The sequence below is a fragment of the Pinus tabuliformis genome, chromosome 3_2, assembly GCF_031772625.1.
Source record: "Pinus tabuliformis cultivar Carrire ecotype Pingquan chromosome 3_2, CPIR1, whole genome shotgun sequence".
NCBI lineage: Eukaryota > Viridiplantae > Streptophyta > Pinopsida > Pinales > Pinaceae > Pinus > Pinus tabuliformis.
The window spans coordinates 903268156-903340244 of record NC_142302.1 but is presented as its reverse complement, the minus strand read 5'-3'; the positions used below and the strand labels follow the sequence as shown (position 1 = coordinate 903340244).

The 72089-nt window shown below is 37.6% G+C and overlaps 6 pseudogenes; all 6 read right to left on the bottom strand.

Moving 5' to 3' along the window:
- Positions 1-34253: 34253 nt before the first annotated feature.
- Positions 34254-34983, bottom strand: LOC149183550 (F-box/kelch-repeat protein At1g67480 pseudogene; annotated as a pseudogene).
- Positions 34984-40334: 5351 nt separating this feature from the next.
- Positions 40335-41064, bottom strand: LOC149183549 (F-box/kelch-repeat protein At1g67480 pseudogene; annotated as a pseudogene).
- Positions 41065-45204: 4140 nt separating this feature from the next.
- Positions 45205-45480, bottom strand: LOC149183548 (pre-mRNA splicing factor SR-like 1 pseudogene; annotated as a pseudogene).
- Positions 45481-46415: 935 nt separating this feature from the next.
- LOC149183547 (F-box/kelch-repeat protein At1g67480 pseudogene) lies at positions 46416-47145 on the bottom strand (annotated as a pseudogene).
- Positions 47146-51284: 4139 nt separating this feature from the next.
- LOC149183546 (pre-mRNA splicing factor SR-like 1 pseudogene) lies at positions 51285-51560 on the bottom strand (annotated as a pseudogene).
- A 935-nt stretch (positions 51561-52495) lies between these two features.
- LOC149183545 (F-box/kelch-repeat protein At1g67480 pseudogene) lies at positions 52496-53225 on the bottom strand (annotated as a pseudogene).
- Positions 53226-72089: the final 18864 nt, after the last annotated feature.

The following is a 72089-nucleotide window of genomic DNA, read 5'->3' as shown; positions in this document are numbered from 1 at the left end:
CGAAGAGTGTTTATTGACTTGATTTGGAATGTTAATGATGTGTTAAGCCATATTTTTTATTGATGGGATGGCCCCCTCAACTCGACGCAAATTTGAGATACATTTCAATAGGTGCTATGTCTTTGTAACCGAGGCATTAATCCATGATAGTCAACATTAGTGCAGGGAAACGTTAACACTTTGTGAAGGTTGGAAAGAAGGAAAGATCATCATTATGTATAGATATCAATATATCATGGCCGAAGCTCGGAATGTTGTGGGCTACACAGGTGAAGCATGTATATTCCCTCTAGAAGTTTCTTGGAAGAATGAGGTAAGAATCCTCCCACTAGTCATGCCTTCAAAGTTGAACCTACTTTTATTCCAAGTTTTTTTTCCTTTCTTGTCCTTGTTTCATTATTTTTGTTTGATTTATTAGTCATTAATTAAATCCACTTTTAGTTTCTTTCTTTTCCAATTAAATATTTTTGGAATCCATTACGTAGTCTCTAAGGCTTTCACCTTTTACTTAACTTCTGGCGGTCACTACTTCTCAGTTTCCTTTTTAGACTTGCATCCATTTTGTTTGGTTGGATATCCCTACCTCGAGGCTTTAAAATTCGAACCTATTTACTAATCTCATTGTGTGAATTCATCTTGTTTCTTTTGGTCCTTCATGGGTTATCTACAGTTTACGTTGGTCCTCTCCACTGCTAGCAATTTTGATATGCTCCATCTCTATGTACATAACCTTTCTATGAGTGCTCTCCAGACTAATTGGGGGGCATTGAGTTTGGTCATTATCTAGTCCTTGGCTCTTTTAGGTTGTGTCATTGGATTCTCTTGTAACTCCTTAACTCTTGTTGCACTCCCAAACCCTCCTTCTTCACCTCCATCCTATTTCTAACAATCAAGGGACTTCCCCTTCTCAACTGTCTTTGAATTTAAGTGGTTTCTTATGTTTAGACTCTTGCCTAAAAATAGAGGAGCCATGAGTAAGAGAGATTGTTGTGATGGGTAAAGACCATCCTACTCTAGGGCACAGTCTTTGGTTGAATGTTCTACAAGGGTATACTTTAAAAACACTCCTCCCTCTATCCAACAAGAAATATAAAATGTTGAGAGAGGCCCATATAGAGAGTTAATTTCGAATGTGGAGGTCTTGGAACAAGTAGGAAACTAGGTACTTGATACAAGTACTACTAGAACCAAAAATACCATATATAAACTAGTAGTTAAAGACAATCATGAGGAGAGTTAGAGTTGAGTGCTCAGAGGAGCAACGAAAACTTCTTATTTTCCTAGGCGAGACTCAATTGAAAGTGAGAAAGCTAGACACCAAGGTGGCGTAAATGGCTTAGGTTTTGGAAAACTTGGAATTTATTAATTCAGAGGAAGACATCATGCCACGTGTTACGATATAGGTGGATACCTCTGAATAATTAGGCATGCTCTCAAATTCGGTTGCAAATTTTTCTTAAATTTGGATCTATCAGTTGGTTCTAGTAGGTTTTATACTCAGTACCTTTTCATATTTTATTTCAATTATAGATTATTTCATTGGGCTAAGACAATTATCTTATGTGACTAGTTTGGTTTCACAAGTGGTATACCAATGCACACAAGAGGTACATTTTATGTAATATTTCTTTTGATTTGATCTAATAAGGTATATTTGCCTTGCTTATACGGGGGGAACAAGAAGATGTAGAGATATTGAATGTAACTCAAAAATTTCAAGCCAACATGGAGAACCAGAAAGAAGCTTTCGGTGATCATGCATTCATTCAATAATAGTGTTTAGTGTTTTTCAAATTCTACTTGGGAGATTTTTACAAATTTTAGAGTAGTAGGAGCTATAGAAAATCCTCTAGAAAGAACTGTTTTGTATTTATAATTAGTTGGAAATTTCCAAGAAGTCTTTTTAGACAATTATCATTATGCCGCTCGGTGTGTCTATTTTGGAATGGAGCCTCTAGAATTTTAATTTAATCAATAATTATTAGGTGGATGATAGGAATTTAACTTCTACAAAATATTCTAAAATATTCTTAGTAGTTGGCACATGTCAATGGTTGAGATTTATCTCAAAAGTAGTTATGCTCTTTTTACCGTTTTAATTAAATTGATTAATTAAAAAAATGGCTTATAAATATGTGTCATATGAACATGGTTATAGCCCTAAGGGTTAGCTCAATTGGTCGAGTTCCTATGGTTAAAGTGCTTCGCTATTGAGAGGTCATGTGGTCAATTTTCCTCGACACTCTTGAGGTTAGGTTACATTAATGGGCCGACAGAAATTGATCCCTTCAAGTGGATCTTCCTAGAACAATGTTTCCATGGACGTAGAAATCACCGATCTACGGAGTTCGTGAACCACATCCAAAAAATATATAAACATGGTTATGTTTTTTTTTAGCCTGTGGTATTGCTAAGTCATGGTATTGTAACAAAGCTTATTTACTGATTAAGAATTTTGATGGTAAAGTGGCTTTGAATATCATGGTTAAGAAGCTTGTTACATGTTTTCTAAATGAATATATGTTTGATACATATATTAATTCTTTTTATAATTAATAATAATAATAATTAAAGTTATAATTTAGTTCATTTTTATGATAATTTTTAATCTTGACAATGTGAAATGTATTATAAGGTAAGCATTTTGACACCTATGGACATTTACCAAATATTTTAATTTCATATGGCTACACTATTATATTTTCATACGTAGTCACAACGTCTATTTGGTACAATACATAACCCTTCCTATAATAAAAAGCAAATAATAATGATAATAATTGATTTAATCATGTATTTAAAAAGAATCTTAATTTTTTAATTTAGACCTTAAATTATATTTAATATTTATAAATTATTAATAATTAGAACATTTTTATTGTTTATTTTTTACAAGTGCGGGCTAATTAATAGACAAAATGGTTTTTTTGTCTAGAATTTGGCAATACATTTTTTAGAAAGACTATGATTTCTTGTGGTTTAAAATGTACTTTTGAATACATGAATGGATTCAGCACCCTAAAATACCCTTGAGACACTCAAACTTTGCAGTTTAAACAACTTAAACTCATGATTCTTAAAAATACCTACTAGATTTTGGGCAAAATTGACTAGACTTGTGATTCTCAAAATCTCTTCCATATTTTGGGAAAATTTGACAAGAAAAAGTGTCTAGAAAAGGTCATTTCATCAATTATTTAGTTTATGTTTTTTAAGCATTCACCTTTTTAATCAATGTTTTTATGATTATGATATTTATTTCACTAGTTTGAATATTAATATATTATTTTTTATATGATTAGGTGTTTCTACTTCGAATAGGTCTTTCAAAAGTTTAATTTAATTATCGATAATTCTTAGGTGTATGGTAGGGATTTAACCTTCACAAAATATTCCAGAATATTCTTAATATATTCATAAATCAAAACTTGAGATTTATCTTCAAAGTAGTTTTGTCCTTTTTCCCCTTTTAATTAAATTGATTAATTAAAAAATACTATATCATATGAATAAGTGTCATATGAAATGAGTTATAGTTTTTTATGCATGTGGTATTGATAACCCATGGTATTGTAACAAGTCTATTTACATATTAAGAACCTTCATGGTAAAGTGGGGGAAAATCTCTAGGGTTATGAATCTTGTTACATGCTTTTTTAAATGTATATATGTTGAACTTACATATTAATTCTTATATATATATATATATAAACAGAATGAGAATTTTTTATTTATATGCAAGCTTTCACTTGGATCACAGCAAATACATAGCCATATCTTCAAAAAAAATATTGAGCCCTCTTATCTAACAAAATTACAATTTTTTCCAAAGTGACTCCAAACTGGACAGCAAAAACAGGGTTTTGTATGTATATACCTTACAAAATTGAGCCACCCAAAAATGAAATTTACATGTCATACTATAACTTATTGATAATGCAATCCTTCATAATTGGGCAGTGTCAATCCATTTAGTTCTAAGGAATAGAAGAGGGCGTGATTCAACCTTTGTTTGTTAAATCTCCACACTGCAATTCCAAATCTTATGTTATTTTTTAAGGATCTCTTGATCCCTGATTTTTGTCTCCTGGAGTAGGAGAACTAATTTTTGTCTCCATTTATTTTCTAACCCTAATCCCCTGCAATTCCAATAGAGAACCTTCATTAATTATTTCTTGTATGAGTTTCCCCTTGCTAAGGGGTGGAGTTTCCTCCTTTTCTAGTATTTCTATATTTGTTGAGTTTTGGATCTAGAATTGACTAAGTTACCATTTCCTTATATTTTTCCATTTTATCCAATATCACCTCTCTGCTAGCCTTTTGACATGCCTTTTGTTGGAGCCTCTCTAGTTCTTTTTCCTTTGCAACCTCTGGTTTCTCATCTATTGAACTCAAAAAAGACAACCATATCTTGGTGTTTTTAGGAGAGAGGAATTTTTCCTTCTCTGTAGTAAACTCCATGATTTTTTGTGCTGGCGTTGAATCTTCTACTAATGGCGGCATATTTTCATCATTTATTTTTGGATCTGGATCTGAAATTGATTTTTGGTCTCTCTCTCTCTCTCTCTCTCTTGGGAGGAGGGGTTATTTTGTGGAATTTCCCCTTTCTTCATTCACCATTTTTAATGCCTCATAGTTGTTACTATTTTCTTTATTCCCCTTACCAATTCCTTCTCTACTTCTAGGATTCGTTTTTTGAGGAAGGTTGGTCATTTCCCTTTATTTTCAATCTAATTTGGTTGCCTTGGCTGATTATTTTGTTGTTTTATTGTGCCTCTTCTCCTTTTTTATTGTTGCCATTGTTATCCTTCCTCCATTGTTTTTGTTGCTCCTCCTATTTATTTTTGTAGCTTGTTGCAAAGTGGACATATTCATGGCATACTTTGCATTTGAATGAAAGTTGACCATAGCCTACCTCTTGGAATATTGATGTTTATGGTTGTGGAGAGTCCCTTATCCATATCCACTTCCATGTAGATCCTGGTGCAGAAGAAAATCCCCACTTGTGGCTCGACATAATCGATATACTTGCCAATGGAATTTCCAATACTTCTAAAAGTGGTATCATTCCAATAATGCAATGGAAAAAAAGGAGAGTTTCACCCATACTGGGACTGTAAATGGAACATCACTTTCTGGGTTAAAATTTAGACTCAACCAATCCAAATAACCCTTGAGAGCCCATGAAATAAGACCCACTTCTAAAGACCAGGTCTTGATATTTGTATAAAACTTACCATGAGAGAATTAAAAATATTTACAGAGAGAAAATTAACCAGCACAATGCACAATATTTACCCTAGGAACACTCCAACTCCAGAGAAAACCCCACCTAACAAAACTCCAATAAACCTTGGTAAAAACCCTAGCCAAGTCCTCCAAGTGAGCCTTCACCACTCACCTCCCTAATTTGCATTACAATTAAGTCTCCCCTACCTTTTAAAGACTCCATCACATGAATTCCACAAGAAAACTTCCACAGGCGACCAAAAAACCATGGGCCTAAAACCACTACTATGACTTGATCAAATTTGACTCTTTCCCCAAGTCAAGTTTACCTGACATTTCCCCGTTAAACCTTGACTGTTTCCTTGACTAAATATAGCCAAACCTATCAATTGAGTCAACCCCACTCACTCTAGCCCTTGCCCCCCTCAAATTTTATACTCAGGGTATTTGTTACCCCAGAATTCCCCCTATCACCTAGTTCTAAAACCAGAAGTTACTGACAATTTCCTAGGGGTACGCATGCCTACTAGGTCTTATTGTAGTATGCCCATTTACATGCAATAATTGACTCCATTATTAATTTTTTTAAATTATTATTTTTCATTGTTGATATCTAGCTTATATTCTCTCACCCAATGCTCTCATCTCTCCTGGACCTACTAGTCTGTCATTCTATCCTAATGATAATAAAATATTTTCTCACCGTAACATTATTCTCCATATTCAATGTAGTTTCCTTTTCTCGGTCCTCATCCCAAAATGTTGGGATCCCATCAATAAACATTGACTTGACATGGGTTATAATTTCTTCGTTAAGCTCATGTGATGGCTCTACAAATGCCACTTTTGAAATTATAAATTAAAAATCCCTTTCCTGCAAAAGGTCAAAGAGACAAAACCATTGACCAAGAGTTTCCAATTATTTTCCACCCACAACCTCACAAAACACAAGTAGGGCCAGTTGCAGAGCTCAAGTTCTTCACTAAGGCACAAATTCCTCCACATTTTGGATTTCCTCCAATTTCTTAATGAAACAAGGCTTTTTCTTTTGAAACATTGGCCCATTCGCAAACAACGAGTTAAAAGCATCTATATTGGGAGCAAGTGAAGGGGGAAGTCTTGCAAACCCCCGCCCTGAATTGGTCATCGAACCACTAAACACTGCTGCATAAAAAACCCTCAAAGTTGTAGATAAAAGTCTTCCTTTTCTGTAATTACTTTCAATATTGATTCTTTTATAATTATTAGTAATAATTTGATCGATGTCAATATTGGAGAGGGTTTTCATTGCAGAAATCGAACTAGAATATGTCACCATCAACAAGCCTCTTGCTTGATTCGCGGGTTATTTCTACCCGCGCTACCACCATCTAGATGCAATTCGTAGCTGAGGCTTTAGAATATTATGCATATGGAATTTCTATGGATCGGCATGAGATCACAAAGTTATGGCAGTTGGACGTAAACAAAAACACCTTGCTTATAAATATGATCCACATATCCATAGATTATTGTAGATAAATTGCCACTATAAATAAAATGTTTTTTAATTATATTATTTGATAAATTGAATGATGATGTTACAATTGATGGATCCCAGCTTAAATATTTCCTTGGTGCCTTTACCTAAAGGTCATGATCTTTTGATCGTGCCTCTTCTTCCTAAATTAACCTAATTAATAGATAACAATTTAATTATTTGATTTGTATATATAACAGTGCCTTCCCCTCAAGAAATGCTTTGTCCTCAAAGCATAGGAAACAAGGGGTGTTGTTGATGAAAATATTTTTGTTTCCCAAGAAGCATTTGTTGGAAATACTAAGAGGGGGTTGAATCATTATTTCCTATACTTTTCACAATTGGTTAGTTACCATCAATTATTCAGAGCATAAAACATGAAACATCATCGCATCAATAAACAGGTTACAGAAATTTCGTCTCAACCAAGTGTTTTGTTATGTATGATATACATACAAATTTACCAGATGAATTTGGAATGAAGTACAAGAGTCCCTAGGGGTTTTACTAGCAAGGCTGGAAGGAAGAAAATGCTCCTTGAATGGGTTTGGGCTCTCATACCAGGGACAGTTTCCCAACTACATTCATGATGCAGCCTATTTTGTTGCACTTCACTGCCATTGCTTTTCATTGCTACTACCACTACCACAATTGTCTCCACTGTTGTCCACAACTACTACCACTACCACAATTGTTGCCACTGCTTCCACTGTTGTTTCCCTACCACCATTAATGCCTCTGTATATTGCTCCATTCATTGTAGTCACAATTCAAACTGCTACCACACACATTGTCACAACTGCCATACATATAGTCACAATTGTCTTACTATCACTATCAAAGTCACTACCACATCCATGTCACTATCACACATTGTTGTCATATGGTCAATCATCATGTTGTATTGTTCAGGCATCATTGTCAAAGAGATACACCATCACTGTCAAGGAGATACAAAGGTTATTGCCAAGTTCACTATATATAACTTGCATCAAGGTCACTTCAGGTCATTGTCAAATGGATCAACATAATCACTATCATATCATGCACCATAGTTATATTACAAGATTACAGCCATAAAAATATAAAAAGGTTATTGTTTTTTATCATTATCTCACTATCACTGACTCACTGTCAACTAGGTCCCTGCTATTATCTAGGTCACTATTGTCATCAAGGTCATTGTTGTGCATTGAGGTTACTGTCATGAAATAAGTTCACTGTCACTGTCAAGTATATCATATCTTTGTTATACACATGTCCCTATTATAAGGTTTGTACATCATATAAATATCACACATTAAGAACATTGCCATATAAAACACAGCATATCTAAGAGCACATCACTTTGTTTTCTTCAATACAAGCATAATACACAGTCATTAGCTTATATGTTGCCAAAGAGACTTCAAAAATCTGCACCTCAAAATTTCAGAGCTCTACACAAATAGATTTTTGTTTGATAATTACAATAGGTGGTGAGATTAAGTTTCATTTTATACTAGTAAAAGAGGCCTTTTGAAGAGAAAGTCGACTTCCAATTATGGGAGGGAATTTTTTTTTTTTTCAAATTAATTTGGAGGGAAAATCAAAATTTTAAAGGTGGTCAAAAACCCTAGCCAACATAGGGTTGAATTTGCAATCCCTTTTAATAAATATTAGTCCCTTTTAATTCGAAATAAAATTCCCTCATAAGAATTAATTTGATTTTTAATGAGAAGACCTCATAAAGTGCCACATAATCTACATTTGGGGTTTTTACCCACAGATTGGGTGAGTAGCTTTGATCAAGCATGTCTCTTAAACTGTGAGGCCCCATGAAACACTCCACCTATCAACATAATCGTCATAACAAGGAGAATCCAATGGTGAGGGTCTCCAATGAAAACTTATTGACCTGCTACTTCAAAAACTCCAATAAATGTGGGATGTGCTCGTTGTCCATGGTATCCAAACCCTAGAGCTATGGTTTTATCACTACATCATCTCATCCATACATGTCAACATCCCAAGAACATCAATGATGACATCTTGCACCTGCTATGACATCCTGCACCTGATTTGACATTCTGCACTCACTTTGAAATCGACAACAACATACTCAACAACATCTTCTTTCAGTATGATCTTCCACTTGATGAGATATTCTTTAATTACTCGAGAATGTAATCATTTTTCTCTTATGGCAATTATAGTTTCTGGTTCTACTACAACTTCCCCTACATTATTCAGTGTAGGAAGTGTTGTTTGCGGTGTTTGATGTTTTCCCATCATCTTTTTTAAACATGAAACATGGAAAACATTATGGATGTGGCTTGTTTCCAGTAATTTCAAACCATAAGCTACTTGATTTTCTTGATGATTTGATATGGTCCATAGAACTTAGGAGCTAGCTTGTTTTTTTCCTTCTTGTTTTAATGATAGTTGTTTGTAAGGTTGGAGTTTGACATATACCCAATCTCCTTTGCTAAAAACATGTAAACTATCAAACAGGAACTATTCCAAGTACTCGTTTTTTTGAGGTAGCAAAAAATGATCTAATTTTGAAAAGTGTTGATTTAGAATACACCTTCTTTTGGAGCATATTTCTGACACTTTAAATTTCTTATGTATCAAGTGTGGATAATTATTTTAAATGTTGGTGATTTTCATGTGGATTTTGAAAAGCATCAACATTTTTTTTAAGGCATATTTTTGACACTTTAAATTTTCTTATATCCTAAGTATGCACAAATTTATTTTTAAATGTTGATTATTTAACCATTTTTCAAGTTGTCTTATTCCTCTTCTTGTTTTTCGTCCTAAGATGTTTGTTTTTTAAGGGTTTTCCAAACATGTGTTTTTTGTTTTTCTTTGCAATGTTTTTTAATAATGAAATTTTTTTATTTTTTTGCAAAATTTAAAAAAAATAATAACATTAATATTTTGAGGTTAGGATTTTTTATATATTTATATATCGTTAATTAATACTTCAATACACATAAAATAATTGTCACTAAAAATAATAATTTTAAACACTAGACAAAAAATATACATTTTGCATATAGATATAATTAAAAAAAATGTGTATTTCAGGACTTTTTCACTAAAAATGACATGTTAAATAATAAAAAAAACTATAAAAAAATGAATAAAAGAATTAGAAAAATAGCAAATTTTATGAATTTTATATCAAAAAATGATGAAATTTGAAGTTTTTTTTTTTTTCAAAAAAAATGATTCAGATAAAATTATATATATATATATATATATATATAACACACAATTTAAAAAATAATATTAAGAAAAAAAACAAAACAAAACAAAATTCTTAAACACAAACAATTAAAAACACAAAAAAAAAACCAAAAAATACAATTAAATTTAAAAAACAAAAAAAACACATTGAAAAATTAAAAACATAAAAAATAATAAAAATATTTTAAAAAAACATTAAAACTTTTTTGTTTTAAATAATAATAAAAAACTCGATGGGGGTTCATGCCCAAGAGGACAGTTATATAGGCGATCACTCCCGCGTTGATACATGACTCGAAGCTTAATGCAAGGTGGTGGGAGGGCAGGTTAGCCCCCCCCCCATTAATTATGCAAGTGTGTGACAGTCGAGCCCCTTTAGGATGGTGGGGGTACAGTGAGATGGGTATAAGGCATTGGGAAGAAGCCAAGCCAAAACATTTGGAGGTGAAGTTGTTGTGGAAAACAAGCTTTGTGGCTCCTTTTGTATTCCAGTGGGGATCTCAAAAGAAACTTGGTGCGTGTCGGCTATGGCGTAGACAGTAATCCGGGAGACTCTAACAGTCTGGGTGAACCTGGACTCCAAGGTGGCGGGGTCCTTTTGGTAAGTTTTCTCATCTTAGCTTTTTTTTTCATGGTGCATTGAGCCGTTTGGATTTTCTATATATTGGTCTTTAAACAAGGCTGGGGTGGTGTGGGTGTCAAACCAGTTTTATCAAGATCAAGGGTTGCTCTAGTGGACTGTGCATGGGGTTCTTTGGGGATATTACCAGTTTTTAGGCTCAATATTCGAATTTGCATATTGGGTTTTGGCTTATTCGATGTTCCGGAGAATTGTCTATCCTTTGCTTAAATTTTTAGTTTGGAAGGTTACTGTGTTAGTGTTTGGGGTGTCTAATGAAATCTGGCATGCTAAGTAGCTCTTCCTCATGATCGCGATAAAGAAACAGCACCCCCAAGTTTGTCAATGCTCTAAGATGGCTTGGGATCTCTAACAGTGGAGGAAATATTGTTTGTGGTGGAAGTTGGGTGTCTGGTGCACGGATGCACAATGGCCTGATAGGAATTGGTGGAGTGAAGTCTGGTTAGGGGGGATAAATTGTGAATTTGAAAGCGAGTGGCGGTTCGAGAAAGGAAATCTCCTTATTACTCCTCTTGGTGTGGTTACAAGTCATCTGGTTGAAGCGTCGGTGCACTCTCGTGGAGGTTCAACGTGGTTTTGAGGCAGCTAAATTTTAATTGTTAGTATTTGTGTTTGTTGGTTCTCTGGTGGTGTTGGTGAAGCGGGAGCAAAGATGAAGCCAGCTCTGAGGTCCTCGCATCAGGACAAAGCCTCCCCTGCTCTGCCTAGCTGTGAGGGAAATGTTCGATGTGGGGGCATGAAGGTTGGTCGTGGTTGTGGAGGAGGTAGACATTCCCGTGGGGATCATGGTTGTGGCAGTGGAACAACCCATCGTAGCATCAGGGGTGGTAGCAAGAGCCCTGCTGGGTGTGGGCGTGGGCGTGGGGATCATCCTCGTCGTGTAGCCTCTTCCAAGATATCATTGCATTATGTTCAGGCAATGTTGGAAGCTCAGGATAGGACTCGTCAGAGAGAACATGAGGTTGTGATGGCAACACTCCAACAGTTGCAATACTTCAGATGCCACCTTCGTGAGTGTGTGGTTGTGGCATGGCATGGACAAAATTTGTTGTCGGAAAAAATGGACAAGTTGGAAGCATGGCTGACTTATCTAGAGCAAAATGTAAATTGCTCTATCGCCCTCCTCCCCCCCCCCCCCAAGGACATGGCCTGACAATTCGACGTCCATCACTTCCGATGACTAGCCATGGTGACTGAGGTGTTATGTATTTTGTAAGTTTTTTAGTGTCTTTGGCCTTCTCGGATATGGGCAATAGCCCTTAGTTTATTTTGGATGTTTTGTAATGATCAGTTATTGATGGTCAACAAACTCGGTCGAGGTGAGACCACTAGTTTTTTAGTGTTGTATGTAAAACCTTTTGGCAATTAATAGAAAGTTTGATTCACAAAAAAAAAACATTAAAAAAAATAAATTGAAAAGAAAACATTAAAAAAAAAAATCAATCAATAAAAAAATTGAAATTAAAACAAAAAACATACATTTAAAAAAAAAACATTAAAATTAAAATAAAATAATAAAAAACAAATTAAATATAAGATGGGCTCTGGAGTGAAACTGGGCGTTGGTTTATTCCCAAGATTCCTTAGGATGAAAGAATATGCCTCCTTTGTGATACTAAGAGAGTCGAAGATAAAAAAACACTTTATCTTGGATTGTCCAGCCCTTGCTCACATCCATTCTCTTTTCCATAACATTTTCCCCACTACCAACCTCCTTGACTTGTTAAGTCATGAAAACTACAGTAACATCAGAACTTCTTTCCCTCCTTTTTTATCACAGAAATAAAATCTTAAATAATCTCAACTAACCACTTCTTTCTTAAGGTCCAATAAACCATATTGGTCTTAGTGGATGTTAATCATCATCATCATCATCATATATATATATATATATATATATATATATATATATATATATATATATATATATATATATATATATATATATATATAATTAAAATTTAAAAAATATGGCCCCACTTGCCCTAGGTGGGGAAATCCGATTCTGGGAATCAAATTGTCCCGCCCAAAGCTGCGTGGGTGCACAGGGGGCAGAGCTACACACACAGCTCTTGGCCCCGCTCACCCCGTGGGACCCTAATTTATTTTTTATTTTTTCAATTTTTTTAATTTTAATGTTTTAAAAAAAAATTGTTTTCAAATTTTCTTAATTTTTTTAAGTTTTTTTTTTTTTTTTTATTCTTATTACCTTTTTATGTTTTTAATTTATTTGAATGTATTGTTTATTTATTTTTATTTTATTTTATTTTATTTGTTTTTTAGTTTTTATTTTTTAAATTAGCTTATATTGTTTATTATTTTTCTTTTCTTTCTTTTTTGTTAATCTTAAAAAAAATTAAAAATTAAAAAAAAAATCTTAGAGTACGTTTTTTTTTTTATACACTTTCTTTTTTTTTGTTTTTTTAATCATTTATAAGTTATTTTTGTTTTTTTAACATTTTTTATGGCGTTCTTTAGTCTTTTATATATTTTTTATTTTTAATTTTTGCGATGTTTTTTAATTTTTTTATGTTCTAATATACATTTTTATTTAGTTGCTATTATTTTTTAATTTTTTTTCACAATGTTTTATTTATTTCATTTTATTGTCATGTTTTTTTTTTTTTTTTTTAATATATATTTTTATTTACACGTTATTATTTTTTAAACTTTTTATATTTTTGTTTGTTTTGGTTTTTTCCAATATGTTAATATTTGTTTTCTTTTGTATTTTTCATTTTTATTTATTTATTATTTTGTTTTATTTTATGTTTTTCTGCAAGGTTCGTGCCAATCTTTGATTAACAACCTAATCTCATTATGCGTCAATTTGATAGCTGATTTTAAAGTTTTAGTTATAATGGATCGAATCTGCCCCCAGAATGTGTCAATTTGATGGTTGGTCTTTAAGTTTCCATTATAATGGGTCAAGTTCGCATACACTGCGTGTCATTTTAATGTTTGATTTTTAAATTTTTGTTGCAATGTGTCAAGTTGTAATAGGCTAAGAATTTAAAGTTGTTATACTTTTAGCATTTACAAAAGAAATTACTCTTGGTATAGTTACTCTTTGATTCAGGTGTTCATTTTTTAATTTTTTTGTCATAAATTTTTTTCATAATGTCATGGTTGAAATATGTTGAAAACTTAAGGTTTTTTGTAGTCATGATCTTTGGTTTTAATTCCATGGTTGAAAATTTGTCAAAATTTTAAGGTTTTTCTGAGTCATGATATTTTATCTTTAATGCTATGGTTGAAAACAGTTATAAGTATTTTATCTTTAACACCATGGCTGAAAATTGTTGGAATTTTAAGGCTTTTCAGAGACATGATATTTTATCTTTAATGTCATGCCTGAAAATCGTTGGAATTTTAAGATTTTTCGGAGTCATGATATTTTATTCTTAACGTCATTGCTAAAAAAATCTTGAAATTTTACCTCAAAGAAAAAAGATGTTATTCCATCATCAACACTTTTTGTTTTCAGGGTGTTTTTTGCACACAAAAATTGGTTTTTATTGGATTTTATTGCCATTTATAAAAACTATGGAAAATTCACCCAAAAAAACATTATTCCAGCATCGACACTTTTCGTTTTTGGGTTGTTTTTCATGTTTTTTTGGGTTTTTTGGCTAGAGTTCTCATTTTAAGTTTACAGTTCTCGTTTAATGGTTTACATTGTTTAAACTATCTTTCTTATTTTTGTTTGTTAACTTATTGTTTCGTATGGTTCTTTGCAATATTAAGATTCCCTTTCAATCTTTGAACGACTTTTTGGTTCTCCTCTAGTTGATCCTTTATTGCTAGAAATTTTATGTCATTTATGGCTAATTCCTTCCATTTTGGAGGCTCGTAACCATAGACAGCTTGAAATGGCAGCATTTTTTCTAAAATATGATAAGTGGAATTGTACCACCATTATGCCATATGTAACCAGTCAAACCATTTGTTTTACTTGTCTGTTGCAAAAAAATGAAGGTATGCTTCCAAACATTTATTGACAATTTCATTTTTCCCATTTGTCTAGGGGTGGTACACTGAGCTCATGTTAAGGGATGCCCCAATTTGCTTGAAGAACTCCTTCCAAAAGTTTTCCTTAAACTTGTCATCTCGATCACTAACAATGATTTTTGTAAACTCGTGCAATTTGTAAATATTTTAGCAATTTGTTTTCTTGAGTTTGAGTTTTTTATGCCCATGAAGTGTGCATATTTAATGAGTTGGTCTACAACCACAAGGATTTTATCCTTTCCATTTGACATGGGTAGCCCATCAATGAAGTCCATCGCTATTTCTTCCCACTTCTAGTTTGGGATATGTAGGGGATGGAGCAATCCGGTGTCAAACTCTTTTCATTTTTGTTTCTTTGGCATTTATCGCATTCTACCACATATTTTTGAATTTCCTTGTATATCCCTTTCCAAAAAAATGATTGGTGTATATTATAGTAGGTTTTGAAGAATCCCACATGTCCAATTGTTGGTGAATCATGACACTCCTTCAGAACTTTGATTTTTAATTTGGAAGTGGGACTTAAATAAATTTGTCCCTTATACCAAAGGATGTCATTCTTCCATTCAAGTTTTGAGTTTTGAATAGGATTATTGATTAAGTTACATGTATCTAGATTCTTCGTGTATTCACTTTGAATTTCATCTAACCATTTTGGGACTATAGTTGAGATTGCAAGTAGTGATGGGTCTTCTCCCTTTTTAGATAGAATATTAGCTGGAACATTATCTTTACCACTATGGAGAATTTCCAAATCAAAGGTATCTATTTTCTCCAACCATTTTTGTTGTTTTACTAAAAGTGTTTTTTGTTATAAAAGGTATTGCAAGCTATTGTGATAAGTGCACATCAAAAATTTACTACCTAGAATATATTATCGTCATTTGGTTAGGGCATGCATGATAGCAGGCATATCTTTATCATATGTTGATTTCAAATTCTCCCTCTTATTTACCCTTCTGCTTTCAAAACTTATAGGGTTGTCATCTTCCATTAATACAGCTCCTAATCCAAGCCCAAAAGCATCACATTCAATTATAAAAGCTTTTGAAAAATCAAGGGTTGATAATATCGGTGTTGAAGACATGACTTCCTTTAATATTTCAAAACATTATTTTTCTTGATCATCCCACATGAACAAATTTTTGTTTAAAATATTTGTCAAATGAGTGGTTATGTTGGCATAATTTTGAATAAATTGTCGGTAGTATGCAGTCAATCATAAAAATCCTCTTAATTTGGAGATGTTAACAGGTTTAGGTCATTCTTTAATCGTCTTGATCTTATTAGGGTATACCTTCACTCCTTTGGATATTATGTGTCCAAAGTACTCTACTTCTTCTTTTCCAAAAGTGAATTTGAACATCTTTGCATAAAATTGATTCTCTTCTAGCATAGTGAGGACTTGTTCCAGGTTTTGTATATTCTCCTTCCATGTTTTACTATAGACTAAAATATCATCAAAGAAGATCAGTACAAACCTCCTTATGTATGGTCAAAATACCTCATTCATGGTGGCCTGGGGGGTTGCTAGAGCATTAATTAACCCAAAAGGCATTACCTTAAACTCATAATGACCTTCATGAGTTCGAAATACGGTCTTCACCACATCCTCTAATCTTATTTTTATTTGGTAGCGTCTAGATCTCAAGTCCAGTTTTGAAAAATATTTGACTCCATGAAGTTCATATAACATTTCATCTATGACGAGGATAGGGAACTTGTTCTTAATCGTTATTTTGTGTAACCCTTTGTAATCTATGCACAATCTAAACGATCCAACTTCTGACTAGAATCACCACAGCACCATAAGGGCTTCTACTTTTTCTGATGAAACCACATTTTATGAGGACTTGGACTATTCTTTTGATTTCAATATTTTGATGATGTAGATATATATATGGCTTGATGTTTATGGGGTTTGATCCTAACTTAACTTTGATTATATGACTAAATTATCTTTTAGGAGGCATCTATAGTTGAATATATTGGAATACCTTCTGGTGCTTTTGAATTAATGCCTAAATCTCAAGGTGTTCCTAAATCTCAAGGTGTTCTTCTTCATTTAATTTTGAAGTCATCGTTTTCGTCTATTGACATTATACCATATATGTTGGAACCCCTTTTCGAATCATTTTCACCATTTAATGGGATGACACAATCTGATTTTTGGGTGGTTGAAAACCATATAGATTACACTTATGTCCTTCCCATCTAAACTTTATAAATTGTTTTTGATGGTTGGCAGAGTAAGTTCCTAAGGTTTGCAGCCATTGGACACCTAGAACCACATCCACTCCTCTAAGCAGTACAGTATAAAATGGTGATTCTAAATTGTAATATTGAATTTTCAATTTAACCTTATGGAATTTTCTCACTCCTTCAATTTTTTTTCCATCTGGTACTATTACTTTCATTTTAGGCATTGGATATGTGAAAATGTTGATCTTTTTTGCAATATTTGAATCCAAAAAATTGTGAGTGGTTCCTGTATCAATTAGAACCATTACATTGTTCTTTTTTATATGCCCTTTTAACATCAAGTTTTGGTGTTGGGCTCTTCCTGTCATAGCTAATAGAAATACTTGTGGAACATTTTTGTTGTTTAATTCTGGGGGGAATTATTGAGAATCCTCAACTTCTTTTGTATCTGATTCTTCATTATCCGAATATTGAGCTGCTTCACACATGTAAATTCTTGGTATCTTTTCCCTTAGAACATTTGTGTATGGGATCATATTTTTTGCCACAATTTGCACTTACACTCTTTTATTATTTGCACCTTTGTATTAGATTTTCCTTCTTCGTGTAGATGTGGTGGGACATACCTTGTATTCTCCATGTCAAAATTTTGGGGAAACCTTCGTCTTGAATATACTTTTTCAACCTTTGGCAATGGTATTCTTTCAAATTTCTTTTTCTACAACTTCGTCTTTCTTTCTTACTTCTTCTATAGATCCAGCATCATGAAGCTTAAGTTCATTTTATAGATATGGTTTAAGTCCAGTGAGGTATGATTGAATAAGGCATTTTTTTGATAATCGGGTACTCGAGTGGCTAGTGTTTCACATTCTCTAGTAAACTCATCCACATTTCCTTTATGTTGTAGTCTTGTGAGTTTTGTGAAGAACTCTTCTTTCTTAACACCTTGAAAATGTTTAAATAAAGCATATTTGAATTTTCTCCAACTGATCACATATGTTGATTTTTTCCACCACATATACCAAGTATATTGTTTCGCCTTCAAGTTGCATGGATGCATGCTTTATTTTCATTGTCACTGTCAATATTGTAAACCTCGAAATACTCCTCTGCAATATTTAACCATGCTACACTGTGATTCTCATTAACTTCATATTTTGACAACTCGAGTTTTTCTCTTAATTGGTATGTGACAACTAGCGGATTGACTACAAGAATTTGGTTGGGAATCAACATTTTTTTGGAAATTCGGTATATTTTTTGTGATTCTAGTATGGTAGACAAATATGGAGATTCGAGAGTATGATGTGGCCTTAATGGGTTTGATGTAATCAAGCAGTCATGTCGCTGAGTGGTTGCATCCTGATGTTGGGTGGTGGCATTATTATTTTCTTCAAAGATTATGTTTAGCATACCCATCACTTGATTGTGATTATGATCAACTTGATTTTGCAAGTCTTCGTGGTCCTTCCAAAGGCCATCATAATTTTTTTGGAGTTGCTTCTCTATACTCTATGTTATATTCTAGGGCTTCTTAAAGTCCGTGTCACTCTCAATAAGTCTTTTCTCAAATTCATCCAGTCTTTTAGTAAATTCTCTCATCGTCATTGTTTGAGTGAATAGTGGTGTATGAAGTTCCAGCTTAACTCTCTTCTCTTCTTCTTCTTCCTTCTTTTTTTAATTATTTATTAATTATATATTTTAATTCATTATTAAATATATATATAAATAATAATTAATTAATAACTATATAGTAATTATAATTAATAGCTAATTAATTAATTAATGAACTAGAAAATGCACTGAGAGGTGCAAAGGCACATCGATAGGAGGAGCAGGGAATGTGGAAGGAAATGGTTAAGACAACATATCATAAACTTTAATGGGTTTGTATAATTTTTTGTAGGTTATTTGAGCATGATTAGTTCACCCCAAGGTTAATATGTAGCTACCAGAGTGATATAGGAAAGAAAAGAAATCTAGTTGAGGTTGAAAAGTGAAATTGTGTGTGACTTTTTTTTGTCATTTCTGTTGTTTTTCCATGACGAGTAGCCTGCTAAGAGATGCAAACCTTTTCTTTTTGTTATATAAGTATTATAAAGTTGTAAAGTTGAATTGTCTTGAAAATTATTTTGTATCAGCATAGTAATATAGATCTAATTGTCATGGGTGTGAATAGACCCTTTTTCGAGGTTGTTACTTTGATTATTTTTTGCATTGGCAATTTAATTTGGAAAATTCTTATTAAAGTTTTCCTTTATGAATAATTAAAAATGCCCCCTTCCTGTAATGAGTATCATATTTCACTAGATGTTGGTCTACGAATGCATAAGCACCTATTGTATCAATGTCTTAAGTAGCGCTAGTGACTAGTTGTTCCCACACAATTCAAATTTATGTAGAAGAGACAGGTTCAATGTGGAAGATGTAATTGTTTGTCTCATTAGTTGGGTATTTCTATGAGTTAAGAGTAGATGATTGCTTTGGCCTTTTTTCTGACTGATGTTGTTGTGTTTTTAATTGAAGTGCCAATAGGTAGAATGCTTTCAAGTGGAAAAGGGTTCATTTTGATATGTTCATGCAATGAAGTTATATTTTCTTCTTGTAATACAAGAACAATTGTGTTTGTGAGGCACCAAACTATTGAAAAAAACAATAAAGAAAAGGGAATTAACGTTATTTAGCTTCCAAATAGATAATTAGATTTGTATTCTTTGCTACTTATAGTGCCATGACAGTAGTTGGCTTTGGACTTTTACTTTGCAATTTTGTTAGATGTATTGTCATGTGCATTGTCTTATTTTGATGGTTGTAATGTGAAAAGTTAGTGTGCATGTTTTGTATAGAATTTATTTTTTTGTAAAATTTGGAAATGGGTGAGAAGGTACGATAAAGGAAGGAAATTGAAGAAACAATATATAAAAGAGTGAGAAGAAATGAATGGGCATGTAAGCAGTGGAGGTGTGTTTATAAGACATTGACAAGCAAGCAACGTGTTACAAAGAAATATTCAGTGTTAGCTATGAAAGTAGAAGCATGCGGCGGACTGAGGAAAGAAAATGTTTGTAGTCAGACAACGAAAGTGTTTGTTTGCCTTGTCTAAAAAATTATAGTCATAAATACAAGTTGATGTGTGGCATCTACAACACCAATTGAGATTCAAAGTTGGGACACATTCGAGATAAGCTAAGCGGGGCTTCCTGTTTGCATCCATTTCATGTTTATGGATGAGGACATGCATGAAAGTCTTAATACTTTTAAGTATTTGGAGAGTAGATCACATCTGATATAGAGGCAAATTTGGCGAGAGCGGGAATCGTGATTGTATATCCAAAAGAGCAGCTTCTTGTTCATGTATTTCCTGGCAAAATTGGTAGAACTAGGAAGCAGAATGTATATCCATTTGTTTGTTCAAGCAAAGAAAAAAGGTTATAAGTGAACATATATAAATGAATAATTGAAAAGTAAAACATAGAATATATATAGCATCAACTTGCGACAACCATAACACATTAAAAACAGAGAAGGAAATAAAACACACAAATGCAAAAAAAAAAAATGAGAGAGGAGGTGAAACATTTGCAAATGCATTGCGAAGGAAGTCAATCTACCTTGAATATAATGTCTTCAAGGAGGTGGATGCATAGATTTGGAGGCAAGGTTTGTTTATTCTATTTTCCTATGTATCACGTAAGGATTTTTTTGCATGCATGAGTAGCGCGAGAAAGAGAAAGCAGGAGAGATGCATAGATTGTTCAATGATCTGACTCTATATATGGTTTTCAATGTTAGGCCTTGCCGATCAATGTTGTCAATGTCAATTGTCGCCTTCTGAAGGGTCATACCTTGTGATTTGTGGATTGTTAGGGTCCTTGCCATGTGAAGGGGCATTTTTGTACGAGAGCCCCTTGTTAGAGGGGGGATTGGCACACAATTTAGATGTGAAACATCCCATGGTGGACCTTTGTAGTGAAATAAATCAACAACAACAAATGATGGGAATTTTGGGGGCCAAGAACCAGATGCATAGGAAATAGAAACAACTTTTCCAAGTGACCCATTAATAAGGCCTACTTCAACCTACAAATTGCTTATCAGGATGACTTGTTGTCCAATGCATAAAAGCACTTTTGCAGCCATTTTCTCATCCTCTTGAGTGGAAGAGGACATTTGTTTCCTTTGTTGGGAATAGCAACATGCAATTGGCATGTTCATTTTTTTTAGCATGGCTTTATTGTGAAGACATACAGATTCATTAGGTGCATAAAGGTTCATAGCATTGTCGAATGTTTGTTGTTTGTCGGGTGGAAGCTTGGATTTTCTTTGTGCCATGAGAAGTTTCCAATCATCTAGTGTGGGTTTAGCATTCCAAAGATTGGAAAGGATTTTCCATAATGTAATCTGATCAGTGCACGTGCCCTACTAGCGAAAAATTGTTGAAAGTGTGGCAACTGTATCAAAGTTGTGCCAAAAAGCATTGCCACGAGATGTCTCTATATACATTGGCGTATCTTTGACAGGTGGCAACTGACCGAGGTCACCTACAAGTATTACGGAGCGACCACTAAATGGGGTGTTTCTATTGGATGGGAATGCCTCTCACAAATGGTCATCAATTTGAGCAAGCATTTTAGGGCCAATGAAGCCCATCTCATCAATGAGAATGTATTTCACATGTCGAAGTTGTTCTTGAAGGCTTAGTAGGGATTGATCTTCAAGAGGTTTCATAGAGGATACAGGGATGGGAAGGTCGAAGTGTATTGTAAGTGCATTTATGCAGAATGTTGCAACACTAGTTAGAGCAAGCAAGAGTAGAGTGCTTACTCTATTTCCAGAGGCAGTTAGGAAGTCATTTTTGAGGCAATCAATAGGGAAATATTTTTCGGTGCCAGCGATTCCTTGGATAAGCATGTTTAGTGATGGGTTGGAAGCATTTCTAGAAAAGTGGGTAAAAATGATGTTGAAAGCCATGTTTTTGCTTGGGGACAAGGAGGAAATGGAATTCATATTTGCAGAGGGGATTTTCCACAGTTGTGTGGATGAGCGTTTGAATTCTATGAAGCGAATGGACATCTCTTGCAAGTGTGAATGGATAATGGAATGAGCCCAATTATGGTTTGCATCGAAGTCATGGTGGCCAAGCATTTCTATCTCATCGAAGAGAATATTGTTACCTGGGTGGAGTTGAGAAAGGAATTGTCATTCATCCATGTCCATGGTGCAGTGGGGGTCTGGTCCAACACCAAAGTCATCGGGAGAGGCGGGGAGGGGAAGGTATGCAGGTGCACGATGGACATGCCATGCATGGTATGTGTTTTTAATCTGTTCCCAATGTGTGACAACTGCCTCATCATTTGTGCCAATATCATCAAGCAGTTTTTGAAAATGGAAGTACAAGAGAAGTTCACTCCAACAAAATTCGACATGACAATCTGAATCTGTAGATGGAATATAGGTGTAGCGAGGAATGATGTGTATGACCATCGAAGGGAAGATTTGTTTCCATGGTGATGTCTTATGATGGGAGGAAAACAACTAGGAACATGTGACTTCAATAAGAGACAATGATTCAATCGAGGGAGGTCTTTTCATGTATGAAGTGATGAAGGTTGTTGTTGGAATGTAGCCATCCAAGCTATGTGAGACATGACTGAAAACTTTTCTATTAACATTAAGTGAGACAAAATAGCGTCTTCATTTTGTTAGCGAGAGTATTTGGAGCATGTGGCATGTTTCTTGTGCACCAATGTCCCTATCAGAAAAGAGATCGATCAAGAGTTTTCGAACGATAGTGACAATTGGGGCGTCAAGGGGAGAACTCATGGCAAGGTGAGCAAGCATCTAGTGGTAGCTTTCAGACTTAGACTCTGATTTTTCTTCATACTTTGATATGTAGTTCAAAACTGCATGGCGTGAGAGAACAGGTTGGAAGTCAATGTTGGCCCTCCAAATCGCAAGCGTGTGAGGGTTGTGGACATTAATCTTGTCATCATTTCTAGTAAGAAAATATGTTTTACGACTGGAAGCATTGATGTCCATTGAAGAGGAATCGTGCAATTCCTAGGGGACTTTATAGCGGCATGATGTAGAGTTATTCCTTTTGCTAAGGCATGTAGAGGAATGACAGTTTGTGTGCGTTTGGACATAGTTGAAAATCTCCTTGTAGTCTTGATTTTCATTGGAAGAGAGTATTTTAGTTGTTGTAAGGAGGTAGGGACCATGAACCAATGTTCGATGGACTCCTAAATTTCTTTGATGGAGGGGGCGAGGGTTCCAAGTAGTAAAGTGTGAATCAAAAAATGATTTAGCAGCAGCAAAGATTTCTTCATCAGTCTAGTTGAGGCCATCCATATTTGGTGCATTGGAGAACCATATAAATCCATGTATATGTGTAGATCCTCTATGTTGCCATTTATACCTAAGGTAAAAAAAAATGAGAACAAGTAAGAGGATTGTACGAAAGAAGTTGTACATAAAGGAGAGAAGCCAAACAAGGGTAGTTTCAAACCTGTACCAAAAATCATTTACAAGGAACACTTTTAGTAGGACCTCCTCTAAGAATATTGTGAATTTGCAACGGATGTATTGATATGCATGATGCGGGTTTGCAACAATGTTTTGGATTTTCCATCGAGATTGTTCATGTGCATTGGTTGTAGGTTTAGAAGGCATGGCCATATGAAAGTCATGCCATTTGGTATCAATTGCACTTAATGTGAAGAAGAAGGTAAGGCTACCTTGTTGAACGATCATGTCACTAAATTCCCCTCTTGCCTTGGTCCAAAAATACCGGCTCCCTCAAAGGGACAACCTGAAGCTCATAATCTGGTCTAGAATGTTTGAGGGGGGCAGTTGTTGAAGGTGTTGGTGAAGGTCTGCACTGGTTGTTGGAAGGCTATTTGCAAGGTCTCTTTTAATGAAGACAAACGTGGTTGACTAGCTGCGATGGCGGATTATAAGGTTGTACAAGTAATAGTGAAACCTAGGATGCTAGCCAAAATGGTTATTCTGATAGCGCATTAGATGCAAAGTGTATTCTTGCATATCGACTTTTGCAATTCTTGGTTCATTAATCATGGTAGATCTAGTGGGGAAGAGGGTTGGGAAGGCCATGGAGAAGAGGCCCTCAGTGTTGTATTCATTAATTGGAGAAAGGTCAATAATGGGCCATTGAAGTGAATGGGTGGGTGTGGAATTAGAAGATTCTATGTAGGCAAGTATTTCATCAATCTCAGTATGGGAATTTGGAAGAGCTGAAGCAAAGGAGGATGGATGAAGGTAAGATGGGCATGTGTGGTGGCATTCAGGATTGGGGGTTTCAGAGAAGGTTTGGTGGGGCGAAGGGGAGTTAGTGTTAACATGGTGCAAAAGGGTGGTGACATATGTAGGGACAATAGGCAAAGAAGAAAGTGCAGTTGGGTCAATATGAACATCCATGTAGTATGGATCGTTTGCTAGTTTGAATTCCAATGCTGCAAGAATGCAAGATCTGCTGACAAAGAATTCATAAGATGTGTGGTCAGAGCTACTTTTGTTAACAACAAGGATATCTATTTCCAAGAGCATGTAGGGAAGGGAGGTGACAATGTTAGTGGTATCCTGAGGGAAGCTAATAGTATGGCTGAAATATTTCTATTGGCCTCCACGTGCATGGGTCACTTGAAGAACTTAGTTGACATGGGAAATTAGCATCTCTTCAACTTGAGTTAGGCAGGAGAGGATAGCGTTTTGTTTTCTTGGGTCCATGTTGTTTGAGGAGGAGAAATGATGGACAGTTCGCTCGGAGGCACAACAGGAGCAGGTAATAGAACCGTTTCATTTTTTTGTTTTCATCGAAGAGTAAGATTCATTACAAGTAGAACATATTTGCATGGGGCTAAGGGCATAAATTTGTTCACGAAAGTGGTGATGTGCATGTTGGAGATGATTGTTGTGTAATTGTTGGGAAATTGAAGAGGAAGCAACATTGGGGGATTATTGGGTAGGGAAATTGGGAGGTGAAGAAAGGGAAGGGTTGGGAAAATATTGGTCGACAAGAGGAAATGGAGGGGGAAGCAAAGGAGTAGGGCTGGATGGAATGGGAGGGAGAGAAAGGTGGGAAGGTATGGAAGTTTGAGATGGGGTGGTGTGAGGTGGTAGTGCAAACCGACGAGTGTTGTAGAGTAGTCAACGGTGTGCATTTATTGTGTCCCTATGAAGTGCATAGTGTCATTGTCGACGTGCCTTCTGTACACCATTCTCCGGAGTGGATTGCATAGCTAATCAAGAAATAAGAGTATTTTCAAAGTTAGAGGTAGAAGTTGAATTTGGAGCAAAGGCAAGTAAACCATGGATGTCAAAGGGAAAGTAGTCTATGGAGTGAATAATGTGTTGGTGTGATGCAAGGAGAGGTATTTTTTTGTGTGGAAATTAAAAAGTCTATAACATAAATAGGAAAAAGCTTAATGGCAACGTGACAACAAGCAAGCAATATGAACGATGAAGGAAGTGAGGATCAATACATGTCATGTGCTAAATTGAGAGAGGAGGATTTTTTTTTTCTATTTGGATATTGTTTTTTTTTTGTGGTGGGGGGGGGGGGGGGGGGGGGGGGGGGTGGTGGGGGGTTGATGAATGAAGAGTGAGGTAGGAAATAGTTTGTGCAAACCATGTAGGAACATGGAAAGTAAACAAACTATGTTTTGGAGGATCATTTTGTGTGTTTGTGTGTATAAAGAAAAAGAGTTTTTTTTGTGTGTTTTTGTGTGCAATGCATAGTATCATTTAATGGGTGTGGTTTTTTTGTTTAATGAGTTACTATTGCACGACAATAGGTGGTGAGTATGAAACGTAGGTGAAATACAAATTTGAGAGCATTTTTTTACTTTGTTCTTTTTGTTGTTGGATTGCAATAGTGAATAGTGGGATGTTCAAATGAACATTATTATTATTAGAATGGATATCGTTATGCATAATTGGTTTGGACTAAAGGAAGCTTACTTTCGGATTCCACCATAATTTAAAGCAATAGTTGTGTATGTTTTCCATATTGAAATTTTTCATTTTAAGTTGTGCATTCAAAACATGTTTTTTTTTGTTGTAGTTTAGATGAAGAGATGAGCAAGGGTAGAAAATGCAAGCAAGTGAATGCCCATATAGTTATGAAAAACATATAGTTACGAGTAAAAAAAGAAACAAGTGAACATTGATATATTCATGAGAAACATTACAAGTGAGTGAGTGCCCATACATTTTTTAGGAACAAGTAAAAGCGATGGAGTGGCAATATACTTACGAGAAAGGAATACAAAAGTAGGAAGTAATGTTGTAGGGGAGGTGAAAAAGTAAGAGTAGAGATAGAAGTGTAGACAAAAGGGTTTTAACAAGGCATGCAGGTGTGTGTAAGGGAATGGAGGAAATGATGCGACTGCAAGGGGGGAAAAGGAGTTGACAATAGTGAAAGGGAGTGGTGTAGTATGAAATGCATTCGCAAGGTTGAAGATGGGAATAAGTGGAGAAGGTGAGGGGTGGATTTGGAACACATAGGTGTATAGAGAAAGGGTATGTAAAACAAGAGCATAGGGAAAAATAAAGGAGAGGGTTAGAAGGCATGTTTATAGTTAGCGGGCAACCTTCCTGGTCAAGGTATAAGTTTGTTGCATTTCATGCAGAATAAGAGCGGACGTGGAGGCGTAGGGTATTTCCATAGAGAGCATGAGGGTTGGCCGAAGGCATTCAATGTTGTTGAAAGTGTTTTTTCTTAAATTGAGCGTGAAGAGGAATTGTCAATATTTCACCCTGTTGGATATGTCTCTGATATTTTTTGCCTCGCTTGAGAGGAGGCTAAGTTCCTTTGCGGACATTCCCAATAGTTTTGTTGCGGCATCATCGAAAGCAACAACATTTTCAAGGTGCCTAGTGTGGTCATGCAATTCAAGCTAGATCACATAGTGATAGTCACATTCAAGGAAGGAGCCCTCACATTTTGTACAATGCCATGTGTTTTCGTTTGGGTGAACAACATTTTTCATGCATTGCACCCCGTCAACATTAAGGGGGCATGCGAGAAAGTAAAAATATTCCATGTTGATAGATGTAGTCATAGCACGAAGGGAAACCCATGGAGTTTTTTCGGTGAGGGGTATTGCAGTTAGGTCAGGTATTGTTTTTGCTTTGATGGGCCTGTTGGTCTCGCCTGTGTATCTCTGACTCAGCAAGGGCGAGGATGAGTTGACTCTTGTTTCTTGAAACCATTGTACGAGTTGTCGTGTTTCAAAAATATCTGGATTGATAGCAAGTTAGGTAATGGGGATAGTTCCAACAATCCGGCCATTGAACTCAATGACATGGCCCCCTTTGATTGCAAGGACTACAGTGGTTCGCACCATGCGGAGGTTGGAAAGTTCACGGCCTTCGACATGGCATTGCGTGCCCCAAAGGATGACATCAATGCTGCAACCAGATGTGTCATGAAGCGAGATAGTTTTTTTTGGAGTCTCAGAGCCATTATGTCTATGTATTATGGAGGTAGGAGAAGTTGAGCTAACAAAACTAATAAAATCAACAATTGAGTTGAGTGATGTAAGGTTGAGTGAACTAATTGGAAAAAAATGGAAGGTATGGGAAGGAATTGATGTATCGTCATGTATGAAGGGAGACATGTTCGATGTGGAGAAGAGGAGGATTTCAAAAGGTTAGTTAAGATGATTCTAGGTATGTTTCGGAACAATTATGGTGTCATTTGAAACTGTGTATACCTGGACGACTTGAACGAGATCATGGAGCGAGGTTGCCAAGTAATTGAAGGAAGATACATGAATCTCGTCATCATCGCAGTCAATAAGGTCAAAGCCAAGTGATTTCCCATAGCCACGTGAGGTGGTGTATTTATGTAGGGGTGTTTTTATGAGCACTCTACCCTGGATGGACCAAAATTTGCATGATGGGGTGAGGGACTTGAAAGGGAGTGGGGTTGTAGGTGCAGGGGCAGGGGCACCAACTGGTGATTTTGGAGGTTGGGTGTCTACTAGGGGGTTTAACAGAAATCTAGACAACTGAGATGAGGATGAGCTAGCATGGAGTGTTTCTTCAATGGAGAGAACGAGAGGCGTTGGCTCACCGACTAGATCTGCTGCAGGCTGGAGAATTTCAAGTTCAAGGACACGTAGCAACCTTAAAAGAGGAAGAAACAAAATGTGAGTGAAGAGGGGAAACGAAGCATCAATATATCATTTGGGAGTGAAAGAAACATAAAGGGAGAGGGGGGCAAGGGATTTAGATGGAGGAAGTTGCAAATGCACGAAGAGCTATGTACAGATGTGCATGAACTTTTTCTGAGGAGCACAATGGAATTGACTTGCAAGGCTCCGATTGTCGCGAGTGCATTGTGGGAAGAAGGTCACAAGACTTCATGGTTGGGAGTTCTGTCAAAAAGACAGAGGAAGTAATGCGGGGTTGCATCCCTGGTAGGGCAAATGTGTTCGATGGCGAAAACATGGAGGACTGGTTGCATTTCGGTGCAACCAACCAGCAAAAATGAATGTGAATTGCTAGTCAAGGTTGTCTCCATTGTGAAATGACTTTGTTATTTGAAGAGATCAGTTGCAAGTAAAATTCAATTGTAAGTGCATAAGAACAAAAGTAGTATGTGAAGCAAATTGAGGGAGAAGGCTAAATCGTTTATTTTCAAAGACATGAAGGAAAAATACGTGGGAAAGCAACGAGGATACCACTAACGAAGATATTTCTAGGCTACTCCCTTTTTGACTTTCGCATGTGCCAAAGAAAAATGTTCCATGATTAAGAAAGCAAGCGAAGGGAAAAAAATGCCTATCATGGAATCAATTTCTTTGAGGGTAGGAAAGGTTTGGTGGGAACATAGGAGGGGTATGGAAATAGCTAGTAGACATCAAGGTCTTGTTCAAGAAAGGAGACCTTAAAGTTGTTGCAAAAGTTTCTTAGCAATATTTTCATCGACGGTATCAAGGAAAAGGAGGAATAATAGTTACAATAATGTTAGTTGTTTTTTGAAGAAAGTGTTTTTTTGCATGTATGTCAATTACAACTTGTGACCTTATTCAAAAGTTGTTGTAACTTTTCTCATGAACTTAATTGATAGATCCAATCGGTTAATATTCTATAAGAAAAATAGAGGCTAGGAAATATACAAGAGCATGTGGCATTCTCTACAACAAAGAGTTGGGGAAGGAAAATACCAGTTATAAAGAAGGGCTTGAAACTTGTCTCATAAACTTAATTCATAGATTAAGTCCTCTAATATTCTACAAGAAAATTTAGGCTAGTCATTCATGTGAGATCAAAGTTTCCTATTGTATTCAATATACAAGAGCATGTGGCATTTTCTACAGCAGAGAGTGAGTGAAAGAGCATCTATTTGTGAGGTTTTTGTGTGGTTTTTTCAATAATGGGTATGAAATATATGTGTATGAATGAAAACATGGGCATATGCATAAGTATAGGCATGAGTAATTCACAACAGAGAGTGTGTGAAAGAGAAGCTAGGTTGGTTTCTAAACTTCTAGACTTGAAGTTGTGAGGTTTCTGTGTGGTTTTTTCAAATTTGGGTATCAACTATATGTGTATGAATGCAAACATGGGCATATGCATAAGTATAGGCATGAGTAATTTGTTTGCATGAGTTGTCAAGGCAGGGGAAGGAAGTGTAGGTGCATGAATGAGAACATGCCTATAGACATCGAAATAGCACATGCATGAGTTCAAGTTAGAAAAGCTTCTAGTTATATGGAAATGTTGATTTATGGATTGTACATACAATGAGTAAATAGTAGTGGTCTATAATGTAACTTGAAGGTGATGGAAAAATTGCAATTAAAATTTTATGTATTTTGGGTAATGGATCAATTTACAAAACACATAAAATACTGATTTTTAAACTTAGTTAACAGCAATAACAAAGAAAATATACCATATCAGAAACACATAATAGAAAATTGATAAAGGATTTCACCCTTCTCTTGGGCTACATCTCTTAGTCCAGCTTCCAATGTTGGGCCTCATTCATTAAGTACTAAAATTTGTGTTTACATGGATTTACAGTGCTCAAAATGTAAATTTTATGTCTCCAATGGCTTCAGAACAGTAAAAAACCCCTAGTTGGGCTTTTGTTGGGCTCAATTTGGCCAAAAACTGAAGAATTTATGCTCTGTCAAAGTTTCTTCTGCTAACTAATCTACAAACTGCACTGGACTGCTAACCATCCTATGAATTTCGCCTTTCCAGGGCATGTCGAGTGACAATTTCACCCAACATTGGCGAGATTTGCACCGAAATTGGTGCAAAATGTTTCTTAGTTAAATTACCCAGTAAAGCCTTGGGAAAAATTAGGGCCGCATGGGCCATGCACCTAGTGGCTAGGGCTAACTACCTGCCCCTGTCGGCATAGCCCCTAGGCCTTCGACAATTGGTTCCATGTGTGGCATAAAACTAAGCTTATCCCAAAATTTACGCACCCGAACCCAAACTTTGCGCTAAGCACTCTACGGTGGAGGCGTGTGGTTATATGGCAGCATGTGACCAGGGTTGGTCCCAAAAAATTTCGCACCCTTTGCAACAACCTCTGCCAAGCGACTGATGTGGTTACATGGTGTAATGTGATGAGGCTGGTCCCCATGTTTCCGCCCTCAAATCTATTGGATCCGCGTTGTTTGGGTATGTTCCGATGGATGCTATATGTTGCTGTCGGAACCTGGGGCTAGGACTAAGCTAACGCCCTTGACTCCCCTACCTGTAGTCCTGTGGGTGTGGGGTGACCGGGGGCTAGGGCTTAGCCCCAACCCCATTCCCCAAACGTTAACCGCTTACTGTTTAAATAAAATATTGTGACCATATATGTTAAGGTCCACCCGATTACATGGCGGTAAGGCGCCTTGCTGCTAGACCAAAGGTTGTGTGTTTGAATCCCCCGGAGGCAGCTTGGTCGATAACCAAATTTTAATGCACCGTTGGGAGGTCACGTGGCAACCCTCCATTGGCCAACGTGGCCTCCATTCATTGGACCACTTAAAATCCACTTCGACGAATGAAAACACAACAAATTCGAACCAATCGGAAAAGGACACTTGGAAGCCATTCATTGGCCTAAGTTGTACAATAAACCTACCCAGTCACCTTGCCCATTCGTCATACGAACTACTCACTTAGCAGTTCTACAACCAATCTGTAAATTTTTTACCTGATTGGGAAAACCATCAGAACGTGACATCGGGAGCATACGATATCGGTTTTGAGCGATTCAAGTTGTGTTGGATTCATGTCATCGAGATATACGCTCTAGTTTTGGTTTCAAGCACTTTTGAACACTTTGAATTTTGAGCACTTTACTGATCCCTTAGATCACTCCTGCCCACTAGAAGCTTTTGGACCTCCAAAAGACTACTTCCAATCAACAAACAAATGAGGGTACAGTTCCCTCACCCTTCCAATCTTAATCCATTTGGATTTTCTTGAATTTGTTCTTTTGAGTCCAACACGAAGGTAGTCCACATTCCCTCGTTTTGAAATTCTTGTTTTTCTGTCAAGGATAATGTCTTGCTACAATTCTTCAAGAAATTCAGGAGAGAAATCTTCTATTGAAGGAATCTAAACATGTTGTCCTTGATCATCAATCAAAGGAGGCTCATATAATCTCATATTCTCAACATTAACAACTGCATACATTTAGATATATGGAGGAAAATCCAACCAGAAGGCATTATTACCAATCTTTTCTAGAATCTTAAAAGGTCCATACCTTATTGGTTTCAGTTTTTTACCTTCTCCTTTAGGCCTCTCCTTTCTAATGGAAAGCCAAACTTCATCTCCAACCTGAAAAATGTGGTCAATATGATGCTTATTGTAAAATGTTATCACAAAACCAGTACTAGGGGATGCAACCAAGCAAGGCTTCATGTAACTGTTTCAGACCAGACTTTTGACTAGGAATTAGCCTTCCTAATCAGAGAGGGCTCTCTCACAGGCTTTTGATAGAAAATTAATCACAACAACAGAGGGCTAACTCTTCACACATTTATAAAAATATAGCTGGTTGGACATACATCAAATTGGTCTTCATTGGGCTATGGAGTCTCTCACAGTTAATAAACCAAATCACAGTCATCTCATAGAAGCCAAGGCTCTTTGCATCATCAGAGGTTCAAACATAATTTACCTAAATCAAAGCCTGCTGAACATACAGGAAGTCAGAGCATTAAAAAATGAATTCTGAGTGATGTTCAAACATGCTTCACCAAAACCCACAGCTTGTCAAGCACACAGGAAGTCAGAGCATATAATATGAATTCTGAGGGATTGTGCCATAACAAGGCTGTAAAAAGAACATTAAGAAACTAAACCAGCATCACATTTGAACAAAAAGATGCATTGAGAATCTTGGGAAGAAAAAACCCTGTTTGCCATTACTGTAACAGTCTTTACATAAGCTCTAAAAAACTCTGTTTTTGTATTAACAGTCCAACCCTTTCTACATCTAACCTTGGCCCATATATAGGCAAGCAAACTAAAACACCTCGAGCATCCTCCTCCAGCATGAGGGGAGCCTCGAAGGTGGCTATTAATTATTCCTACATGCTACTCACTAATGCATTAATTACAAATATGCTGAACTATAATTACACACTATCCTAATCAAAATAAAATACTAATTTCATTCTCCTCGTATGCTTGATGCTTTCTTGAATGCTTTAACAGCTGTCCTCCTTCAATTAATCTGATATAGCTGAGCTACAGGTGCAATGGATGGTGATTTAGGATGTTTAAGAGCGCTGATAGCTCATTAAATGACCGGAAGGTGTGCTCCTATTATAATGGTTTATGTCTCCCAACATTCTCCTAACATATAGCAGTCTGCTCCCAAATCCTTTAATAACCCCAAGTATGGAGTGATGCCAGGTTTCTGATGTGCTGTAGGTGGTCTTTGATAGACATCTGTTCCTTTTCCTCAAACCCCCGCTCACCGTGTCACACTAGCTGCTCTGCGCTTTTAAAATCATCACCTACAGCAGTTTCGTAGCGCGCTACGAAACTGCTGTGTGATTTAAAAACACAGTCCTCTTTACTGGTTTCTGCTAACACTGTGCTTATGGCTGCACTTTTCCAACAGTTGCATCCACTGAAACTTGTAACACATCAAGAGGTCACTTCATCCTTTTATCCTGGAGAAAATTCCTCCTCGTCCTTAACATAAGGCTCAACCCAATCCCCATAACATCCTTGGATCTGCAACATAACTCAGGTACAAGAAACCAATACATTTCATATATGGAGAATCCTCGTGCTTAAGAAGCCCATGCATTTGCTTCACTGTCAACTTCATGGTAAAAATTTGTAGAGAAGACAAAACAATAACTTCATGGTAGGTCTTCAGCCTTTATAATTCCTTGAAGTAATCTGAAGACAGGATGTTCATACAGAGAACCTTTTCAAGCAAAGAATCAATAAGCTTTCCACATGTTTGTATTTCCATATTCTTCCCCAATAAACTTCTTTGAGCTCAAAGCTTGATGTCTTCCTTTGTGAATGCTGAGTTATAAAAGACGAATAAAAAGCAGCAAGGGATTCTTTGAATTGGCAAAATAGAATGTAAGAGTACTGAATCTCTCTCTGCTGGGCTTATGCTTGTATCTCAGACCATTAATGTTAAATCATCGCTGCAAAAGACCATTCTGTCTCTGGAAAAGTCAAAAGAAAACCGCCCACAGTGTTGATGTATGGCCGCTGACAGAATTTCCCAATGTTTGCAGGCATGCTTAGTCACCACCGTCTCTATCTTTTGCCCAAAACTTAATACATCTTAGGGTGGAACGGAAATTCTCAATTTTTTTTTGGTACCAGCTGAAGTATCAGCAAGCGATAACTCAAAGGAACATTTGCATTCTTCACACATCGAACCTCTGAGACTTCTTATGTGTCCTTAAAATAATGAAATATATAACCTGGTCCAACACACAAAGTACCAACATCTGCTTCTGGTCCATGTATCCCTAACTGATACGACTTCAAAATTGAATATTTTTGCATTACTGCTCAATTCCTATCAAGGCACCCGAATACTCTGAGATTGGTTGCGGCAATTTCATGACAATTTGGTTTTTTTTTAATCGGCATATATACATCACCAGCCTTTTTCTTTGTAAGAACATGTGAAGCCGTATGTATATGAGTCACTTTTGGCAACTGTAATGGTATTGTTTATTTGTTATGATAAGCATATACATTCGAGGACGCCAAGTGTTATCAGAGATTATTTATTAGATGCTCTGCACGTGCCTCTCTGATCTGCGCAACAAGTTTACCATCTTCGAATGTTATCTTAGAACAATACAGGTGTGCCGCCATGTCACCGACAATATATCATTAATCAAAGAATTCGAACTTGCCACGAAACCAAGGGACTCTTTTTCAAGACTGAACAAGAGGAACGAAAATGACCAAGTCATGCTTGAGAACGAAAATACACCAGATTATGAGAATTATCATGCCTCTTGAATTCCCAATGGTGAAACTTGAACGGCCGCCCATGACATACAGCTTATCTTCCAGTCCACAAGCAAAGCAATCCCATCTTGGACGTTTCAGACTCTCTATTAGAGTCCACTTATTTCGTTGCCTATCAAATACCTCAACACTAGACAGACCCTCCCCATCTGGTTCATGACCTCCAATTGCATAAACAAGGTCATCAACCACTGAACAAACAAATTCAAAACGTGCCACATTCATCTTTGCGAGCAAACTCCACCTATTTAATATTGGATCATAACTGTATGTATCTGCTGAAGCCTCTGCTGAGTAGCCATTATCAACCAATCCACCAACGACCATTAATTTTTTATCTATCACAGCAAACCCAAAAGCTCTCTTCAAAGGACCAGGCATGGATGGAAGAAATTCCCATTTACCACGGGCAGAATCAAGAACTTGCCACTGCATTTTGCCACTACATGAATCTGCAGTCAGCGCATAAAGCCACTCTTCAAGGGTGCCAGCTAGTTTTCTTTGCCATATAAAATTCATTGCTCGGGATGAAACTCCTCCATGCTTTCGAAACAAATCTCAGTGACTGAAAATCTGAGCGAGGTATTAGTGCAGGACAATACTTGGTAACATCATCAGGAAGGCCATTAACGTTAGTTCACTCTCAGTGGCTGAGTTCTTTATTGCTTCAGATATGCTCTTTTTGACCAGTTTGTAAAAGCTTTTGGAATTGCTGAACCTTGATTTACATGCCCAAGCATGGTATCACATCCAATCTTGGCAGTACATGAATTTATATTTGGTGCTTGACCTTGAGGAGAGCTAATGTCACTTGAAGTGGATGTTGCCGTTGACTTAGTTTGTTCATATAGCTCCAGCATTTGATTGCTAACCTCCTCAAGCTATCGAGGAGTCACATCAAACTCCTCCCACCAAGGCCTCTCTCCATCTGATGGCAGTTTAACCTTCAAAAACTTAGCAGCGAGAAAGATAGCTCCAGCAGCAATATGTTGTGGCTTGAAATTAAAATCAAAGGCCAGCGTGGCAAGGAGAATCCGCTCCGCCATGACTACCAACTTATTCTGTTGTTCATAGCACTCTTTTTGTCTAATACGTTCAGCAGCAGTTGGGTCCCTCTTGTGCCGAATTTCATAGGACAGCATTGTCACATCTTCGAAGAACCAAACCAACTTCTTCTACCTGAGGCAGCTGGAAATGCACGCCAATGTCTTTGATAAAGCTGCAGTAGGACTTCCGCAAATTAGCCTCCTTCTTGGCGTCGATACCATCAAGTCTAGAAGGCGAAAATTTATCAATCTGCTCCCTAGTGAAGTGCCATCCATCTCTGATAGAGAGTAAAATATATCCTATCATAAGAGCCTCAATGACTGCTACACAAACCCCGACACATACTGATAACTGTGCAGTGCGTGAGCGTTCAGCTCCTTGTTCATTGGAAACTTGTGTACTTACAGCAGCACCGGAGAAGAGAACAAGCATTTCAAAAGACCAGTATTCCAAGCAACGCATTACTAATTCAACTTTGAACACCAATACCCAACAAACGGGAACATGAACTTTATCATAAATATTTTACAAATCTTTCAATCCATTGTGGCGCCCTGCTTTGTGAAAGAAGTTACAGATTGTGAAAAGACAATCCCAAATATCAAACACTCTATGACTTATAAAATTTAATAGGTTCTTTGTCTAGAGGATTCAACACCAAATCTCCTGCAAGTCTCCCACATTAGTATGTACATCTTTCACAATCACCCACGAACCAGAATTCAGAGATAACTCCCTTAACGTATTTGATGACAATCCTACAATAGCTACATCATCATAAGGTGTCTCCTTGAACATACTGCCACTGCTCTCATCAACATTCTTGGAGGGAAGTAGAACTCTGTATAATAAGCATGCTAAGATTTGGACCTTCACTGAAAACTCAAACAAATCCCCAGTTTCGTAGCACGCTACGAAACCACTCAAACAAGTAGCGCTGCGAAACTGCTAAAAAGAATTCTGGCGCTGCGAAAATACCCTGACTTTAAGCCAAGCTAAAAAATTTTAATTACAGCATTTTCAGTGATAACAGTGGCTCCACTAGGGATAGTGTGCCCTTGTGGTGCGCTAAGAACATGCAGCTCCAGTGCCTTATCTATTTTGACAAACTGAAATTTTCTTGACAAGCATGACTGTAGGAGAATAAGAGCTACATCTACTGAAAAATAAATGCTCAGTTGACCTTGAGCTTATTTGCAATTACCTACCTACCTACCCTAACCATTTCAACCTCTTCAACTCAATCAATATGAAACTTCCAATGCAGCCAATCATTAGCCTCATCTGACATTTGATTTCTTTGACTGTCCTGGAGTTCAGGGCCAATGTGATAGTGTAATGACCGCTGCCACTGAAACTGTCTCTGACTGTATCGGATTTCAAATCCAATGTGATAATGTAAAGACCACTGCCACTGAAATAGTCTCTGATCTTCATATGAAAACCGAAACACTGGAGAGTAAAACTCTTCCATGTAATCAGCTATAGGGTCCCAGAACATATGATCAGCTTGTCCTTCCTTGAAACTTTCCAGCTGTGCAAACTGATCTTCAATCACAGTATTCAGTTCCTCAATCATGAAAGGGAGAGGAAGCAGCATAGTCTCCTTGCGCTCTGTCACAGGAAACTTTTGAGAATAATAATCATGATCATGAAAATTGTATGCCTGAATCCGTCCTTCTAAACCTTCAATTTCTTTCTCAATATCTTTGGCAATTTCATCAAAAAATTTCATCTTATCCTCTGACTTGCAGTCAAAGGATTTCAGATATGAAGACAAGGACAAGGAAAAAGATTCATTTGTTTCTTCTTGATTGTGATCATTATTCCATTGTTTAAAACCTTCAACTGAGGGAGAGTCTGCTACCTCCTCTGTCCTATCTGTCCATTCCTCCAAGAACATGAGCCAAAGGTCTTGAAATGATTTAATGGATTCGGCAGGCAAACATTCAACCCATTGTTTGCATTTCCCTTGAAGTGAATCACAAAACAACCTTATGCAAACATCTTCATGTTTAACTCTAAGAAGCTCAGCAAAATGACAAAAATCTGAGATATGCTCCAACGTTAAACTCAAGTCTTCACCGTTAAATTTTGGACCATTCTTTAGAAAATAAACATCCTTGGGAAAATGGTTTGGGAAACCATGAATTCCTGAGAAATCTATGCATGCATACCTTGAACAAATAATGGCAGCTTCTGGGTCTTTCATAACTCCAGTGGAATCACCATAAATGTTTAAACTTTGAATTCTTCAACAATGGAGTCGCCAAGGTAGTTTTGCAGCCATGAAAATCATTTTGAACTCCTGCTACCTTCAGAAATCCAACCTTCAAATTACGGGAGAGAGTAAGCTTCAGGCTCCCGGCAGACGCACCAAAATGTTATCACAAAACCAGTACTAGGGGCTGCAACCAAGCAAGGCTTCATGTAACTGTTTCAGACCAGACTTTTGACTAGGAATTAGCCTTCCTAATCAGAGAGGGCTCTCTCACAGGCTTTTGATAGAAAATTAATCACAACAACAGAGGGCTAACTCTTCACACATTTATAAAAATATAGCTGGTTGGACATACATCAAATTGGTCTTCATTGGGCTATGGAGTCTCTCACAGTTAATAAACCAAATCACAGTCATCTCATAGAAGCCAAGGCTCTTTGCATCATCAGAGGTTCAAACATAATTTACCTAAATCAAAGCCTGCTGAACATACAGGAAGTCAGAGCATTAAAAAATGAATTCTGAGTGATGTTCAAACATGCTTCACCAAAACCCACAGCTTGTCAAGCACACAGGAAGTCAGAGCATATAATATGAATTCTGAGGGATTGTGCCATAACAAGGCTGTAAAAAGAACATTAAGAAACTAAACCACCATCACATTTGAACAAAAAGATGCATTGAGAATCTTGGGAAGAAAAAACCCTGTTTGCCATTACTGTAACAGTCTTTACATAAGCTCTAAAAAACTCTGTTTTTGTATTAACAGTCCAACCCTTTCTACATCTAACCTTGGCCCATATATAGGCAAGCAAACTAAAACACCTCGAGCATCCTCCTCCAGCATGAGGGGAGCCTCGAAGGTGGCTATTAATTATTCCTACATGCTACTCACTAATGCATTAATTACAAATATGCTGAACTATAATTACACACTATCCTAATCAAAATAAAATACTAATTTCATTCTCCTCGTATGCTTGATGCTTTCTTGAATGCTTTAACAGCTGTCCTCCTTCAATTAATCTGATATAGCTGAGCTACAGGTGCAATGGATGGTGATTTAGGATGTTTAAGAGCGCTGATAGCTCATTAAATGACCGGAAGGTGTGCTCCTATTATAATGGTTTCTGTCTCCCAACATTCTCCTAACATATAGCAGTCTGCTCCCAAATCCTTTAATAACCCCAAGTATGGAGTGATGCCAGGTTTCTGATGTGCTGTAGGTGGTCTTTGATAGACATCTGTTCCTTTTCCTCAAACCCCCGCTCACCGTGTCACACTAGCTGCTCTGCGCTTTTAAAATCATCACCTACAGCAGTTTCGTAGCGCGCTACGAAACTGCTGTGTGATTTAAAAACACAGTCCTCTTTACTGGTTTCTGCTAACACTGTGCTTATGGCTGCACTTTTCCAACAGTTGCATCCACTGAAACTTGTAACACATCAAGAGGTCACTTCATCCTTTTATCCTGGAGAAAATTCCTCCTCGTCCTTAACATAAGGCTCAACCCAATCCCCATAACATCCTTGGATCTGCAACATAACTCAGGTACAAGAAACCAATACATTTCATATATGGAGAATCCTCGTGCTTAAGAAGCCCATGCATTTGCTTCACTGTCAACTTCATGGTAAAAATTTGTAGAGAAGACAAAACAATAACTTCATGGTAGGTCTTCAGCCTTTACAATTCCTTGAAGTAATCTGAAGACAGGATGTTCATACAGAGAACCTTTTCAAGCAAAGAATCAATAAGCTTTCCACATGTTTGTATTTCCATATTCTTCCCCAATAAACTTCTTTGAGCTCAAAGCTTGATGTCTTCCTTTGTGAATGCTGAGTTATAAAAGACGAATAAAAAGCAGCAAGGGATTCTTTGAATTGGCAAAATAGAATGTAAGAGTACTGAATCTCTCTCTGCTGGGCTTATGCTTGTATCTCAGACCATTAATGTTAAATCATCGCTGCAAAAGACCATTCTGTCTCTGGAAAAGTCAAAAGAAAACCGCCCACAGTGTTGATGTATGGCCGCTGACAGAATTTCCCAATGTTTGCAGGCATGCTTAGTCACCACCGTCTCTATCTTTTGCCCAAAACTTAATACATCTTAGGGTGGAACGGAAATTCTCAATTTTTTTTTGGTACCAGCTGAAGTATCAGCAAGCGATAACTCAAAGGAACATTTGCATTCTTCACACATCGAACCTCTGAGACTTCTTATGTGTCCTTAAAATAATGAAATATATAACCTGGTCCAACACACAAAGTACCAACATCTGCTTCTGGTCCATGTATCCCTAACTGATACGACTTCAAAATTGAATATTTTTGCATTACTGCTCAATTCCTATCAAGGCACCCGAATACTCTGAGATTGGTTGCGGCAATTTCATGACAATTTGGTTTTTTTTTAATCGGCATATATACATCACCAGCCTTTTTCTTTGTAAGAACATGTGAAGCCGTATGTATATGAGTCACTTTTGGCAACTGTAATGGTATTGTTTATTTGTTATGATAAGCATATACATTCGAGGACGCCAAGTGTTATCAGAGATTATTTATTAGATGCTCTGCACGTGCCTCTCTGATCTGCGCAACAAGTTTACCATCTTCGAATGTTATCTTAGAACAATACAGGTGTGCCGCCATGTCACCGACAATATATCATTAATCAAAGAATTCGAACTTGCCACGAAACCAAGGGACTCTTTTTCAAGACTGAACAAGAGGAACGAAAATGACCAAGTCATGCTTGAGAACGAAAATACACCAGATTATGAGAATTATCATGCCTCTTGAATTCCCAATGGTGAAACTTGAACGGCCGCCCATGACATACAGCTTATCTTCCAGTCCACAAGCAAAGCAATCCCATCTTGGACGTTTCAGACTCTCTATTAGAGTCCACTTATTTCGTTGCCTATCAAATACCTCAACACTAGACAGACCCTCCCCATCTGGTTCATGACCTCCAATTGCATAAACAAGGTCATCAACCACTGAACAAACAAATTCAAAACGTGCCACATTCATCTTTGCGAGCAAACTCCACCTATTTAATATTGGATCATAACTGTATGTATCTGCTGAAGCCTCTGCTGAGTAGCCATTATCAACCAATCCACCAACGACCATTAATTTTTTATCTATCACAGCAAACCCAAAAGCTCTCTTCAAAGGACCAGGCATGGATGGAAGAAATTCCCATTTACCACGGGCAGAATCAAGAACTTGCCACTGCATTTTGCCACTACATGAATCTGCAGTCAGCGCATAAAGCCACTCTTCAAGGGTGCCAGCTAGTTTTCTTTGCCATATAAAATTCATTGCTCGGGATGAAACTCCTCCATGCTTTCGAAACAAATCTCAGTGACTGAAAATCTGAGCGAGGTATTAGTGCAGGACAATACTTGGTAACATCATCAGGAAGGCCATTAACGTTAGTTCACTCTCAGTGGCTGAGTTCTTTATTGCTTCAGATATGCTCTTTTTGACCAGTTTGTAAAAGCTTTTGGAATTGCTGAACCTTGATTTACATGCCCAAGCATGGTATCACATCCAATCTTGGCAGTACATGAATTTATATTTGGTGCTTGACCTTGAGGAGAGCTAATGTCACTTGAAGTGGATGCTGCCGTTGACTTAGTTTGTTCATATAGCTCCAGCATTTGATTGCTAACCTCCTCAAGCTGTCGAGGAGTCACATCAAACTCCTCCCACCAAGGCCTCTCTCCATCTGATGGCAGTTTAACCTTCAAAAACTTAGCAGCGAGAAAGATAGCTCCAGCAGCAATATGTTGTGGCTTGAAATTAAAATCAAAGGCCAGCGTGGCAAGGAGAATCCGCTCCGCCATGACTACCAACTTATTCTGTTGTTCATAGCACTCTTTTTGTCTAATACGTTCAGCAGCAGTTGGGTCCCTCTTGTGCCGAATTTCATAGGACAGCATTGTCACATCTTCGAAGAACCAAACCAACTTCTTCTACCTGAGGCAGCTGGAAATGCACGCCAATGTCTTTGATAAAGCTGCAGTAGGACTTCCGCAAATTAGCCTCCTTCTTGGCGTCGATACCATCAAGTCTAGAAGGCGAAAATTTATCAATCTGCTCCCTAGTGAAGTGCCATCCATCTCTGATAGAGAGTAAAATATATCCTATCATAAGAGCCTCAATGACTGCTACACAAACCCCGACACATACTGATAACTGTGCAGTGCGTGAGCGTTCAGCTCCTTGTTCATTGGAAACTTGTGTACTTACAGCAGCACCGGAGAAGAGAACAAGCATTTCAAAAGACCAGTATTCCAAGCAACGCATTACTAATTCAACTTTGAACACCAATACCCAACAAACGGGAACATGAACTTTATCATAAATATTTTACAAATCTTTCAATCCATTGTGGCGCCCTGCTTTGTGAAAGAAGTTACAGATTGTGAAAAGACAATCCCAAATATCAAACACTCTATGACTTATAAAATTTAATAGGTTCTTTGTCTAGAGGATTCAACACCAAATCTCCTGCAAGTCTCCCACATTAGTATGTACATCTTTCACAATCACCCACGAACCAGAATTCAGAGATAACTCCCTTAACGTATTTGATGACAATCCTACAATAGCTACATCATCATAAGGTGTCTCCTTGAACATACTGCCACTGCTCTCATCAACATTCTTGGAGGGAAGTAGAACTCTGTATAATAAGCATGCTAAGATTTGGACCTTCACTGAAAACTCAAACAAATCCCCAGTTTCGTAGCACGCTACGAAACCACTCAAACAAGTAGCGCTGCGAAACTGCTAAAAAGAATTCTGGCGCTGCGAAAATACCCTGACTTTAAGCCAAGCTAAAAAATTTTAATTACAGCATTTTCAGTGATAACAGTGGCTCCACTAGGGATAGTGTGCCCTTGTGGTGCGCTAAGAACATGCAGCTCCAGTGCCTTATCTATTTTGACAAACTGAAATTTTCTTGACAAGCATGACTGTAGGAGAATAAGAGCTACATCTACTGAAAAATAAATGCTCAGTTGACCTTGAGCTTATTTGCAATTACCTACCTACCTACCCTAACCATTTCAACCTCTTCAACTCAATCAATATGAAACTTCCAATGCAGCCAATCATTAGCCTCATCTGACATTTGATTTCTTTGACTGTCCTGGAGTTCAGGGCCAATGTGATAGTGTAATGACCGCTGCCACTGAAACTGTCTCTGACTGTATCGGATTTCAAATCCAATGTGATAATGTAAAGACCACTGCCACTGAAATAGTCTCTGATCTTCATATGAAAACCGAAACACTGGAGAGTAAAACTCTTCCATGTAATCAGCTATAGGGTCCCAGAACATATGATCAGCTTGTCCTTCCTTGAAACTTTCCAGCTGTGCAAACTGATCTTCAATCACAGTATTCAGTTCCTCAATCATGAAAGGGAGAGGAAGCAGCATAGTCTCCTTGCGCTCTGTCACAGGAAACTTTTGAGAATAATAATCATGATCATGAAAATTGTATGCCTGAATCCGTCCTTCTAAACCTTCAATTTCTTTCTCAATATCTTTGGCAATTTCATCAAAAAATTTCATCTTATCCTCTGACTTGCAGTCAAAGGATTTCAGATATGAAGACAAGGACAAGGAAAAAGATTCATTTGTTTCTTCTTGATTGTGATCATTATTCCATTGTTTAAAACCTTCAACTGAGGGAGAGTCTGCTACCTCCTCTGTCCTATCTGTCCATTCCTCCAAGAACATGAGCCAAAGGTCTTGAAATGATTTAATGGATTCGGCAGGCAAACATTCAACCCATTGTTTGCATTTCCCTTGAAGTGAATCACAAAACAACCTTATGCAAACATCTTCATGTTTAACTCTAAGAAGCTCAGCAAAATGACAAAAATCTGAGATATGCTCCAACGTTAAACTCAAGTCTTCACCGTTAAATTTTGGACCATTCTTTAGAAAATAAACATCCTTGGGAAAATGGTTTGGGAAACCATGAATTCCTGAGAAATCTATGCATGCATACCTTGAACAAATAATGGCAGCTTCTGGGTCTTTCATAACTCCAGTGGAATCACCATAAATGTTTAAACTTTGAATTCTTCAACAATGGAGTCGCCAAGGTAGTTTTGCAGCCATGAAAATCATTTTGAACTCCTGCTACCTTCAGAAATCCAACCTTCAAATTACGGGAGAGAGTAAGCTTCAGGCTCCCGGCAGACGCACCAAAATGTTATCACAAAACCAGTACTAGGGGCTGCAACCAAGCAAGGCTTCATGTAACTGTTTCAGACCAGACTTTTGACTAGGAATTAGCCTTCCTAATCAGAGAGGGCTCTCTCACAGGCTTTTGATAGAAAATTAATCACAACAACAGAGGGCTAACTCTTCACACATTTATAAAAATATAGCTGGTTGGACATACATCAAATTGGTCTTCATTGGGCTATGGAGTCTCTCACAGTTAATAAACCAAATCACAGTCATCTCATAGAAGCCAAGGCTCTTTGCATCATCAGAGGTTCAAACATAATTTACCTAAATCAAAGCCTGCTGAACATACAGGAAGTCAGAGCATTAAAAAATGAATTCTGAGTGATGTTCAAACATGCTTCACCAAAACCCACAGCTTGTCAAGCACACAGGAAGTCAGAGCATATAATATGAATTCTGAGGGATTGTGCCATAACAAGGCTGTAAAAAGAACATTAAGAAACTAAACCACCATCACATTTGAACAAAAAGATGCATTGAGAATCTTGGGAAGAAAAAACCCTGTTTGCCATTACTGTAACAGTCTTTACATAAGCTCTAAAAAACTCTGTTTTTGTATTAACAGTCCAACCCTTTCTACATCTAACCTTGGCCCATATATAGGCAAGCAAACTAAAACACCTCGAGCATCCTCCTCCAGCATGAGGGGAGCCTCGAAGGTGGCTATTAATTATTCCTACATGCTACTCACTAATGCATTAATTACAAATATGCTGAACTATAATTACACACTATCCTAATCAAAATAAAATACTAATTTCATTCTCCTCGTATGCTTGATGCTTTCTTGAATGCTTTAACAGCTGTCCTCCTTCAATTAATCTGATATAGCTGAGCTACAGGTGCAATGGATGGTGATTTAGGATGTTTAAGAGCGCTGATAGCTCATTAAATGACCGGAAGGTGTGCTCCTATTATAATGGTTTCTGTCTCCCAACATTCTCCTAACATATAGCAGTCTGCTCCCAAATCCTTTAATAACCCCAAGTATGGAGTGATGCCAGGTTTCTGATGTGCTGTAGGTGGTCTTTGATAGACATCTGTTCCTTTTCCTCAAACCCCCGCTCACCGTGTCACACTAGCTGCTCTGCGCTTTTAAAATCATCACCTACAGCAGTTTCGTAGCGCGCTACGAAACTGCTGTGTGATTTAAAAACACAGTCCTCTTTACTGGTTTCTGCTAACACTGTGCTTATGGCTGCACTTTTCCAACAGTTGCATCCACTGAAACTTGTAACACATCAAGAGGTCACTTCATCCTTTTATCCTGGAGAAAATTCCTCCTCGTCCTTAACATAAGGCTCAACCCAATCCCCATAACATCCTTGGATCTGCAACATAACTCAGGTACAAGAAACCAATACATTTCATATATGGAGAATCCTCGTGCTTAAGAAGCCCATGCATTTGCTTCACTGTCAACTTCATGGTAAAAATTTGTAGAGAAGACAAAACAATAACTTCATGGTAGGTCTTCAGCCTTTACAATTCCTTGAAGTAATCTGAAGACAGGATGTTCATACAGAGAACCTTTTCAAGCAAAGAATCAATAAGCTTTCCACATGTTTGTATTTCCATATTCTTCCCCAATAAACTTCTTTGAGCTCAAAGCTTGATGTCTTCCTTTGTGAATGCTGAGTTATAAAAGACGAATAAAAAGCAGCAAGGGATTCTTTGAATTGGCAAAATAGAATGTAAGAGTACTGAATCTCTCTCTGCTGGGCTTATGCTTGTATCTCAGACCATTAATGTTAAATCATCGCTGCAAAAGACCATTCTGTCTCTGGAAAAGTCAAAAGAAAACCGCCCACAGTGTTGATGTATGGCCGCTGACAGAATTTCCCAATGTTTGCAGGCATGCTTAGTCACCACCGTCTCTATCTTTTGCCCAAAACTTAATACATCTTAGGGTGGAACGGAAATTCTCAATTTTTTTTTGGTACCAGCTGAAGTATCAGCAAGCGATAACTCAAAGGAACATTTGCATTCTTCACACATCGAACCTCTGAGACTTCTTATGTGTCCTTAAAATAATGAAATATATAACCTGGTCCAACACACAAAGTACCAACATCTGCTTCTGGTCCATGTATCCCTAACTGATACGACTTCAAAATTGAATATTTTTGCATTACTGCTCAATTCCTATCAAGGCACCCGAATACTCTGAGATTGGTTGCGGCAATTTCATGACAATTTGGTTTTTTTTTAATCGGCATATATACATCACCAGCCTTTTTCTTTGTAAGAACATGTGAAGCCGTATGTATATGAGTCACTTTTGGCAACTGTAATGGTATTGTTTATTTGTTATGATAAGCATATACATTCGAGGACGCCAAGTGTTATCAGAGATTATTTATTAGATGCTCTGCACGTGCCTCTCTGATCTGCGCAACAAGTTTACCATCTTCGAATGTTATCTTAGAACAATACAGGTGTGCCGCCATGTCACCGACAATATATCATTAATCAAAGAATTCGAACTTGCCACGAAACCAAGGGACTCTTTTTCAAGACTGAACAAGAGGAACGAAAATGACCAAGTCATGCTTGAGAACGAAAATACACCAGATTATGAGAATTATCATGCCTCTTGAATTCCCAATGGTGAAACTTGAACGGCCGCCCATGACATACAGCTTATCTTCCAGTCCACAAGCAAAGCAATCCCATCTTGGACGTTTCAGACTCTCTATTAGAGTCCACTTATTTCGTTGCCTATCAAATACCTCAACACTAGACAGACCCTCCCCATCTGGTTCATGACCTCCAATTGCATAAACAAGGTCATCAACCACTGAACAAACAAATTCAAAACGTGCCACATTCATCTTTGCGAGCAAACTCCACCTATTTAATATTGGATCATAACTGTATGTATCTGCTGAAGCCTCTGCTGAGTAGCCATTATCAACCAATCCACCAACGACCATTAATTTTTTATCTATCACAGCAAACCCAAAAGCTCTCTTCAAAGGACCAGGCATGGATGGAAGAAATTCCCATTTACCACGGGCAGAATCAAGAACTTGCCACTGCATTTTGCCACTACATGAATCTGCAGTCAGCGCATAAAGCCACTCTTCAAGGGTGCCAGCTAGTTTTCTTTGCCATATAAAATTCATTGCTCAGGATGAAACTCCTCCATGCTTTCGAAACAAATCTCAGTGACTGAAAATCTGAGCGAGGTATTAGTGCAGGACAATACTTGGTAACATCATCAGGAAGGCCATTAACGTTAGTTCACTCTCAGTGGCTGAGTTCTTTATTGCTTCAGATATGCTCTTTTTGACCAGTTTGTAAAAGCTTTTGGAATTGCTGAACCTTGATTTACATGCCCAAGCATGGTATCACATCCAATCTTGGCAGTACATGAATTTATATTTGGTGCTTGACCTTGAGGAGAGCTAATGTCACTTGAAGTGGATGCTGCCGTTGACTTAGTTTGTTCATATAGCTCCAGCATTTGATTGCTAACCTCCTCAAGCTGTCGAGGAGTCACATCAAACTCCTCCCACCAAGGCCTCTCTCCATCTGATGGCAGTTTAACCTTCAAAAACTTAGCAGCGAGAAAGATAGCTCCAGCAGCAATATGTTGTGGCTTGAAATTAAAATCAAAGGCCAGCGTGGCAAGGAGAATCCGCTCCGCCATGACTACCAACTTATTCTGTTGTTCATAGCACTCTTTTTGTCTAATACGTTCAGCAGCAGTTGGGTCCCTCTTGTGCCGAATTTCATAGGACAGCATTGTCACATCTTCGAAGAACCAAACCAACTTCTTCTACCTGAGGCAGCTGGAAATGCACGCCAATGTCTTTGATAAAGCTGCAGTAGGACTTCCGCAAATTAGCCTCCTTCTTGGCGTCGATACCATCAAGTCTAGAAGGCGAAAATTTATCAATCTGCTCCCTAGTGAAGTGCCATCCATCTCTGATAGAGAGTAAAATATATCCTATCATAAGAGCCTCAATGACTGCTACACAAACCCGACACATACTGATAACTGTGCAGTGCGTGAGCGTTCAGCTCCTTGTTCATTGGAAACTTGTGTACTTACAGCAGCACCGGAGAAGAGAACAAGCATTTCAAAAGACCAGTATTCCAAGCAACGCATTACTAATTCAACTTTGAACACCAATACCCAACAAACGGGAACATGAACTTTATCATAAATATTTTACAAATCTTTCAATCCATTGTGGCGCCCTGCTTTGTGAAAGAAGTTACAGATTGTGAAAAGACAATCCCAAATATCAAACACTCTATGACTTATAAAATTTAATAGGTTCTTTGTCTAGAGGATTCAACACCAAATCTCCTGCAAGTCTCCCACATTAGTATGTACATCTTTCACAATCACCCACGAACCAGAATTCAGAGATAACTCCCTTAACGTATTTGATGACAATCCTACAATAGCTACATCATCATAAGGTGTCTCCTTGAACATACTGCCACTGCTCTCATCAACATTCTTGGAGGGAAGTAGAACTCTGTATAATAAGCATGCTAAGATTTGGACCTTCACTGAAAACTCAAACAAATCCCCAGTTTCGTAGCACGCTACGAAACCACTCAAACAAGTAGCGCTGCGAAACTGCTAAAAAGAATTCTGGCGCTGCGAAAATACCCTGACTTTAAGCCAAGCTAAAAAATTTTAATTACAGCATTTTCAGTGATAACAGTGGCTCCACTAGGGATAGTGTGCCCTTGTGGTGCGCTAAGAACATGCAGCTCCAGTGCCTTATCTATTTTGACAAACTGAAATTTTCTTGACAAGCATGACTGTAGGAGAATAAGAGCTACATCTACTGAAAAATAAATGCTCAGTTGACCTTGAGCTTATTTGCAATTACCTACCTACCTACCCTAACCATTTCAACCTCTTCAACTCAATCAATATGAAACTTCCAATGCAGCCAATCATTAGCCTCATCTGACATTTGATTTCTTTGACTGTCCTGGAGTTCAGGGCCAATGTGATAGTGTAATGACCGCTGCCACTGAAACTGTCTCTGACTGTATCGGATTTCAAATCCAATGTGATAATGTAAAGACCACTGCCACTGAAATAGTCTCTGATCTTCATATGAAAACCGAAACACTGGAGAGTAAAACTCTTCCATGTAATCAGCTATAGGGTCCCAGAACATATGATCAGCTTGTCCTTCCTTGAAACTTTCCAGCTGTGCAAACTGATCTTCAATCACAGTATTCAGTTCCTCAATCATGAAAGGGAGAGGAAGCAGCATAGTCTCCTTGCGCTCTGTCACAGGAAACTTTTGAGAATAATAATCATGATCATGAAAATTGTATGCCTGAATCCGTCCTTCTAAACCTTCAATTTCTTTCTCAATATCTTTGGCAATTTCATCAAAAAATTTCATCTTATCCTCTGACTTGCAGTCAAAGGATTTCAGATATGAAGACAAGGACAAGGAAAAAGATTCATTTGTTTCTTCTTGATTGTGATCATTATTCCATTGTTTAAAACCTTCAACTGAGGGAGAGTCTGCTACCTCCTCTGTCCTATCTGTCCATTCCTCCAAGAACATGAGCCAAAGGTCTTGAAATGATTTAATGGATTCGGCAGGCAAACATTCAACCCATTGTTTGCATTTCCCTTGAAGTGAATCACAAAACAACCTTATGCAAACATCTTCATGTTTAACTCTAAGAAGCTCAGCAAAATGACAAAAATCTGAGATATGCTCCAACGTTAAACTCAAGTCTTCACCGTTAAATTTTGGACCATTCTTTAGAAAATAAACATCCTTGGGAAAATGGTTTGGGAAACCATGAATTCCTGAGAAATCTATGCATGCATACCTTGAACAAATAATGGCAGCTTCTGGGTCTTTCATAACTCCAGTGGAATCACCATAAATGTTTAAACTTTGAATTCTTCAACAATGGAGTCGCCAAGGTAGTTTTGCAGCCATGAAAATCATTTTGAACTCCTGCTACCTTCAGAAATCCAACCTTCAAATTACGGGAGAGAGTAAGCTTCAGGCTCCCGGCAGACGCACCAAAATGTTATCACAAAACCAGTACTAGGGGCTGCAACCAAGCAAGGCTTCATGTAACTGTTTCAGACCAGACTTTTGACTAGGAATTAGCCTTCCTAATCAGAGAGGGCTCTCTCACAGGCTTTTGATAGAAAATTAATCACAACAACAGAGGGCTAACTCTTCACACATTTATAAAAATATAGCTGGTTGGACATACATCAAATTGGTCTTCATTGGGCTATGGAGTCTCTCACAGTTAATAAACCAAATCACAGTCATCTCATAGAAGCCAAGGCTCTTTGCATCATCAGAGGTTCAAACATAATTTACCTAAATCAAAGCCTGCTGAACATACAGGAAGTCAGAGCATTAAAAAATGAATTCTGAGTGATGTTCAAACATGCTTCACCAAAACCCACAGCTTGTCAAGCACACAGGAAGTCAGAGCATATAATATGAATTCTGAGGGATTGTGCCATAACAAGGCTGTAAAAAGAACATTAAGAAACTAAACCACCATCACATTTGAACAAAAAGATGCATTGAGAATCTTGGGAAGAAAAAACCCTGTTTGCCATTACTGTAACAGTCTTTACATAAGCTCTAAAAAACTCTGTTTTTGTATTAACAGTCCAACCCTTTCTACATCTAACCTTGGCCCATATATAGGCAAGCAAACTAAAACACCTCGAGCATCCTCCTCCAGCATGAGGGGAGCCTCGAAGGTGGCTATTAATTATTCCTACATGCTACTCACTAATGCATTAATTACAAATATGCTGAACTATAATTACACACTATCCTAATCAAAATAAAATACTAATTTCATTCTCCTCGTATGCTTGATGCTTTCTTGAATGCTTTAACAGCTGTCCTCCTTCAATTAATCTGATATAGCTGAGCTACAGGTGCAATGGATGGTGATTTAGGATGTTTAAGAGCGCTGATAGCTCATTAAATGACCGGAAGGTGTGCTCCTATTATAATGGTTTCTGTCTCCCAACATTCTCCTAACATATAGCAGTCTGCTCCCAAATCCTTTAATAACCCCAAGTATGGAGTGATGCCAGGTTTCTGATGTGTTGTAGGTGGTCTTTGATAGACATCTGTTCCTTTTCCTCAAACCCCCGCTCACCGTGTCACACTAGCTGCTCTGCGCTTTTAAAATCATCACCTACAGCAGTTTCGTAGCGCGCTACGAAACTGCTGTGTGATTTAAAAACACAGTCCTCTTTACTGGTTTCTGCTAACACTGTGCTTATGGCTACACTTTTCCAACAGTTGCATCCACTGAAACTTGTAACACATCAAGAGGTCACTTCATCCTTTTATCCTGGAGAAAATTCCTCCTCGTCCTTAACATAAGGCTCAACCCAATCCCCATAACATCCTTGGATCTGCAACATAACTCAGGTACAAGAAACCAATACATTTCATATATGGAGAATCCTCGTGCTTAAGAAGCCCATGCATTTGCTTCACTGTCAACTTCATGGTAAAAATTTGTAGAGAAGACAAAACAATAACTTCATGGTAGGTCTTCAGCCTTTACAATTCCTTGAAGTAATCTGAAGACAGGATGTTCATACAGAGAACCTTTTCAAGCAAAGAATCAATAAGCTTTCCACATGTTTGTATTTCCATATTCTTCCCCAATAAACTTCTTTGAGCTCAAAGCTTGATGTCTTCCTTTGTGAATGCTGAGTTATAAAAGACGAATAAAAAGCAGCAAGGGATTCTTTGAATTGGCAAAATAGAATGTAAGAGTACTGAATCTCTCTCTGCTGGGCTTATGCTTGTATCTCAGACCATTAATGTTAAATCATCGCTGCAAAAGACCATTCTGTCTCTGGAAAAGTCAAAAGAAAACCGCCCACAGTGTTGATGTATGGCCGCTGACAGAATTTCCCAATGTTTGCAGGCATGCTTAGTCACCACCGTCTCTATCTTTTGCCCAAAACTTAATACATCTTAGGGTGGAACGGAAATTCTCAATTTTTTTTTGGTACCAGCTGAAGTATCAGCAAGCGATAACTCAAAGGAACATTTGCATTCTTCACACATCGAACCTCTGAGACTTCTTATGTGTCCTTAAAATAATGAAATATATAACCTGGTCCAACACACAAAGTACCAACATCTGCTTCTGGTCCATGTATCCCTAACTGATACGACTTCAAAATTGAATATTTTTGCATTACTGCTCAATTCCTATCAAGGCACCCGAATACTCTGAGATTGGTTGCGGCAATTTCATGACAATTTGGTTTTTTTTTAATCGGCATATATACATCACCAGCCTTTTTCTTTGTAAGAACATGTGAAGCCGTATGTATATGAGTCACTTTTGGCAACTGTAATGGTATTGTTTATTTGTTATGATAAGCATATACATTCGAGGACGCCAAGTGTTATCAGAGATTATTTATTAGATGCTCTGCACGTGCCTCTCTGATCTGCGCAACAAGTTTACCATCTTCGAATGTTATCTTAGAACAATACAGGTGTGCCGCCATGTCACCGACAATATATCATTAATCAAAGAATTCGAACTTGCCACGAAACCAAGGGACTCTTTTTCAAGACTGAACAAGAGGAACGAAAATGACCAAGTCATGCTTGAGAACGAAAATACACCAGATTATGAGAATTATCATGCCTCTTGAATTCCCAATGGTGAAACTTGAACGGCCGCCCATGACATACAGCTTATCTTCCAGTCCACAAGCAAAGCAATCCCATCTTGGACGTTTCAGACTCTCTATTAGAGTCCACTTATTTCGTTGCCTATCAAATACCTCAACACTAGACAGACCCTCCCCATCTGGTTCATGACCTCCAATTGCATAAACAAGGTCATCAACCACTGAACAAACAAATTCAAAACGTGCCACATTCATCTTTGCGAGCAAACTCCACCTATTTAATATTGGATCATAACTGTATGTATCTGCTGAAGCCTCTGCTGAGTAGCCATTATCAACCAATCCACCAACGACCATTAATTTTTTATCTATCACAGCAAACCCAAAAGCTCTCTTCAAAGGACCAGGCATGGATGGAAGAAATTCCCATTTACCACGGGCAGAATCAAGAACTTGCCACTGCATTTTGCCACTACATGAATCTGCAGTCAGCGCATAAAGCCACTCTTCAAGGGTGCCAGCTAGTTTTCTTTGCCATATAAAATTCATTGCTCAGGATGAAACTCCTCCATGCTTTCGAAACAAATCTCAGTGACTGAAAATCTGAGCGAGGTATTAGTGCAGGACAATACTTGGTAACATCATCAGGAAGGCCATTAACGTTAGTTCACTCTCAGTGGCTGAGTTCTTTATTGCTTCAGATATGCTCTTTTTGACCAGTTTGTAAAAGCTTTTGGAATTGCTGAACCTTGATTTACATGCCCAAGCATGGTATCACATCCAATCTTGGCAGTACATGAATTTATATTTGGTGCTTGACCTTGAGGAGAGCTAATGTCACTTGAAGTGGATGCTGCCGTTGACTTAGTTTGTTCATATAGCTCCAGCATTTGATTGCTAACCTCCTCAAGCTGTCGAGGAGTCACATCAAACTCCTCCCACCAAGGCCTCTCTCCATCTGATGGCAGTTTAACCTTCAAAAACTTAGCAGCGAGAAAGATAGCTCCAGCAGCAATATGTTGTGGCTTGAAATTAAAATCAAAGGCCAGCGTGGCAAGGAGAATCCGCTCCGCCATGACTACCAACTTATTCTGTTGTTCATAGCACTCTTTTTGTCTAATACGTTCAGCAGCAGTTGGGTCCCTCTTGTGCCGAATTTCATAGGACAGCATTGTCACATCTTCGAAGAACCAAACCAACTTCTTCTACCTGAGGCAGCTGGAAATGCACGCCGATGTCTTTGATAAAGCTGCAGTAGGACTTCCGCAAATTAGCCTCCTTCTTGGCGTCGATACCATCAAGTCTAGAAGGCGAAAATTTATCAATCTGCTCCCTAGTGAAGTGCCATCCATCTCTGATAGAGAGTAAAATATATCCTATCATAAGAGCCTCAATGACTGCTACACAAACCCCGACACATACTGATAACTGTGCAGTGCGTGAGCGTTCAGCTCCTTGTTCATTGGAAACTTGTGTACTTACAGCAGCACCGGAGAAGAGAACAAGCATTTCAAAAGACCAGTATTCCAAGCAACGCATTACTAATTCAACTTTGAACACCAATACCCAACAAACGGGAACATGAACTTTATCATAAATATTTTACAAATCTTTCAATCCATTGTGGCGCCCTGCTTTGTGAAAGAAGTTACAGATTGTGAAAAGACAATCCCAAATATCAAACACTCTATGACTTATAAAATTTAATAGGTTCTTTGTCTAGAGGATTCAACACCAAATCTCCTGCAAGTCTCCCACATTAGTATGTACATCTTTCACAATCACCCACGAACCAGAATTCAGAGATAACTCCCTTAACGTATTTGATGACAATCCTACAATAGCTACATCATCATAAGGTGTCTCCTTGAACATACTGCCACTGCTCTCATCAACATTCTTGGAGGGAAGTAGAACTCTGTATAATAAGCATGCTAAGATTTGGACCTTCACTGAAAACTCAAACAAATCCCCAGTTTCGTAGCACGCTACGAAACCACTCAAACAAGTAGCGCTGCGAAACTGCTAAAAAGAATTCTGGCGCTGCGAAAATACCCTGACTTTAAGCCAAGCTAAAAAAATTTAATTACAGCATTTTCAGTGATAACACTTATCATGGCTTGTCTTGTATTTGGATTAGCTATTTTCCAACTATTCTTGAACCATTTGATGCACCAATTGAACTTGTTCAATGAATCGCTTAGCCTTATCAATGTCACTATGACCATCAATAGCAAAATGTTTCCCAAAGATAAAATCTAAAGGATATTTTTTTAAGTATCCAAATCATGCCTCAAATGGAGATGTTTGAGTTGATGAATGCTTTTCTTGATTATAAGCATGTTGAATGTAGTGTAAGTGTTCATCCCAAAGCTCAGGATGTTTGTTGTAATAACCACGAAGAAGATGTACTATCGTTTTGTTCACCACTTCTATCTGACCATCAGTTTGTGGATGAAATATTGTGCTCTTTTTCAACTTGATGTCCATAAGTCCCCATAAGATTGACCAAAATTGCCCGAAAAATAGAGAATCTCGATCAGAAATAATAGATTTGGGAAACCAAAAATGTACCCATACATGTTTAAAGAACATTTGTGCAGTATGTTCAGTTGTAACCAGATTCTTACAAGGCGTCAAAATACACATCTTGCTTAAACGATCTGCCACAACATAAAGATAATCATGATTTTTTTTAAACATAGGCAGTCCTCCTACAAAGTCCATAGAAACACTTTCCCAAGGACGAGAAAGAACTAGAAGTGGAGTATACAATCCTAAATTTCTATTGTTAGGCTTAGTTGTAGCACATAATGAACATCATCTTACATATTGTGCACATTTTCATTCATTCAAGGCCAAAAACAATACCTTTGTAATTGTGCTACCGTCTTGCCTAAACCAAAATGCCCAGCAATAAGAGAAGTATGTGCTTCCCTTATGATGTTGACTCTTTCACCATGTGGAATGCATAGCTTGCCAATATGATACAAAATTTTATCATGAACATGGTAATCTAATTCCTCTATTTGGTTTCCTTGACACAAAGTTGCATATAAATATTTAAAATCATCATCTAAAGCATATTGTTCAACATAGCTCTCATGCATGATAGAATTATGCTTAAGAATAATTGAAGCGCTAACAATTGGTCTAGAAAGAATGTTAGCAACCTTGTTATAGATACCTTTCTTATACCTTATCACCAAGTGGAATTGCTACAAGAAACCCATCCATCTAAAATGTCTCTCTTGATGTAGTTTGGTTTGTGATTGCAAGTATTGCAATGGTTGATGATCAGTGTCAATGATATTTTACTTTCCCATCAAATAGTGTTTCCACTTTTTCACACTTTGCACCAATGCATACAGTTCTTTATCATATGTAGAATAGTTGACTATTGCACCATTAAAGTTTCAGAATGGTAACATATGGATTTACCATGTTGCATCAAGATCGCTCCCATGGCATAGTCACTTGCATTTGTTTGTATCTCAAATGGTTGTCTTAAATCAGGAAGTGCAAGAACTGGAGTTGTGCTAATTCTCTCCTTCAATGCATCGAAGGCTTTCTGTTGCTTGCCTCCCCACTGAAAAACTTGCTTCACACTTGTCAAGGCATGTAATGGAGCTGCAATTGAAGAAAAGTTAGAAATGAACTTTCTCCAATATTGGGTTGCTCCCAAAAAGCTTCTAACCTCAATTACATTATTGGGCTTAGGCCAATCTACAATGACTTTGACCTTTGAGGGATCTATCTTCAATTCACCCCCTCCAACAATATGTCCCAAATACACTAACGAGGTCTTTCCAAATTCACATTTAGACATATTTAAAAACAACTTCTCTTTCTTTAAGACATCTAAGACTTGCCTAAGATACCTGACATGTTCTTCACGGATTTTACTAAAAATCAAAATGTCATCTAAGTAGACAATCACAAAATCATCAATAAATGGCCTTAATACATCATTCATAACTCTCATGAATGTTGCAGGAGCATTACAAAGTCAACATAACTAACCATTCAAACAAACCTTGCTTTGTTTTGAAATTTTTCTTCCATATGTCTCCTTCAGTAATCCTAATATGATGATAGCCACTTCTCAAGTCCAACTTAGTGAAATACACAACATCTTTCAATTGATCAAGTAAATCATCAATTCGAGGAAGAGGGTAACGATTCTTTACCGTAATCTTGTTCAAGGCTCTGAAATCCACACACATGCACCATGTACCATCTTTCTTTGGTACTAAAACAATTGGTGACCTGCATGGCGATGTGCTTGGTCTGATGACCCCTTTATCAAGCAACTCTTGGATTTGTCTCTTGATTTCTGCATTCTCCATAACTGACATCCTGTACATGCCAATGTTTGGAAGAGGACAATCTTGCTACAATTGGATCTCATGTTGGATTCCTCTTTTAGGAGGCAATCCTTTGGGTTCCTGAAACATCTCATCATAGGTGTTAACAACCTCATGCAAATCAGATTTTAATCTTTTATCACATCCTTGGAAGGCTTCATTTTCAACATTCTCTTTTGGTTTGATCATTCAGAGTACAAATTTCTTACTAGAATTAACAAGCCTCTTCATTTGTACAGCATTCACAAGTGATAAATTCAACTTATTGTTGTGTGCTCTAACAATGTACTCAATTTCATCTTTAAATAAGTGGTATTTGTTCTCATGGTGGTGAAAGATGACTCTTCTATCATATAGATATGGGCTTCCCAATACAATACCACAAATGTCAAGTGAAATAACATCAAGCTCTACCTCATCTATAAAGTTTGCAGTGATGGCAAATCTCAATTTACATCTTTTTGTCACATGCAATTTTGCATTGTCACATATCCAACCAAAAGGATAAGGTTTAGGATGATGAGTAGTTTCCAAATTCAATTTCTTAAAAATGTCTTCTGAAATAAGTTTTGCTTGTGATCTACTCTCAAACAATGTATCTATCTTGGTATGTTTTGAAATGACTCTAATGTGGAAAAGCTCTATTCTTTCTTTTTCATGTTGAGTTTCATTGAGGCTACTTGAAGAACTTGCAATAGAGTCCTTACCTTTAAATCACATGGTTGTGATCTTTGTTTCATCATCGAAATAGAATCCTAATTCATGTTGTGTAGTTACAACAGTCTTTTGTTTCCCTTTGTTGTTAAACTTTTTGGGTCTCATTTCAGGATGAAGTTTCCAACAGTGGTCTTCATCATGGCCTTATTTTGAACAGTGTTTACATGTGAGTTTTTCTCCCTCCTTTTTTATTGAAGCATTCTTCTTCCTTTTTCCTTTGAATTTCCCCTTTCCTTTGTCTCCATTCTTGAATGGCCTTTTACTTCCCTCTTGAGGAACATTCTTCCCTCTTGCTTCTAAATGAGTTTCTTGTACACAAACTTCATCTAGTTTTGTAGGGTTAAAAATGACAATTGTGTCTCTTAAATAACTATGCAATCCTCCAATTTATTTGAGTAGAGTGTCCTGAGAATATAAATCTATATCCAAAATTAAAGCTCTTTTCCTAAATTCTTGAGTATAGCCTTGCACATTTTGACCCTTTGCTTGCCTAAAGTTTTGCCAATCCATTATAGTTGTTTGGAGAATTTGGAGGTGTTTGTGAAATGGTGGAAGAAGTAGAAGATGAGGATGAGGATGGAGGTGAAGGTGGTGGCTTGTCACCATTTCCTTCATTCCCTTTTGGAGGTTTGTCTCCTTTTCCTCCATCTCCCTTTGGAGGTTTTGAGCTCTCTCCTTGCAACCTTGAATTCCTCTTCTCATAAAGAACTTTTACCATTTCATACATCTCAAAGAAATATTTTCTAAAATTTATTTCATCTTCAGACATCCCTTCAAGACCTTCTTCATGTGCTATGACTATTGAAGTTTGACGTGTGCGTGTTCCCCTTGAAACAATGTGAGGCCTTGGCTCCACAAGGTCTCCTTCTCCTCTTTTAAGCTTCAACCTTGTAAACATCAGAAAACACTTGCAAACAAAATCAAAACTTCACAATAACCTTGAGATCTGATAGCAAAATGATGTATAATGTAAACTTGAAGGTGATGGAAAAATTGCAAGTAATTTTTATGTATTTTGGGTAATGGATCACTTTACAAAACACATAAAATACTGATTTTTAAACTTAGATAACAGCAATAACAGAGAAAATATACCATATCAGAAACACATAATAGCGAAAATGATAAAGGAGTTCACCCCTCTCTTGGGCTACATCTCCTAGTCCAGCTTAGAATGTTGGGCCTTTTTCATTAAGTGCTCAAATTTGTGTTTAAATGGATTTGCAATGCTCAAAATATAAATTTTACATCTCCAATGGCTTCAGAACATTCAAAAACCCCTAGCTGGGCTTTTGTTGGGCTCAATTTGGCAAAAACCTGAAGAAGTTATGCTCTCTTGAAGTTTCTTCTGTTAACTAATCTACAAACTGCATTGCACTGCTAACCATCCTATGAATTCTGCCTTTCCAGGGTGCGCCGAGTGACAATTTCCCCTGGTGTCGGCGAGATGCGCACTGAAATTGGTGCAAAATGTCGCTTATTTAAATTACCCAGTAAAGCCTTAGGCAGAAAATCAGGGCCACATGGGGCCATGCACCCAATGGCTGGGGCTAACCGCTCGCCCTCGTCGACATAGCCCCTAGGCCTTCGACGGTTGGTTCCATGTGTGGCATAAAACAGGGATTATCCCAAAATTTACGCACCCGAACTCAAACTTCGTGCTAAGCGCTCTACGGTTGAGGCGCGTGGTTATGTGGCAACATGTGACCAGGGTTGGCCCCCAAACTTTTTGCACCAGTTGGAACAACCTCTACCAAGCGACTAATGTGGTTACATGGTGTAATGTGACCGGGTCTGGTCCCCATGTTTCTGCCCTCAAATATGTTGGATCCGCGTTATTTGGTTTTGTTCTGGTGGATGCTATTTGCTGCTATTGGAACCTGGGGTCGGGGCTAAGCTCACGCCCTTGGATCCCTCGCCTACAGTTCTGTGGGCGTGGGGTGACCGAGGGCCAGGGCTTAGCCCCAACCCCATTCCCCAAACATTAACCGCTTACTCTTTAAATAAAATGTCGTGACCATAATATGTTAAGATCCACCCGGTTGCATGGTGGTAAGGTGCCTTGTTGCTAGACCAGAGGTTGTGTGTTTGAATCCCCCATAGGTAGCTTGGTCGACAACCAAATTTTAATACACCATTGGGAAGCCATGTGGCAACCCTCCATTGGCCCACATGGCCTCCATTCATGGGACCACTTAAAATCCACTTCAACTAATGAAAACACAACAAATTCAAACCAATTGGAAAAGGACACTTGGAAGCCATTCATTGGCCCAAGTTGTACATTGAACCTGCCCAGCCATCGTACAGATTGCTCAGTCAATAGTCCTGCAACCAATCTGCAATTTTTTTACATGTTTCAGAAAATGATCAGAATGTGATATCGGGAGCATATGATATCGGTTTTGAGTGATTCAAGTTGTGTTGGATTCAGGTCGTCGAGATCTACACTTTGCTATAGGTTTCTAGCACTTTTGAACACTTTGGATTTTGAGCACTTTATGGATCCCTTAGATCAAGTAGCAATAAGAAACAACAAAGAGTTATTTTTAATGGGTCTATGTTCATATCATCGTCATCAAGGAAGAAGATAGATATTATGGGTTTATGGGCATATGTTGTTGATGAAGGAAGAAGATAATTGGGGAAAGTCAAGAGTAGAAGGGAGGAAACTACACAGCTACGATGTCTTACAGACTATTGCATGGCTAGTGTTATGAGTCAAAAAAAAATATGAAATTTAGATGGACTTGCAAATGTGTAGAAGCAAAAGGTTTCATGTCCAAGCAAGCAAGGAAAAAGCACAACTTATATTATGGAACGAGTTTCCTTGAGTGCAGGAAAGGTTTGGAGGGAAGAGAGGAAGGGATTGGAAGTAGTAGATATACCTTTGCTATAGGGGTAGAAGTACACAGACAACGAGGTCTTGTTCAAGCAAAGAGACCTTAAAGTTGTTGCAAGAATATCTTAGAAATATTTGTACTGGTAGTAGCAAGGCAAAGGAGGAACAATAGTTTCAATTAGGTTAGTTGTTTGTGAAATAAAGTGTTTTTTTCCAGTTATGCCAAATACAACTTGCCACCTTATTCAAAAGACCTTGCAACTTTTTCGTGATTTTAATTCATAGTTTTAGTCAGTTTAATATTCTATAAGAAGAGTATAGGCTAGTCATTTTCGTGAGATCAAAGTTGTCACTGTATTCAACATACAAGAGCATGTGACATTCTAGTCATTCTCGTGAGATCAAATTATTTCGGTCTCTGGATGGAGGATCACGAGAATGAAGTTTCACCTGCTATAATTGAAGGGGGTGATTCTCCAAAGATCTACATAATAGTGCAAGTCAACAAACCAGATCATCATTAGGTGATGACATTTGGTCGGACTTTGGTGATTTGGAGGAGAAGGGAATACAGACAGCTACTCAACATTCAATAGAAACAGAAATTGATAATTACCTACCTAAACAGAGAGATTGGAATGAAAATGTTGACTCGAGAACAACCTCAACAATACAATTTTTCAGTCATATTTATCAAAGGCAAAAAAATGAGGATTATGTTGATTTCAGTCCTATTTTAGAGGAGTTTGTGGTTTTTGGTGGAGAGAAGGGAATCTTCTAAGGTCCTACTCGAGAATAAATTGATCCTAGAAGACCATATTTTTTTGAGGCAAGGCCTTATCCTCTAAGGGAAACACAAGATGGCCAAGCCATTTACACAATAACATGTATGGGGAATCGGCCATGGGCAGGGCTAGAATGTGGATTCAGATTTTGGGACATTGACAAGGCTTACATCATTGACAAAAGAAGTAGCCCTTTTATTGGAGGTGAAGACAACTCCTTTCGTTTTTTTGGGTACATTTTGGGTAATTTTTTGTTCAAAGGTTCAAGAAGCAAAGGTACAAGAAGCACGGCTAGATGAAACTCTCCAAACATATTCTTCGGCAAAATTAGCAACAAGAAGTGCAACCCTTTGTGAAAAAAATATATCATAGAAGACATGGTTCTCTATAAAGGGTAGGAAACATAGAAGCACCACTTACAGGTGGAAAAACCAAAAACAACGAAGACAGATTTGTGACTAAGAAAGTCAAAATTTAGGGGGTGGAAAATAATACCAGATATTTTTTGTGCTTATGGCCATCTAAAAAAAAAATCCTACAAAATGCATTGCAGGAACTCATGTTGAGCATGCAACAAGGTTTATTTGAAATATTGCCACCCAAAATAATTTCTGAGTTGAGAAGAAAGCATAACATAAAATGGTTAAGCAAAATGGAGAAGCATTAAGTTTTTGTTTTAAAGCAGTCAAAAGGCAATCAAGGAAAATAATATAATATTGATGTGTTGTACACTACCCAGCAAAACAACCAGGAAGCACCACTTATAGGTGAGTAACAGGTGAAAAAACCACCACATACAAGTGGAAAACCCCAAAAAATGGAACACAAAGCATATTAAAGGAATTGGGTAGTATGCCTAAGGTTACAATCTATCCTCTCTAGTTGATGCTATGAAAGACCAGGAAAGTACTATTGTTGGAAGGAAATAACACATTGGAAATCCACAGAGTAACTCCAAATACTAATATTCAAAACTTTGGGAAAAACAGAAGTGCGGTTATAACAATCACCATTACCTTGACCATCAAAATTTTTTGACAAAAATGGGACAATCGACTGCCCTAAATGGATGGTGAAATGGAGACAAGCAACTCAAAAGAAATCATCCTTAACAAAGTAGTTGGAACAATCCACTTGATAACTTACAAACTTAAATATCACTTAATAAACTCTTTAAGTGTAATCAATCTTGTATCTTCTTTCTCATTTCTAAGTGTTGATTTCACTTCCCTTGCAAACACTTATGCTTGTATCTCTCCATCCTTGTAGTAGTATTGTGTCTAACGACAAACATAGAAACTTATGCAATAATGAAAAAAACATTGAGTTAAAACACTTACATGTTGACCTAGGGAACCTAAAATATGCAAAATTTGAAGGAAAGGGAAAAAGTGAGAAGAAAAAATAATGTTCACCAAAAAAACATCAGATCTAGGCTAAAACATCTAAACACATTATAATTAAGGTGTGTCTAATTAAGTAAACCCAGGAAACCTTTAGATAATCAAGGCATAAGACCAGAACGCCACATGCCATCATACTGAAAATCGCAACCAGATAATCAACAAAGAAGAATGGAATCCAAGTAATGAAGTCAAAAACAACACAAAAAAATTATTAAAATAAGCAGGCATCAAGCATCTATTCAACTGTCAAATTATGAAGCCAACACAAGTGCATCAAACTAATTCATTCATGGGTATAAATTTTAGATCAGGAAAAGGTGAATTTCATCCATCACTCACTGCAAAACATCCCTCCCTCCATGCACAATCAAAACTGTAATATGAAACAGGATTAAATAATAGAATATCAAGCACATGCAACAAGCTACAATTTAGAGTAAATATCTTATTGCCTTCATAACGGTTTGGCTCATGGATAAATAAAATCTAAAGTAAAACAGTGGAAACCAGAATATATTGGCAAATATCATTGTGATAAGACCTGTACATGATCTATCCAAAGGCCAAGAACAAGCAACGTAGTAGCAATAGCTGGTAGGAATCGAGTACCAATAACGAATAAATAAAGGAGTTCCAAGTTGTAGCTAGAAGAGTTGCCAAAACAATAAATGGCATGGTTGAAATTAAACAAGTCAACCAATTTAATTTATGTTTTTGGCTGAGAAAATGAAGGGAGTACTACATTTTAGCAAATCTCAAACTTACTAGAATCTGTATATTTTCAATAGACATTAAGAAATATTATTTTTTAAATCCGATCTTTGAGGGATGTTAAATGTTTGTACAGCAAGGAAATTTCATGTTTGGATGATATGGGAATCACATTAGTCAAAGAAATCCTTCCAAATCAGATGTTAAAAGCATTTATGAACACAGAGGACCAAGCAATACTGCAATTGTACATCCACCACTTGTTGATCCTTGTTGTTGTGATCCCTTACAACATTGTGGAGATTCTCATCTTTGTGCTAACCAGTGTACATGTTCATTTCTCGATCCCTACTCTTCAATGAATGAAGACACTTGTCATATGAACTTAGAATCATCAATATATGCAATCTTGCTTGAGTGGTAAGCCTTGGTATTCCCTTGATGATGACAACTGGAATTTTCTTGAAATTTTAACCTAGATTAGGTGCTTAAACTCTTTCCTCTAGAATCCCTTCTTGTGGAGTGGCTCGAGCATATTGATGTTTGTGCTTCTAATTTTTTTTATAAAATAGTAAATATTGGTCCTAATCCTTTTCTTCCCTAATCTTGTGCTAGATTTTTTTTTTTGAACCTTGGTTCTATCTTCTATTGATTCATCTACAGATTTCATTTCTTGGTACTTTGTACTATGTAGAGTAACACATAAAGAGAACATTTCCAATAATGCAACATGGCAATTTCTCATGGTGAGAATTCGGTTGAAGTCTAAATGAAACCAATTGTGGTCCCTAAGTAGTTAAAACGAGTCGACTTTGGTTCTCAGCTAGAGACAACTATGATTTTGAGCATGCTTAATTTGGTTAGAAGGTCACAAAAGGCCAAAATTTCCCAAGTTTAGTGACTTTGCAATCCACTTCTGTGAGAGGTAAAGTTCAACCTAATATTGTTGGAAGTGAATCTCTTAGAAACTATTTTCATCAGGAGTAACAACTCTCCAATCTGAATTAGCTATTGCAGGAAAGGTAGAACCCATGAAACATTGTTGGATTTTTTGAATTTTCCTAGATAGGGTCAAAATGTTGTTCATTTTTTGCATTAAGTGGCATGTGCATTTATTAGGTCATGGGTTATGTCAACGAATTGTTAAATGCTATCCCCTATTATGAATATTGTTTTAAGGACTTTTGTTTCCTTTATCCCTCCCCAAGGATATCTACTTTCCATCCCTACTTTTGATCCATAATTCAATAACCTATGGTTGTTGCAAAACCTGAGTCAGATTTTGAGGTGCACAACTCACCAAAAATAATATTGTTGTTATATCCAATGCTATGTTTAAACATGCAAATTGCTATACTCCGTTAAGGCTAAAACTTGTACTGCACTTATGGAAATTGGACAAATATGGAAATTAAACATAAAAAACAACAACATTCACACAATTAACACAATGTTACCTTGGAGAACCCAATGGAAAATTTGTTGCATTTTTGTGCTCTTAACTAGAGATACATTCAATGATAAAAGTTTAAAACACTCTCAATTTGAGATTGTTATGTGCTTTTTTGATACTATTGTCTGTACACTCTCGAGTAAGGCAGAGTTATGCACATAAAGAGCAAAAGAAACAAGCTTGGCAAGAAAATGTACAGTTTCATCATAAAGGATTTTTTTAAATAAAATTATAGAGTTGAGACTCATGAAGTTCTTCAAACTAAGGCGCTTCACATACTGATAGACCGCATTCCTGGTGTATTATCTAAGTTGGTTGTCCATGAATGCAATATAATAGAAATGCCTAGGACTATCCGGTGGAAAAAGTAGATCATTTTTTGTAGCGACAGTTTCGCCTATATGTATATGTTATTGCTTTCCCAATCCTTCAATAGTAGGGAGAGCACCTATGGAAGTTACGGTGTATGAAGTTTCACCAGCTATAATTGAATGGGAGAAATTCTCCAAAGATCTACATTATAGTGCAAGTCAACAACCCAGATAAGACAGGCAGCTACTCAACATTCAATAGAAACAGAAATTGATAATTACCTAGCTAAACAGAGAGATTGGAACACTATTTCTGATTCAAGAAGAGCCTCAACAGTAGAGTTTTTTTGGTGAGATTCATCAAAAGCAAAAAAACGAGAGCGTTTTTCGATGAGATTCATCGGTCAATAGATATAAGAGTATAATGATTTCCTTTGAGCTCTTTTGAATTAAAGGGTATACAGAGCATAGTAAAGAATTATTTAAATGGGAATTGGGTAGCATGAGTAAGGGTAGAATCCATCCTCTCTAGTCGATGCCATGAAAAACCAGCCAAGTGCTATTGGTGGAAGCCAAAAACACATTGGAAAGCTACAAAAAAACTCCAAATACCAACCTACAAAACCAATATTGAAAACTTTGGAAAAAAAAGAAATGCAGCTATAGAAATAACTGTTACTTGACCATCGACAAATGTTGATAGAAACTGCCCTAAATGGATGGGGAAATGGAGATAAGCAACTCAAAAAAAATCATCCTTAACAAAGCACTTCGAACAATCCACTGTCGTGGGCAATAGAATGATGGAAAATGCAAAGAAGTCATTCAGTGGAAAGTAAAACACCATTTTATCACTAAGCCTTTGCAGCAACAAAAATAAGTGAAACATCGTTGAAGCCAAAGAAATTTTCACAACCAAAATTTCAAAAGTGAAAGGTGGTTCCATTGGAAGACAAAACAATGACAACCAAAATTGCATAATTAGGGGATAAAGTTGTTTTGCAAAAGATTAACCCATACACCACTTCGAAGTTAAGGATCATTCAAAAACTAATGCACTAAAAAACATAGTTTCTACTTCAACCGAAAAGTTTTCTGATACAAAACAAGATTGCATCTACCAAAAATGTTATGCCTCCTTACGTAACAATTGGTTATGGTTTCTCATGCATTTACTGGATGTCAAACCTTTCTCACAGCAATGCCATCCCTGCAAACAACGCATAATTGAAAGCATATACCATATGACAAGACTATCTTCCGAACACATTAGAAGAGGGAAAAAAAATACATATCACAAAGTCCAAAGGGTGAGAGTGTCAGGGTGTTAAAGTGACATTGAACAAATAACCTTGAGGATCCAAACCCTACATAAAAGAAACTTCCCTAAATCGATGGGTAAATGGAGATAAGCAACAAAAAAACAGTTCATCCTGAATCCTGGTACCAAGATCTGAAAGCAGTTCATCCTGAATCCCGATACTAGGATCTAAAAGAGGTTCATCCTGAATCGCGGCTTCTCCCGAGTGGGGTAGCCTCCAACATTCAATCTCTTCATCGAAATGGGATGCCACAGTCTATTTAAGGCAAGTAACCAAGTCAAGTTGTCACCAAGTCCTGGATGTGGACTATGCTAAGCACAAGGGGTAAGCAGAAAAAATTGAGAGATTAACTCCTTGGCCCTTGCCACGCACGAGGCTCCAAACTTAACAGAGAGCTTTCAACAACTCATTGGGGCTAACCATGTACCTTTAGTTGATCTGAACATGTATATTGGCGCAATGATGAAGGAGGTCAATGAGCAGAACGTTTGAAAGAAGGAATTTGATTCACGGCAAGTTGTTGACAATCCACGTGGCAGATCCACGTGGAAAATTATAATTGGGTCGAGGATGACGAAAACAAAGTTCTTTGAGTGGCTGGGGTGAACAAGGTTTGCCCATCCCAATCCCGCAGTGAAAGACACCTATCAGCGTAATTATATTATTAATTATATAATAATCAATAAATAAATATAATTAATTCAATGCTATATAGTAATTATAATTAATTATACATTACCAAAGGTTACGAATAGGTAAAAATAGGGAAGGGAGACGTTCGGACAGGTGTGACATTTGAGACACTGTAGGAACGTTTGTTGACAGAGGCGTGACTTTTGGACGAAACTTCGATGGAAGGGAAGAAAAAACAACTGTAGTGGGGAGTAACAGTGAAGGGTTTACGGTGTGATATGGGAAATCGGTAGAAGGCAGACAAGACAAGCCGAAGGTGCAAGTCGGAATGTTGGGGAATAGAAATACACAGGAATCAAGCAAACAACGAGGACAAAAGGGTTGATGAAGGAAAAGGAATGGTTAGCAAAACAAGCAGCGGGGATAGCTTTTTACACGGATAGGGAACAAAAATTACAACAACCAAAAAATAAAAATAACGTAGATGATGGCAGTTGGGATAGCAGAACATGCACAAATTCGAGCATGACTTTGATACCAGATGTTGTAGAGAAATTGATATTGTAAATAAAATGCTTTTTTTATTATATTATTTGATAAATTGAATGATGATGTTACAATTGATAGCTCTCGACTTAAATATAGCCTTGGTGCCTTTACCTGAGGTTCATGATATTTTGATCGTGTCCCTTCTTTCTAAATTAACCTAATTAATACATAACAATTTAATTATTTGATTTTTATACATAACATAGATCTACTATATGTTTGGCGTCACGCAAATTTAGAGTCTAACAAAGATGGATGCCTCGTAGATTTTTTCTTCTTGCCTCTAAAGCCCTAGATCCGGATCGTCTAAAATCGCAACTATATGAAGGTCCCAATAGTAGATTTATGGTCCAGTTTTAGCCTAGATCTCAAATTTGGACCTTCTCTTCTTCTACGCAATGGCATTTCCTTCAAAAACCAAATATGGATCTGGAGGAGTCTTTTCAAATCTTTGTGAAAACCCTAAATGGAAAATCGCACCTTTTGGGGGTTTGACCCTCAAATCTAGTGATAGATCTAAAAAAGAATGTCTAGTATAAGTTGGGTATACCAGCAAGTCTACAGTTTTTGCTTCATGAAGGCAAATCATTACAAGATTCTATCCAATTGAAAGACTATGGCATAGAACATAATTCCATAATTATCATAAACTTGAGGCTATGGGGTGGAGCTCCAGGAATGAGTAACCCATCTAGATCAACTTCGTCTGCTAGAAACCCCAAGGGTCCATCCTCATTCAAGGACACCATGAGAGGGACAGTTGCTACACCAGATGGACAGACCCAAAATCTGTCAATTCCAAGTCCTTACCTAGTTGAACAAATGGAAAAAGAAACAAATATGTCAATAAATCTGCCAAAAGTAAGTGGTCTCTTCACAACTATCCAATACAAAACTTGTATATGTTGATTTAATGGTTTCTGGCCCAAGTCCGAAGATCTACATCAGCGAGTCTTCACCAATTGGACCAATAAATGTGATATTTACCTGTTTTCGAAGGGGTTTTTTGTGGTTCAATTCGATAATCAAAAAGATCTAAGATTTGTTTTAAAGAGGCACCATGGTTTTGGGGAAGGGTGGGTCTTTTTGTAACTCCATGGTTTCCAGCTTTTGATGCAACAACAATAGTGGTTATGAAGATGTCGATATGGATGAGATTACACGACATCCCTCTCCCATTCTAGCACCACCAAGTTTTAGAAGGTTTTGGAAACTCATTGAGGATATTTCTGAAGGCGGATCAAGACATAATAGAAAAAGGTATATTTACCTTTGTCAGGAGTTGCGTTGAGATAGACCTTAGCAAAGGTCTACCAAACCGCATCCATCTAGTCCATAAAGATTTTAAGTGGACTCAATTGTTAGATTTCAAAAATACGGCTTTCAAGTGTCGGATTTGTCATCAAACAGGGCACTTGCAGAATACATGTCCTTAAGCAAAAAGAAAGGACAAAGAAAAGATCACAAAATCCAAAAGGGATGGTAATTTCTAGATCTTCTTTCTTCAGAAGATGAAGACAAAGAAACAGATGAGAATCATCAACAAAAGAAAGAACAAAATCAACAAGGCTCCCAAGTGAAAGAGGGCGAAAAGAAGCAGAATGGTCCCGTAAATCACGCTGAGAAAGCCAATGATATAACGGTGAATCAAGCTCTAGGGAAACAACAAGAAGAAATATGCAACAACCAAGGAGTAGCCTGAACAAAGCAAACACATTCATCTGAGATTTTTTACTAAGATAAAGAAGTACCATTAAAATTAGGGGAAGAAATGGCAATTGTAATTGCCAATCCAAATTCTGGGCGTTGGCAAAAAGTTCAAAAGAGGAAAAGTAAAAAAGAGAAACTTCGTTTATCTGGGTAAATGTAATTTTGGTTTGGCAATTTTTGCATGTTGTGAATACAAGTAGCTAGGCTACTCTGTGTGTTAAGCACATAAAAAATGTAATTTTATTCTTTAATAGAATTATAAGTTTTTTCTTCGGTAAATTTAATAATAATAATAATTTAAAGTAATTATGATTTGTTTAATTTAATAATGTGAAATGTTTCATGAAGTATGTGTTTGATATTTATCATGGAAATAAGTGTTTTGGTGTTTATCAACATTTACCAACCATTTAGTTTATATGGTTGTGCTAGTTTAATTAATGAAAGTGAATATTGATATTACTTTAAGAGGATGGTATTTTTTTATAAACCAATTTAATTGTCGAGAGTTTATAGTGGCGTTCAATGTCTACTATAAACGCTAGAATAATATTAACAACCCACAAACAAACGCTAACAAATGACTTATGTTTTGGAAAGGATTGAGATGTAAATGGATACTATTTTGGTTTTTTTTCATGGAAAACATTCAAAAGAATTTGTTGTCACTCACTACATTGTGGGTTTCAATTGGTCAAGGTTGTCCAAGAGCAGTGAAGTTTGGAGACACTTTTCCAGACCACAGAAGATCTCAAAGCTTAATCAGACCCTCTCCAGTGCCTAGTGCCCATAAAGAGCTTTCCAATGGTATATAGAAGTCCAAAAAAAGACTCTTGGATCAAAAGTTAGAGCCTGTTAAATATTGTCTTTGGAAAGCCCAGAAAACCAAGAAAATGGCTAAATATGAGGGCATCCCGCAGCCACAGCAGTCCTGCATCACGCAATTTCGCATGGCCCCAGCAACACCTAATGGGCCATCCTTAAGGAATTGTGGGGTGGAGTATCGCCGATATGTTAAAGCGTCGGGGAGGGCAAAGGCCGATTTACGCTAAAAATCAATGAAAAGCAAAGGTCGAGCCACCCCCTTTCACTCCTCCACGTGGCAAAAAGTGGTAAATCCTACATCCTGCAACCCCGCAATATTAGTGGATCGATGGGTTTTGACTTAATAGACCTTGCGGGGGCCGATTTGCAATATAGGGTTGCATCATCGAGGAAGGGCTTAAAATAGTTAACAAAGGAAAGCATGGAAAAACAAAGGTCGGGCCGCGCCCCTTCTCTCTCTTCCACGTGGCGCAATCCTGCACTCCCGCCATCCCGCATCCCGCAATATCGGCGAATCGGCGGGGCTTTCATTCCAAGACCATGCGAGGGCCGATTCTGCGATATAGTGCAAAGGTTCCAGGAAAGGCCGAAAGTCGTTAACAAAGGAAATGCCTGCCAAACCAAGGCAGAGGACCCCTTTCTCTCTCCTCCACGTGGCGGTATGGAGGGTGATTTCACCGTACAGGGGACATGTGTCACTCAATTTTAGCGTTTTCAGGGGTGAAATGGGGCTATTCCCGGGTGCCACATGTCACCACTCACAAAGTGACACATAGCAGTGATAATGTCACCCCGCAGATCGACAATCACAATTGTTAAGGGGAAAAGCTAAAGATAAAAGGCCATCTAGCGTCGAGATGTGGGATTCCAAGTGACAAATGGAAAATCCCCCCCTGCCGGCCCCCCCTGACCCCCCTCGCCCCCCGGATGTGATAAGTTATTACAGCATGATCTATTGATCTATAAGGATCTTGTGTCCAGACTATCGGCCCGTGCTAAGGAAAAAGGTAAAGGGTCCCCCTCACCTGTAGTACGATTGTGGTGTCTTAGGTGGGCCCGATCCCGCAGATCGGCAATCGCAAGTGTCTAGGGAAGAAGCTTAAGGCAAAAGAACGGTAAAGTGCCGATATGCGAGATTTTGCGATACAAAGGAAAAGGCTCTGAAACATGATTTTGAAGGCCTTAGCACTTGAGGGCTAAGCCCCTGGTTCCAACCCCCGATCATATGAGGAAAGCCACAGGAGGGGCTATAATAAAGGGGGGCTAAGGGGGAAATCAAAAATGCCGTTTTATCTGTTTCAAAGGAAAAAAGCCCGCGCCTACGAGACTGCGTTGTTACACTGGAATGCATATCACCCACTACATCAAGGCACCAATGGTGCAATACAGAGGTTTAATGGGCAGATGGGTCGACAACTAGAAGACTTAAATGGAGCATGGCGCAGCATTAGAGCAGTACATGGGACTCAGGAAGATTAATGGCTCAACATGGAGCCCCATCCCTCTACACAGCAAAAGACCGCCAAGACGGGCACTTACAGTTGACCCAACCCCCACTTCATAGAACAAGGCATCCTAGCAGTAAAGGCAGAAGCGACAGGGTCGGTTGAGCAGCACAGGAGGCCATACCATGAACAAATTACAGCCTGAGGTAGAGGCGATCACAAGATGGACACAGAGACTTTCATTTACTTTTATGTCTGGTTATTTACTTATTTTTGTCTTGTAACATGCCTTCCTTCCAAGGAGGCATTTAATTCTGTAATATTTTTGGGCCACAGAGCCATTCATGACTGATACAGCTAGTCTGATATTGTTTGTGAATAATGAAATTTTTAGAAGCCCTGGGGAGACTAGGCGGGACTGCGCAGGGCGAATAGCTAGGGTTACAGGTTGT